This window comes from Glycine max, chromosome 15 (genome assembly GCF_000004515.6).
Source record: "Glycine max cultivar Williams 82 chromosome 15, Glycine_max_v4.0, whole genome shotgun sequence".
NCBI classification, from domain to species: Eukaryota; Viridiplantae; Streptophyta; class Magnoliopsida; order Fabales; family Fabaceae; genus Glycine; species Glycine max.
This window is the reverse complement of record NC_038251.2, coordinates 11340600-11401547: the sequence shown is the minus strand read 5'-3', so window position 1 is coordinate 11401547 and position 60948 is coordinate 11340600. Positions and strand designations below refer to the sequence as shown.

Below are 60948 nucleotides of genomic sequence, written 5' to 3'. Positions count from 1 at the left end.
ACCTGAAGAGCCATCAATGTTGACTCTCTCCATACTTTGATTTTAACAGTATGTTAGGAAGTTGAGTTTTTTAAAAGTTGAGGAGGGAGAGATTTATTTATTTTTTACTTTGGTAAATTTTTTAAATGAAAGAAATAAAGTAATAAATTAGTACAAAGTTAGTAATATACTACTTTTTCTTTATTTTTGTAAAGATTATATATCTCTGAATCATAAAATAAAAAATTTGTCCCTCCTTTCTTTTCCTTCAAAACTCAAATAAGAAACATGAAATGTCATGTTAAAGGAAAAAAAGACAACTTACATTAATAAACTCTACACAAATAATGATACATCGTATTATAGTTTTTTTTTGTTTTTTCTGTCTTATAGCATGACATTATCAATTTATCATGTTTCTTACTAACACTAAAGGATACAAATTTCTCTTTCCTCATGGAACTGCTCTATATATTAACCTGACCCCATCAGCATTATCAAATACCAATCATGTTCTTATGGTCTTGTCACTTGTGCTGTTGTGCACCTTCTAGCAGTTAGTTATAGACAAAAAAACAGAGGGACCCTGCTTCAAAATTTCATTGTATAGATTGTTTGTTCTATATTTTCTAATGGGTATCAAGTTGAATAGACCAGTCACTGTTGAGATTTTGTTTCAAGTTTTTATAGTCCTATCCTTGTTTAGGATTACAACTTCGGTTTTACAACCAGCAAATTTTGTCTTCGGAGATTCTCTTGTCGATGTGGGGAACAACAATTACATTGCTTCCCTCTCAAAGGCTAATTATGTTCCTTTTGGAATTGACTTTGGAAGACCAACAGGGAGGTTCACAAATGGAAGAACCATTGTTGACATTATAGGCAAGATTTTCTTCTTCTTATTTCACTTATGGGGTGTTGCGATCATTTAGCCGACCTTACCTAATGGGATAAAACTTTGTTGTTGTTGTATTTCACTTGTGTATCACCTGTCTAATAGCTTTATCATGTGCAATCAGGTCAAGAAATGGGTATTGGTTTTACCCCACCTTACTTAGCACCCACTACAGTTGGACCAGTGATTTTGAAAGGTGTCAACTATGCTTCTGGGGCAGGTGGAATCCTCAATCTCACTGGAAAGCTCTTTGTAAGTTTTCTGCTTCAATAGCTATTGTTTAAGCTCCAACTCTTAGTTGAATCAAACAGTAACAAGGTGCATGTGATTTTGTAGGGTGACCGAATCAACTTTGATGCACAGTTAGATAATTTTGCTAATACAAGGCAAGACATCATCTCCAACATTGGTGTTCCTACGGCTCTCAATCTATTCAAAAGGTCTATATTTTCAGTAGCAATGGGTTCCAACGATTTCATTAATAACTATTTAGCACCAGCAGTCTTAATTTACGAGAAGAATTTGGCATCTCCAGAACTCTTTGTGACCACCTTAGTGTCAAGGTTCAGAGAACAGCTCATTGTAATATTTCTCACTAGACCTTGTTTCTTCATAATTTATTCCTGTAGTATCTTTCTAGTAATCATCAGACTTACTAAAATAAGGAAAATATTGAATCTTTTTAAGATAATACTTTCTTTTTAGAGTAAATAGTCCATGCATTGTGTAAATGATTTTTAACATTGTTGACTAATTACAAATTTAATTACAAATTAATATGAATGATAAGTTTGTTTATTTTTATAATAATTATCCTAAAAATTATTTTTATCATGATTTTTATTGATTAACAATTGAAAAACTTTTTAAATTAATAATGTATAGAAATGACTTTTTTTTTTTTTTGAAGTAATAGAAGGATTAGTAGGATATTGGTGTGTTTATTATTGTCATGCTTATTAACATTAATATCTGCAGAGGCTATTCAATCTAGGTGCCAGGAAAATTATTGTGACAAATGTGGGGCCTATTGGGTGTATACCAAGTCAGAGGGATATGAACCCAACTGCGGGTGATGGCTGTGTCACTTTCCCCAATCAGCTAGCACAGTCATTTAATATCCAGTTGAAGGGCCTCATTGCAGAGCTCAATTCAAATCTGAAGGGTGCAATGTTTGTTTATGCAGATGTCTACAACATTTTAGGAGACATACTCAACAATTACGAAGCATATGGTGTGTGTCTGACGTGACAACTAATCTAATAGTTCCTTAACTTTGGATGGAGAAAAATTTAGATAGTCTCAGTATCATTACATGTTTAATTCTAAGGAGAAAATTTTAGATAGTCTCCTATCATTACAAGTTTTATTCTAATCAATCTCTATATATAGTTGAATTTTTTAATTTACAAGAAAGAGTAAATAATAATTAAGAAAAAAATAATTGATTACATTTTTCCATTGAGTTTTGAACTAATTAGACCTTTTTTTAATGTGGCAGGTTTTGAGAACCCATATTCCTCTTGTTGTTCCATGGCTGGGCGATTTGGAGGTTTGATTCCCTGTGGTCCTACTTCGATCATTTGCTGGGACAGATCCAAGTATGTGTTTTGGGACCCTTGGCATCCTACTGATGCTGCAAATGTTATCATAGCTAAGCGCCTCTTGGATGGAGAAAATAACGACATTTTCCCAATGAATGTTCGCCAACTCATTCAATATTTGACCTGATTCTTCTGCTAATATGAGTGTTTGAGGGTTGTTTGGATATAGTATTATGAGATATACTACATTTTGGGTTGAGAGTAGGGAATATGTTTGTTGATTGATGTGGTTGTTAGTGCAGGGTACCCCTGCAGCTAGGAAATGTCAAATGTGTGCCTTACTAGTGATTAATGCACAGGCGAGTTTAAAATGTATCAGTGAAACTCGTGATTAACAATGAAAAGCATGCATTTTTATAATCCAAGTCTACTTTCATTAGCTTTGGTGGATTATATGTATGTCTAATATTTCATTAAGTTATTAAGTTATCAATTTTAGTAAATAATTATTTTTTATTTTATTATCATATTTATTGTTTTATTAAATTGTTAATTTAATAAGCTCTTTATTAAAATTAAAGATTTATTATCATGATAAATATTATGATAATGAGAAACAAATCTTTTATAATTTTAATATATATTTTTTTATTTTATGATTATTGTGAATAGGAAGACATCAATAATTTGAATAGATCAATATACATGTAATGGTCTTAGTTGAATAAAGATTTATATATCTTATTTATTAAATTACATATATGTGATGTATATGTGGATGTCATCATTGAAAGGACTTAATTGAGAATTTCTAATGGTTAATATTGTCAATAGGGAGTTCTCAATAAAAAAACATAATGGTTTCCTTTTATTTGAGACTATCATAGTAATTACAAGTAATTTGTTATGTTTTAATTTCGGGCACCTAATGCCTTAGGATACTAGTTGAATGAATATTGAATATCATTAAATGCTTGTAGAATTAATGATTAATAAAAAAAAATTCATCAACTCTAGGTAATGAGTTTGAACTCTATGATAGGATTAAGACCTTGACCACAACAATTGAATGAAAGAAGAAATTAGTTTCTCAAATTATTCATTGATTAAATATAATGTGTTAATTTATTAGAGTTTCACAATAATACTATATTGATGGAAAGAAATATTACTTCTATTAGTTCTTGAAGGTAAAAGATGTTATTTCATACTATCCGAAATGTTGCTAGACATCTACCTTGATTAGAAAATTAATTATGATTGATTACTAATTTAGTATTAAAAATACGAGTTCACAAACAACGAGTGTTCCAATCTTTGCATAAGAAAATAATTTATTTAATAGTTAAATTAGAGAATTTAATTTAATCAAATAAATATTTTAGTGGAATATTATTATATTCTTTGTTAACACAAAAAATATAATTAATATAAACAAAACGTTATTTTATAGATGTGAAAGTTGTCCATAAAATAAAAATAAAATTTTATTCCTACATATTACTTATCGTAATTAGTCATGTGATTATTTGAGAATTATTTTTGCCTTATATCAGGAGGCTTCTTAAAATAAAAGATAAGAGATATTTTTTATTTTTATAAAGATAAAGAGATATGAAATTATTTTAAAAAAAATATTTCATTTTTTTTCTCTTTGAAAAAGAAGGCCCAAATCCATATTTCTTTAACATTATAAATAAAATGATATACCTGAGAGCAAAGTGTAACAAACACAAACTTATGTTCAAGCCTTTAGAGCTGAAAAGTAGAAAGAGAATTTGCTCAATAGAGTTCCATTCATTAAAGAGTTGATCATAAAATCTTTCATATTATTGAAGACAAATTTTGTTGCTTTAAGAACACATATTCGAGTACACAAATCTATTTTTCACTTATTATTATTGTATATTTTGAATGCAAAATAGATCCCAATTTTCCATTGCAAGTGTTGGAAACACTTCTATGTAACTATCATATTCAAGCATGGACATATCTTGTGAATCTAAGACGTCTAATTAAGTAGTCAATCAACATATGCAGCTAAAGCATGGCTTAGGAACCAAAGCTTTTCAATGTTTAATCCAAAAGTAAATAACCATAAAAGGAACCATAGGTCTCATTTTTTTCAACTGAAAATATGAATAACATAGCCTTATTGTTCTTCTTAAATTATAAGATTATTTATGTTTAGTCCATTTTAATAATAGATTAGGTATCTAATCTACTAAATCAATGACGATGCAACACCATTTCAATAACCTTTAATGGGGGGGTTAATATTCCCCCCCCCCCCCAACCACCCCCCCAAAAAAAAAATGGAGGCCTATTTTAAATTGGGTAATTTAGGATTCAAATATCACATAAAGAAAGAGAAACAATTTTTTCATTTTAATTTTAACCCATCATTTCATACAAACTTTCTTCACAACTCATGAGCCTATGTTTCAAACATTACAGTGAGGGACTCAGTGATCAAAGTGTCAAATAATGAGGTAAGAATCAAGACGTGGCAAGGTGGATTAGTATTAGGAGTAACATTCAGTAATATTCACATGGATAGTGTAAGGAATCCCATTATAATTGACTATTCTACTGCCTTGTTAGGAAAGATTGAAGAAATTCTATATTCAAATGGGAAAACTCAACGCAAAATTGTTAAGTATATTGCAAATAAAAGACTTCCGAATAAAGGAGTTCAAAGCACTCTCAAGCTCTCTGAACCCATAAAACATTTCTCTTTATAAAGGAGACAATAACTAATTGTCTAATCGAAAACAGTTACAATAGAAAAACATAATACAACTACAGCAAAACCTATGTAAATGAACTACCAAACTAGACGTTCCTTTCTATGTGACTGGACGCTCCATAGGATTATAGAAGATTGGATGACCAATACAAAAGACAAGAGTGCTGGACCAGGCGACCAAAGTTGTCGTCCATTCTATCTCTATCGTCCAACAATCAATAATCTCCACCATGGTTTAATAATATTTCTAAATTACAAGTAATTTGATTCATTTCCAACAATCTAAGTTAAGTAGATCCCGACAATGCATGAGCTTGTTTCTTGGAATAGACTTTGTGAACATATTAGCTGGATTCTCCCTCATATTGATTTTCCTTTGTGACTTTCTAGGTGCTATGGTTTTGGACTGCTTCAGATGGTTTTGAATTTTGATGTCAGTGGTGCATTTAAAGATCCAGATCAGTCTCATCAAGTGCTTCAAATTTCTTATGATCGCTAATGTTTATGTTGTGGAGCTCTCAAACTCCACCTGCTTAGTGACATCCTTAGCCTTGCCCAAATCTTCATCAGATTTAGAATCCAACATAGAGAGTTCGTCAAAGATGACATCTCTACTCAGAATGACCTTTTTCATATGGAGACCCAACTTGGAATCCTTTGACTCCATCTTCATAGTCCATAAAGAATCCCTTCTTGGATCTAGGCTCCAGTTTACCTTCGCTTACTCGATTGTATGTTGGATATCCAAATAACTTCAACATTAAGTATTCAACTAGTTTGTTAGACCATACCTCAATAGGGGTCTTGAAGTCTATGGCAGTGATGGTGAGTGATTCACAAGATAACATGTTGTGTTGACTACCTCAGCCTAATTCAATCTTGAATTGGATAACATGCATTTGGCCCTTTCCAACAAGGTCTTGTTCATTTTTTAAGCTACTTTGTTTTGCTATGGAGTATAGTGTACACTTTGCTATGTTACTATGCTTTCATCTTTACTTTATTTATTGAATTTACTAGAGCAAAATTTAAAGTCTTTGTCAAACCTAAGACACTTTAGTGTCTTTCCTGTTTAATTCTTTATAAGATTTGTCTAATGCATGAAAATTTGAAAGCTTTATATTTTTGCTTCATCATGAATATTCATGTCATCCTAGAGTAATCATCGATGATAGAGAGGAAATACCTTACCCCTCCCAGAGATGGAACTCTTGAAGGACCCCAACAGTCATAATGAACATAGTCCAACATGGCCTTTGTTATGTGCATAACCTTTTTGTAACTTCATTTGATGTTGCTTCCTTTAGAGATAGTGCTCACAAAATTGAAGAAGTTCCACCTGGTGATTTTCAAGTAAGTCTTGCTTGCTCTGAATATCCAAACATTTTCACTCATGTGGCCTAGATGCAGATGCCACAGAAAATTATCAGATGAATCATTGGACACATGGCTTCCAAATTGTGAAATAGTAAAGACAAAGCCTGTTACAGTGGATCTTTGAAGGATGTACAAATTTCCTTGTTTGATTCCCTACATTACCATAGACTTTTATTTCCCTCTGATCTAGATAACTCCACCTTCAACCAACAAGAAAAACATTTTGAATCCATGACACCCACATATACAAAATTTTTCTTCAAGTGTAATGGAGTCCTTGCCTACACTAAGAGAACTCACAAAATTCTTATAGCAGGAAGGAAGAGAGACTAATTGAATCATTGTCAGATCTTTGTCTTCCATCTTGACATCAATGTCACATAACTTCATCAAAATAGAGTTTAGCTCATCAAGATGTTCCTTTAGTGGTGTATCTTCCTTCATTCGGAGGTCAAACAAATGTCGTTTCAGAAACAAACTTGTTGCAAATTAATTTTTTCATGAAGAGTTTCTCCAATTTAAACCAAAACCCCAAACATTTAGTTCTTCAGAAACTTCAAAAAGAACCTTATCAAACAGAGATAAGATAATTAGCGAATGTGTCTTTTCATCTTGTAACTCAAGCACTGACTTATCAATTTTTGACAATTGACTGAAGAAAGGAGCCTAAATGTCCTGTTCTTTCAAAAAGGCTCGCATCTTTATGCGCAGGTTGAAACTATTCTTTCATGTGAACTTCTCAATCTTGATTGTGTTGACATCTTTTTGATAGAATCTTGAAGACACAACAAGAGCAAATAACAAATAGAATGGTTGATCATTGATGAATCCTCATGAAACAAATATGGAATTGATCTTGAAACAAATCTCTAGATACCAATTTGTTGGTAAAGATTCAAGAAATTCTATTTAGATAGGGGAAGCTCCGATGGTAGAAGGAGAAGAGAGATATCGTGGAAAACTATTAAGTTTATTGCGAATAATAAAATTTATAATGAAGGGGTTCAATGTACTCTCAAGTTCTTTGAACCCAAAATGCAAAACTCTTTATAAATGAGACAACAATTAACTCTCAAATCGAAAACTATTACAATAGAAAAATAGAAAATAATTACAATATAGTCTATGTTAATGAATTATTAGACTAACGCTCCACTAGATTATAAAAGATTGGACGACCAATAAAAAAGATAAAAATATTGAACCAAATGACCAACATGTGGTTCATTCTATTTCTATAGTCCATTGTGCAGCAATCAACATGTCTCACTAATGATTGGCTTGTAGCATAGCAATACCATATTCCTTAGTGTAAACTCTTGTCTAACCAGGACGACGCTTCAAATTTAGAGTCGTTTTTAGTAACAAAGTTTCAGCTTATTACACTATCAAAGCCTCAAAAGTTCCTAAAGTGTATATGTAGGTACCATATATCACTCCACCAAAAGGATGGATCTTACACGGAAACAAAGTTTCAGCTTATTACACTGTCAAAGCCTCAAAAGTTCCTAAAGTATATATGTAGGTACCATAGATCACTCTACCAAAAGGATGGATCCTACACGATTTTAATCATTTTATAATAGTTGATAATTGAGTAAACTCTCATTTGGTCCTTGTAATTGTGTTGTTACAGTACCCCACGAAGTTAAAAAAATGAAAAATAATTTTTAAAAATTGAATTCCAACTATCAATTTTTTTATTAACGAATTCCATCTATCAAATTAGTTTGATCCTCGTCGTCATTGTAAATAAAAAAAAATTATGCATCCATTCATTAATGCAAAGAAAGCTAAAACTCATGGAAATGCTAATACTACAAAAGCTTGTTTAAATTCGTCAATAAATTAACAATCTGACGCATATTAATACTAACTTAATATTCGAAAAAATATTTCAGTTAATTTTTAATTTTTTTATTAATTAAAAAATTATTTGATTATTTAATAAATAATTTTGTTAGTAACTTCTAATATATTTTAAAATGCTACTTAAAATAATATTTTTTAAAATATTAATTTATAATTTTTTATACATATTTTTTTATTTTTATCATCAATATATTTATTCATTTTTCTGATTTCTCTTTTTTAAATAAATCATAATTTTATTATATTTATGTCATTTTATACTTTTCATATACTTCAAAAGCTAATTTTTCTAAACAATTATAATTTAATAAACTAATGTTTTAGTCTCCAATAACCAACTAGCTAAGTTTTTAACTAGTTTTTCAGCGGTTTACTTTTGAAATAGTTTTATCGAAAGATTTTCTTTTTTCTATTTGGTTTTAGAATAAAAAAGTTTTAAAGAATATTTAAAATTATATAATAAATTATATATGTACTTTTAAAATTAAGAAATAGTTAAACTAAAAATTATTCAATCTAACTAATATTAATCAAATGTGGAAGTCCTAGTAGATTTTCTATCACTCTATACTAAAAATAAAATTTCGTATCCAACTTATCATCATTTAATATAATTCAAGACCTAATCAATAGATTAACACTAATAATTTTTTTTTGTTGAAAGTAAGGTGTTCCCACAATTAGAAGTCATGAGATTAACTCTCGAGCGTAGAGATCATGTAAGTGAATTTTTTTGTTGAAAATCCTTTTCACACGCACGACAAGAAAATCAAACTTCTGTCAATATATTTAAGAAACTCAGTCTTTTGTGCTAAACCTTATCCGGGAGACTACAATAATTGTGTAGAGAAAGAAGCCTAACTCTCAAGTACCAATGGCTATTGATCTTGTCATTGTTGAAGCAAAAATGAGCGCCTTTTGTTCCTACCCTGATTCATAACTGTGCTGCCACCCCTTATTAATTTATTGACTAATCACTCCCTCACGGGCAATGCCTTTAAACTTACGATGTGTGACACTAGCGACTTTGATGTCATAGAATGAAAAACACGAGCTATGTTGTTATTAGAAGCAAAACTGGCTTTCTAGCCTACTAAAGAATTAAGCTCATTTTCCACACAATATTATAAAAATTCCTTGGTGGGTCCACCATGTGCTTCAACAAGACTAACAGTTAGTGGCAATTATTTGTGTATTTCACCTTAATCATTGGCACATTATAAAACTCATTGTATGTCCTATCCTTGAGCAGAGAACAAAACAGACATTTTCTATAATAATGTCCTTTTTTATGGCTATTTATTTGAATAGAAGAGTCATTTTTGGGATAATGTTTCGAGTTTTTATGGTCTTGCTCTTGTTCAAGATTGGCTTATCAAATTATGTACCAGCGTCTTTTGTTTTCGGGGATTCCCTGCTCGATGTAGGGAACAACAACTATATTGTTTCACTGGCCAAAGCAAACCATGACCCTTATGGAATTGATTTTGGAATGGCCACTGGTCGTTTCAGCAATGGAAGAACAGTTGCAGATGTTATAAGTGAGTCACTGGTTTTCATTAGGTTCTTTATTTCTTTGTTCAAATTATTGTATCGATTATTATCTCTCTTTTTTGAGCATGGTGTGATGTGTGGCACTAGATCAGAAACTGGGTCTTGGCTTTTCTCCTCCTTACTTGGCTCCCACTACTACTGGATCAGTGGTTCTAAAGGGTGTCAATTATGCCTCTGGTGCAGGTGGAATTCTTAACAACTCTGGCCAAATTTTTGTAAGTTTTTGCTTTGACTAATGTTTGGTTAAGTTCTATGTACAATATTTGGGAGTATTAAACTTCAAATTTCAATTTTGAACCATACAAAACAGGCTTATCCTTACTCCTTGTCCTATGTCACACTCCTTAGTTAGAACAATTGCTTATGATATAATTTAGAATTTAATTAGAATATACTTTTTACTGTGTGATTCAATCATACACTATTATACATGATAAGATTATTAAATTTTGTAATGATTACTTTGAAAATCATATTTAAGCTCGTTTCTAATTGGTTGGATGGTATGAAAAATAAACTCATAATTTGTGTACCATTAATATGTAAAATAGTGATGATAGGCAGAATCTTCATGTCAATAACAGGGGGGACGAATCAACTTCGATGCACAGATAGATAACTTTGCAAATACGAGGGAAGAAATCATCTCCTTAATTGGTGTTCCTGCAGCTCTCAATTTGTTTAAGAAGGCCCTCTTTACAGTAGCATTAGGCTCAAATGATTTCTTGGATAACTATTTGACACCCATACTCTCAATTCCAGAGAGGGTGTTGGTATCTCCGGAATCATTTGTGGCCACATTGGTATCAAGACTCAGACTACAACTCACTGTAATTTTGCTAAAAACCTAGAAAACTTTGTTTAAAAGAATGTTCTAATTTTCCTAGTTGATCACGTGCAATTTACTATTTGCAGCGGCTATTCAATCTAGGGGCCAGAAAAATTGTTGTGGTAAATGTAGGGCCTATTGGGTGTATACCATATGTGAGGGATTTTACCCCATTTGCTGGAGATGAATGTGTCACGTTACCAAATGAGCTGGCTCAGTTATTTAACACCCAATTGAAGAGCCTTGTTGCAGAGCTGAGGACAAAATTGGAGGGGTCATTATTTGTTTATGCAGATGTTTACCATATCATGGAAGATATCCTACAGAATTATAATGACTACGGTGGGTTACAATTTACTTTGGCTAAACACATATGTTGCAGATTTTCAATTTGGTCCCTATACATAAAAACTTGTTAAATTTATCATATCCCTAACTCAGTAAGAGCATGTTTGTGTATCCGTTTCAAAACAGACATCGCTAGCAAAAGGATGCTTGCAAAAGCATCTCCATCCTTCCATCTGCATTCAGTTTACGTGGGACCATTGAATTTGTCCCGAAATTCGTGCAACAACAAGTTGGATGGAAAATCAAACATGCACTAAGTTTGCAAGTATAGGAATTGGTTTAATAAGCTTTTTCGTATATGACCAAATTGAGAATCCACACATATACGGGGACTAAATCATAAGTTTATGCTTTTTTTTTGCCTAAAATATGCTTTTACTTCTCAGAAATATGAATATATTTAGTTTCTACTCCTACGAAATTTTTGGTCAGCTTTTCGAGTTTATATTTTATAAATGTATTGTTTTTTACTAGAAGTCACTCGGTCAACTCTAAGCCTACGTGTGCGTTGACTATGCATGTAAGCTGGCCCATTTGTGAATTAAATATTGACAAGTGTTAAAAGTTCTTTCTCTCCTTCTTTCTTCTTCTCCTAAAGCCTCTCATTCTTCTTCTTCTTCCTCATCTCCTTCCCGCCACCTCACTTACCCTCTTCCTCGTCGTTCAGGTTACCTTCCATCAGAGCCTCCTCCCAAAATGACCCCACTCCTCCAAACCCTAAACTTATTCATCTCCCTTGTCGTCGAAACCACCTACATTGTCATCGCCGCTGCCGACACCGACATTGTCTTCACTGAGGACGAAGTTGAAAGGGTCGAGTCCTTGAAGACCATCTCAGCACCAACCTTCATGACACCAACGCTCTCAATGCCCAGGCCTTCTTTATGCCCTTCTTCTCGTCCCTCAGTTTCAACACGCATGACCACACTATGATGGATCCCACCACGCAGATTGATTGCCAATTGCAGGTGCCTTCAAAATTCATTTCATTTGGGGGCTAGGGATTTCAAATTTGGGGGTGGGGATTTCTGATTTGGGAGTTAGGATTAGGCTTGGCTACTTAGAGATGGTGGGCTTTTTGGTTGGAGGCGGTGGTTGTTTGGTTCAAGTGTGGTGATGATGGTTTAGGTGGTGGCTTTTTTTTTATATTTATTTACAATTTGTAGAGGTTAAAAAATATCATAAATTATATTATATTGTATTTTTTTTTATACAATTTTATGGTGACTTTTAACCCCATAATTCATATTTTAAATTTTATAATATAAAATAATACCACTTAGAATTGGATATAACCAACCTTAACTCTAAGTTGAAAAATAAGACATTTATAAAATATGAGGGTGAAAAGAGGGACCAAAATCGAACTTTTTTGATATTTCTGAAGACTAACTTCTTTTTTCATTCAAGTACCCAAAATTGCATGATCGATTGTGAGTAAGAATGTAGCATTTCAATGTGCAACAGGTTTTGAGAATCCGAATAGTGCATGCTGTCACTTGGCTGGTCGATTTGGAGGCTTGATTCCATGCAATCGTAATTCAAAAGTTTGTGAGGACCGGTCCAAGTATGTTTTCTGGGATACTTACCATCCTAGTGATGCTGCCAATGCTGTTATTGCTGAGCGTCTCATAAATGGTGATACTCGTGACATTTTACCTATAAACATTTGTCAACTTTCCAAAGCTTAATCCAATGGATGTGAATTGGAAATTTTGTGGGAAACTAGAAAAGAAAAACTCATTTATTTGTAAAATGCACAGTGAAAGTGTACTCATTCGTGATGAAGTATAAATTAATTAAAGGTAGATATAGTTTATGCACTTTACATCAGACATAAACTCGCTTTAAGAAATCTTATGTAAAAATTACCATACAACTCTGTGCATGCTTGGGAAATGTTTAGAATTATTTTAATTTAGTATAGGACACGTATTAATGTAAACTTATTGTTAACATTAATTTAAATATATATTCCAGTTACAGTCCATATTTCAAAATTAATTTTATTTAACCTTAAAAAAAGAATTATTAATTTTCTTGATTTTAGTATTGAGCTTTCTATTTATTATTTTTAAAGTTTAATATTACTCTGATTATAGTATATATCAATAAATAATTGGTATATTATTACTTAAGTATAAAATAGTTATTTTTAAGCAAAGTATAAAATGTTATGACAATGAAATTTATTATAACTATTTAATATAGAATAATATATGTACATTAAAATTTTGATTTTGATGCATTATATTTCTTTTTTTCAAAATAAGTGAGTTTGTTAACCAAGAGTTTAATTTAGTTAGTTGAGTAAGATGCATGCTATAAATTTCTAATATTATCTTCAATTCCTACTTTATGGATAAAAAAAGTGACTTTGTTAACACAAAATATAAATTTTATATTAAGTGATGTTTTAAGTTTTTAATGAAATATTAAATTTTTATTTGAATTTTCCCCCTAAATAAATAATCAATGTGATGATACTTGGATAATTTAGTAAAATTATTATAGTAATTAAGTAATTTATTGTTTCTTAATCTTTAGAGTAAATTATTCCTACTTTACGGATAAAAAAAGTGAATTTGTTAACAAGATATAAATTTTATATTAAGTGACGTTTTAAGTATTTAATGAAATATTAAGTTTTATTTAAATATTTCTCCTAAATAAATAATCAATGTCATGATACTTGGATAATTTAGTAAAATTATTATACTAATTAAGTAATTTATTGTTTGTTAATTTTTAGAGTAAATTACATTAAATATCCATGAGGTTTCATGAAATTATATAATAATTTCTCTTGTAGGAGTATTAGTGTAATATATAAGAAATATAAGTGTAATGTTTTGAAACATTAAAGAGATGTTAGTATAACATATAAGGAAAGTTCAGTGTAATATTTTTAAACATAAATAGAGTTAATATATAAAAAGTGATGTTATGTGTAATTTAAAAAAGAACTTGGGAGCTACAAATGTAATTTGCTCTCATCTTCATGAGAAAAAATCTTAAATGTATGGATAAGTGTAAAATGCTCATAATTTTATTGCAAAATTACAAAGTGTCGTCATGTGTATAAATTCTTAAATGTATATGTTTTGTAAGAAATTTTTACCGATTAACTTTCACATTCAAAGACTATTAATAAAAACTAATTTAATTGATTGAATAAGGTGCGTAAGTAAATTATTATAAATCTTCTTAACATTATATTTGATTCCACCATAAAAAAATTCACATTCTAAGAATTTGAACTTCTTTAACAGCAAAGTATTTCAATTCCATATGCTTAGCACCTTTATAATACTTGTCATTTTTAGAAAAGAAGACAACTACAATATTATCACAATAAATTTTCAGCGGCTTGGTAATATTGTCAACTACTCTCAGTCCTGAAATAAAATTTCACAACCAATTAGTCTGAACTGTGGCCTCAAAGCATGCCACAAATTCAGTCTCCATGGTGGATGCAGCAATGACTGACTGCTTTGCACTTTTTCATGAAATCGCTCCTCTGGCTAAAAGATACACATAATCAAATGTAGACTTTCTTGTATCTATACAACTAGCAAAGTCTAAATCTGTATATCCAATCACCTCAAGATGACCAGATCTCCTATAAGTAAGCATGTGATCTTTTGTCCCTTGCAAGTATCTTAAGACTTTCTTTGTAGCTTTCCAATGATCCAATCCTGGATTACTTTGGTATCTACCAAGCATACCAACTGCAAAGCTAATTATCTGGCCTTGTGCATGTTTGAGCATACATTAGACTCCCAACAATAGATGCATAAGGGATATTTTTCATTTGTTTTTGTTCAAGATCATTCTTTAAACATTGCATGAGATTAAATTTGTTTCCTTTCTGTATTGGAATGAGAGATGCTGAAGATTTATCCATTCTGAATCTCTCTAAAACTTTATTAATATATGATTTTTGAGACAAGCCTAACAGTCCTTGTGATCTATCATGGAATATTTATATTCCTATCACATAGTTTGCCTCACCCATATCTTTCATTTTAAAGTTGTTAGAGAAAAACTTCTTAGTCTCACTTAATAGACCAAGATCATTAGTTGCAAGCAAGATGTCATCAACATACAGAATAAAAAATATAAATTTACTCTCACTGACCTTCAGATATATACACTAATCAACAGTGTTTTTCTTAAATCCAAAGGACGTAATAGTATCATTGAACTTAAGATACCATTGTCGGAAAGTCTGTTTAAGTCCATATATTGATTTATTAAGTTTACACACCATGTGTTCCTTTTGGAAACAACAATCAATGCACTGGCTGAAGAAAGGTGACATGGACACAAAATATTTCCATGCATTAGCTTCTTCTCAAAACAAAATAAAATATATTGGTTGGTTGGAGGATGAGGAAGGTAGAAGAGTGGAGAGCCAAGAGGAGATATGTTCACTACTGTTTGATTATTTTGAAGGTCTTTTTCTGGCAATGAAGGGATTTATGATCCAATTATACAGAAGGTGGCACCCAAAATATCATATGAAGACAATGTGAATTTAATGAGGTCATTCATAAGAGAGGAATTTAAGGAGGCAATTTTCCAGATGCAACCTGACAAAGATCTAGTATCGGATGGATTCAGCCCATCTTTCTACCAGCATTTTTGGAGCATCTATGGAGAAGATGTTTTCCTTGCTTGCCAATGGATCCAACAAGGGGAGTTTCCTTTCTCAGTTAACGATATCAATATTGTGCTCATTCCAAAAGTAGACCATCCTAGAGGTATGAAGGACTTCAGACCTATTTCTTTATACAACGTGGTCTACAAAATTTTGGCCAAGGTATTGACTAATAGGTTGAGTAAAGTTATTGATAAATGTGTGTCTAAGGAACAATATGCTTTTGTGCTTGGGAGATCTATTGTTGACAATGCCTTGGTAGCATCTAAAATCATGCATTACTTCAGGTTAGTTAATAAATTTGCATAAATCTGAAGTCACCTACAATAAAAATGTGGATATTAATGGTATTAGGAATGTTATTATTGTTGTTCTTGGGGTGAGGGAAGGTGGAGGAAGAGGTGAGTATTTGGGCTTTCCATTTGTTGTTGGAAGAAACAAAAGAGCTATCTTTAATTTTGTTAAAGATAAGGTGTGGCAAAAAATTAATTCTTGTTGTGGAAGGACACTTTCTATGGTTGGAAGAGAGATTTTCATTAAGTCTGTGGTGCAAGCTATTCCCATATACTTAGGTATGAGTATTTTCCAAATACCTCAGTCTACTGGGGATGAGCTTCAAAAGGTGATGAATTATTATTTTTTTTGTGAGGAAACAGGAGAGGAGTGAAAGGAATTAATTGGTTGGCCTGGGACAAAATGTGCAATATGAAGGAGAATGGAGATTGGGATTTAGAAATCTATATGCTTTCAACTTGGTCATGTTAGGAAAGCATGGGTGGAGGATTAGCACTATGCCAAATGTTCTGCGGGCAAGAGTTTTTAAAGCCAAATACTACCCAAGGTGGACTTTATGGAAGCGGTTTTAGGGCACAATCCATCCTTTACTTGGTAGAGCATTTTCTCTTCTAAATTGGTCATTAAGGAAGGATTTAGATGGAAGTTGGGCAATGGTAAGAGTATCAGACTTTGGAATGAGCCTTGATTGAGATTGGAGAACCACCTTTTATTGAGACACCGACTATTGGAGGGTTAGAGAACATGATGGTGGATGATATAATTGATAGTTCGAATGCTTGTTGGAATGTTGAACTTTTGAACCAGTTTCTGTGTCCTAGAGACGTGCATGCAATAATGAAAATTCCAATAATAGCATCTTCCCATGGTGATGAAAGGCTGTGGCGGTTCACTAGCAATGGGGAATACACTGTCAGGAGTGCATATCAACTCATAATGCATGAGTTTATTGACTATAATGGCTTGAGTATGGAAGGAGATTGGTCGTTGATATGGAAGCTGGAAATCTCACCTAGGGTCAAGCTGTTTCTATAGAGGTTATGTAGAGGATGTTTGCCAACAAAGTCCAATTTGAGAACCCGTGGTGTAGAGTGCTCGTTACTATGCCGACTCTGTGCTTCACAAATTGAAAACATGGGTTGCTGGGAGGAGATTCAGTTAAGGCATACTATTGAAGAACTCTTGGTTGAGGTGAATTCATGCCCCGGTTTTATATTCAAACTGATCGAAAAAATCAATTTGTGTCAAAGGAAGCGTGTTGCCATGATGCTGTAGAGTCTTTGGCATCGGCGTAATGACAAATTATGGAGTAACAAGGACGTCTAAGATTGAGCAGTGATTAAAATTGCAGACAATTTTTTACCAAGATTGGTTTCGTGCTAAAGAGGTGCAGTGGCACAACAATGCTTTGGAGACTGCCAGTGATAGAGAAACATGGAGTCCTCCGCCTCAAGGGTTCATGAAGTGTAACGTTGATGCAAGCTTCAGGCAGCAAGCAAATTTGAATGGTATGGGATTGTGTATTCGGGATTATATTGGAAAAATTGTTGCTATCAGAACAAATTTTCGTCACCCTTGTTTACCGGTACTAGAGGGAGAAGTGTGGACTCTTGCTTCAACAATCACTTTCTCGAGCATACTCGGACTTCACACTATCATTTTTGAAGTTGATTGCAAGATGATAGTGGATAGAATCATCAAGAGCACAACCATGGACAAGTCTGAGTTGGGTAACATTATTTAAGATTGCAGGAGGTTATTAGTTAATAATCCATCATATGTTATTGGATTTGCCAAGACACAAGTCAATGGTGTTGTCCATGAACTTGCAAGGGTACGTGACACCATCTTTTCATGATCTCTGTACTAAACAAGCTTCCAAAGTTAAATTGCAGTAAAAGTTTCCTCTAATAATAAAGTTTAGTAAGAAATTTAATGACGATAAAAAAATTAAAAATTCATGTAACATGCTTGAAACAAAAAAAAAGTGATGAATTAGTATAAAATTATTTTAATTAGATTAATAACCTCAAATTTGAGTCTTGACAATAATTTTCTATTCAATTCAAATAAGATTATTTTTTGCGAGAGATATTTGTTGTATATATAAACACATAATTAAAAGAAACTATAACGAATAAAATTAAATTTGATGAAAACATTAGTCTTCACAAAGGCACCAACTAATATTCAAATTTTTTAGTAAAAAAAAATCAAATTCTTATTAAAAGAGACTAATAACATGATAAGTTAAGATTTAAATTATTATTAAAAGAGATATCTATGTTTAATATCAATTGTATGATTATTTTTAAACAAAGAGATATATAATATGTATATGTGTAAAAAAATAATCATCCAATGCTTAAATTGATTGACATAGAATTGTTTCAGATTTATTAAATGTGTAGAGTTTGAGTTTTAATATACAAATACCTTAAATAGTGAAGGTTTGACAGAGATATAATAGTTCTGTTTCAAAAAATGTGAAAAAAATAAAATAAAAAAACTTATGAAAAGAATATTAAATGGAAGAGGAAAGTGAAAAAAAAAAAAAAAAAGAGAGAGGTGATGATAGATAACAGAAAATATTGTTAATAAAAAAGACATTGAAAAGAAAAGCACTCAAGAGGGGCTTCCCCACGCCATCCTCTCTCCCAACAAGAGAGCGAACGAGCCCATTCCTGTTTCTCCACCACCGAACACACACACGCCCTTTGCTTCCTTCCTCACCTCGCGCTAACCTGCACCCCCCTTCTTATCCTGCGCACCCCTTCTTTATCCAATTCTTTCCTCAGATTCGGAGCACCGCGCGCGCCACCATTGGGAAAAGAGGTTCCGGTGCTGGGGGCCTAGGGTTAGGGTTTCTGAGAGATGTGGGATGCTCCATGCATTGATGAGCCTTATCGCGCGCTGTTGGAAGCCGTTCGGGCACGGTGACGATGCCGGTAATGCCGCCGCCGGAAGAGAATGCAAGGACGGCCTCCTCTGGTTCCGCGACATCGGAAAGTTTGCAGCCGGCGATTTCTCCATGGCCGTCGTCCAGGCCAACCAGGTCATCGAGGACCAGAGCCAGATCGAGTCCGGCGCCTTCGGCACCTTCGTCGGCGTCTACGACGGCCACGGCGGCCCCGATTGCTCCCGCTACGTTTGCGATAACTTGTTCCGCAATCTCCAAGGTTAGCTACTTCGCGATTCAATCTCTTTCCTTATATATAAATACCGTGATTCCAATTGTCGATCGTGAGTTGGAACTGTTTTTGGTTGTAAGTGATTTTCGTATCTTCGCTTTTCGTGAAATTTTTGCTTTTTGATTTTAATTTCACCACCTAAAAGTAGTTGCGCTTTTCACGGCAATCATGAACAGTTGAAAAATGCGTGTTGTGTAATTGTGTTGGAGCTATGTCACAATCGACCTCTTTTTTAAAAAAATAAAAATATTGTTATGTATCTGTGTCGAAGGGCAATGGATGTTGTGTGTTTAGGTACTTTAGGAGCCATTGTTATGTAGTTGTTGTTTGTGCTGCAGCGATATTGGCCGAGTCACAGAGTGTTGTGACATCTGAGGCCATTCATCAGGCGTTCCGGCGGACAGAGGAGGGGTTTACGGCGCTTGTTTCGGAGCTGTGGAGCTCTCGGCCGCAGATTGCGACTACTGGGACGTGTTGTTTGGTTGGGGTTATTTGTCGGCAGACACTCTTTGTGGCAAGTCTTGGAGATTCCCGTGCTGTGTTGGGTAGGAGAGTTGGCAACACCGGTGGGATGGCCGCGATTCAGTTGTCTACGGAGCACAATGCGAATTTTGAGGCTGTCAGGCAGGAGCTTAAGGAATTGCACCCGAATGACCCCCAGATTGTTGTCCTCAAACATGGAGTGTGGAGAGTAAAGGGCATTATTCAGGTAATTTTATATGCTTGCGTCCTCTCAAAAACTCTCCTTGCCAATTAATATTTGTTTGAATTCCCTATTGTGTTTTCTTCTTGAAGTCCTGAGCGGAAGGAACTTGAGTATTAAATCTTGATGATAGGAAAATTGGGTTGGAAGCAACCAAACCTTTGTCCTCAGGCTTCTAAAAAAGAAGAGGAATAAAATAAAACATCTGTGTCCATACATGCTGCATTTGATGATCCATAGTTTATGAAAATCATATATGATAACCGACTTAAGATTTGTAAAGCCATAGCCTCAGGGTATAGTTGTTATTTTACTGCGTGTTTTGTAATTTATCTTTAAGTTATATTATTATTATATATTTGTGCATGCCACATGACATTCCTCGTGTTACTCCCATCCTCTTTATCTTCTACAATATTGTTGCCAGAAATTCCTTCAAATTGCCTAATAAAAAGAGAGTTTTCATTTAGAATTAGAATACATTAACTTAGTTCTTCACCCAAAAAAAAATACATTAACTTTGTTATTGGTGCATAAAAAAAAGTTATAAAACCATTATTTTTCTTCTTCACCCAAGTTTAATCATTGTGGCATACAGCTCCCTGTAATGGAAGCAGAGATCAGACTTGGGAAGTATAGTTAGTGAAGCTAGATGGCAATGTTTGAAGTCATTGTAAATAGTTTAATTTTCATATATTGTCACTGTAATTTTTTACACTACCAATCAATTAGAAATCACTCTTGAAATGACTTTTAGAGTGTGTTTGAATAAAGAATTTTAACTGAGGAAAATAATTTATCAGAGAATTTAAATTTCTTTAATCTAAAATTCATTGTTTGGATGTTTTTTTATGAAAATTTTAAATTTTTGAAATTTTAAAACAAAATTTTAAACAACTAAAAATGTGGAATTTTAATTTCCTTCTAAAATGTGAGAAATTGAAATTCTCTTCTTGATAGAAGAACCTTCTAAAATGTTTGTGTATTTCCTTTATAACCTTCATCCTCTCTTCCACCTGAAAGTTCCCGAAATTTCGTTCTCGAACTCGTGACTCTTTTCTCACGCCGATGATCCCCTTCTTCAAGAAACACCGTCTGAGCTCGCGGAGCGTCGATCGGGTGCGAGCGTAAGGAGACATGTAGAACTGCATCCGTCAGTCAGGGGAGCAGTCATCGCTGCCTATCACGCGGTGGTGCTTGCCGGTGTGGAGGGTCTGGGTCATGCTTTGCGCCGTTGACTGAATGTTGTGGTCGGGTATGGTGGTGTACACCGTCATGTCCCGGTTCCCCTGCGACTCCCTTTACCGCATCAATATTTTTCTCTTTGGAAACACACCAACCATATCTTCTCTTCTCTTTGCATTCATTTTCTTTCACCCTCACAATTTTAATTTTTTTATCCAAACACAAAATTTTGAAAATATAAGAATTTCAATTGAAGTATTTGAAATTCTTATTAAATTCTCTCATCCAAACACACTCTTAAGGTAATTATTACAAAAGTCAACTATCTTACCTTGAAATTTAATATAGAATAAATAAACTTTTTCACTGTCAGCGCATTCTAATTCATTAAACAAACCCATTCAGTTCAGACAGTCTTTTTTCCCTGCTGAAAGTATAAATATCCTTTGTCCTATAAAAGATGGTTGGGGAAGAAAGAAACATTATGAAGAAAAAGAGTCAAACAAGATATCCTCATAAAGCAAGGAACAAGCAAGAAACATATAAAAGTCAATCAAGGAAATCAAGACAATGAAACTCAATAAACCCTTTGTATATCTGATCTGACTATTTCTCAGCATGCTAACCAGTTCCATGGGCTAAACACCAAAAATAGGCCAGAAAAGGAATCCTGCCATATGAGATGCGAGGTCTGAGAAGGATTTTTAAAGATATGATTATTACAGTAAATGCAAATACAAGCAGAATAGCATAAAGTTTATCTTCCGTAGTTATACCAAATTCCTTAAAAGTAGTTGAAACTTGAATGGAGTTGGTCCAAGTTGAGAGATTATTCCCAGCCCAGGATTCCTGATTCCCCAATGGCATGAAGTAACCTACTACTTCAGATCCAAGTGGCTATAGGACAATGCAATAAGAAATGAACTGTCAAATGATGATGCCTATCTAATGCTATGCATAACACATATATCAGGTGAAAGTGTTCACTTGGTCTTCTGTTTTGCAGTATATAATTGGTATATACCATTGAGCATCCCCGTGAGTTTAGAAGTGATAATCTTAGACCACCTACATAATAAAACATAAATTGATTTGCTTGTATTTTCAGATTTCAGAGTTGTCTACTATGATACTATCAATGTAAATCTAGTGTTTTTGTGCTTTGATTAAGTACACAGGAAATGATACAGCCACATACCAAGAAACACAACAAAAGAAAGATTAGGTTATAGGCCAGAAGTTTGAATGAAACAACGTTGTCACCAATATTTTGCATGAGGGGGTTAGTTATCCCACATCACATATTTGAAGTTTTAAAAAGATTAAAAAAATGTAAAAGTATTAGAAAAATTATTATGATTATGGTAATTGTGATATGAAAAAGAAAGATGAGGTGGGTGCAGGGACTGGAGAGGAGTGTTTTAAGTTGATTGTTTACTAATGTAAAATAATTGGTACTTTAGAAAACTTAAATACTTTTATGTTTCACAAAATTCTGCTTCTACTCATCTTGATGTTGTTTTTGTTTATATCCCTTCTGTTTCTTTTTAAGTGTCAAATTTTCAGATTTTTGTTCCTATTTGTTGTTTTCAAATTTGAAGGTAAAATTATTTTTTGTCAATTATACTTTTACTTCCCTCCTAATTCTTAATTTACACGTTTATCATGAAAGTGAAAATGAAAAACTTGCAAACATTTATTATGGAGTAAAGTGAAAAAGGATACAATAAGAAACTTCATAACTATTTATTAGAAACAAGAAAATTTATTGTATTTGTTGGTTCCTGTATAAAACCTTAAAAGACACTTAAAAATGAAAAGAGATAGTATCTATTAAGTTTGTTGGTTAACTTAGTTTTCAATTATAAATTCTGTGAAAAATCATTTGCGTTATTATCATGGTTATGTATGAGAACAATGAAAGCAGTAAGCACAAACTGTAAATATGCTTTTCCCATTCAATCTTCTGCTGCTTTTTTTTAATCAATTTATGATATTAATGGTTCATGTTTTTCCTAGTAACTCCTGCAACCATTATCTTATTTTACAGTGTTACTTTCCACTCGAATTAATGGTGATACATATCACCACTTTCATGATATTTGGTGCAGGTTTCTAGATCTATAGGTGACGTATATATGAAACATGCGCAGTTTAACCGAGAACCCATTAATGCAAAATTCAGACTCCCCGAACCAATGAACATGCCTTTCTTGTCTGCTAATCCAACTATTCTTTCTCATCCTCTCCAACCAAATGATTCCTTCCTTATATTTGCATCAGATGGTTTATGGGAGCACCTGAGTAATGATCAAGCAGTGGATATTGTTCACAGCAGTCCATGCGCGGTAAGATTCTTTTCTACCTTTTGATTTTCTTAATAGTACTTAGTTGTGTACTGGACATCACTTGCTTCATGGTTTCTTTCCATCATCTAAATATGACTACAGAATGCTTTGGTTTTATTTGTTTTGAACTTAATTTAACACATTGATTACATCTATTGTTACCTTATTATCTGAGTGCAACCACTACTATTTCGCAATATTACAGTGAATAGAATAGTCATAGGCTTGACAAGTTATACATCTTCACAGTCAACTTCTCAACTGCTTGCCTGGGGGGAGGGGATTCAAACTCAACCTCTCTCCCGCCTCCCTTTTCTCTTCACCATTTAGCCAACCTTATAACCCTTCTAACCCTTCCTGGTGCTTTAACTTTGTCAATGAGTTGTGAAACTCTTGCAACCTGTATTGCTAGTCCTCAAAGGGTATGATGCAGAATACTCGAGAACCATGAAGTTCTAGAAATACAATTTCATGATATGTTTTTGCATTTTATTTTTTCCACAATAGTTGAAATTGAAGGGTTAATTTTATTTTCTCAGCTGGTTGTTGATTTTTTTTTTTTCACTGTCATGCCATTCTCGTGCCTATCCTGAATCCATTGGTGCTTATAAATTGTGTGAATGCAGGGTAGTGCGAAGAAACTTGTCAAGGCTGCCCTACAAGAAGCAGCAAGAAAACGTGAAATGCGATATTCAGACCTTTACAAGATTGACAAGAAGGTTCGTCGCCATTTTCACGACGATATAACTGTTATTGTTTTATTCTTAAACCACAACCTTATATCCAGGGGTGCAGTTCTAAATACACCACTTACAATTCGTAGTGCTCTCGATCACTGACGCTTCATGATTTGTAAACATGCTTCTCTTATACGGGTGTTCTGGCAACTGTGCCAATACCAGAAAATACACCATTGGTACGTTGCTAGAATATACCATTCATAGTGCTGCCACGTATGGTTACTGATACCGAGACAACTTATTGATGACGCACGAACTTGTAACACTTGTTAGAAGTTTATCCATGAAAATGAAAAAGAGAAAAAGAAAAAAAAAATATCAGAAAAGTAACTTTTGATTAGCAATTTGTCAAATCCCTTGCCCATATTTACATAATGCTGTGATTAGAAGGAAGTGCTTGATCTAATTTCCGTGTAAATTTCGTGCACGAGCAAGGTTGTATCATGTATGTACGATTTCCTGGATAATCCTCAATCAGCTTGTTGATTGAATGAATTCAATTATTTAATCAGAAGATATGTTAATTTTAGTATAAAGTTAAGCATCGTAGCGGAATGAGGTTTATGATTGTTGTCTTTTTCAACAGAAATTGAAGCACTTACCGTATGAAGTGTTCATATTATTAATGTTTTAAGGATTTATTACCTTAAGGAAGAAAAATATTCTCTTTAGAAAAGAAAAATTTATTAATTTAAAAATTATTTTTCAATCGTTCAAAAAATTTACGAATAAAGGCTTGTCATTGTTAGAGATAATTTTTAACTTTAAATGTGGTTATTGATCGTTTTAAAATTTTAGATAAACAGATCCTGTCTGATGCTTGATTTTGTGTTTTTTACGCAAAGGCTGATGCTTGATAATCTACATCTTTATGTGGTAAAATAAGCATTTAATAACATCGTTAAGCATCTTTCATTTAAGAAAAAAATGAAATACCAAAGTTAAGAAAAGTTACTAGAAAAGCATAGCACAATAACGATAACACACTCAATTTTTTTAAATAAAAAAGTGGAAAATTAAGGAAAAGAAAATTGTAAGGATTGGTCAACAAAATTAATAATAATGTAATAATGATGCAATAGTGATTGGCACATTGAAAAATTACCTCCATAATTAAGTACTTATAAAATTCAAAATAACATCTGTAGATATATATAATGTTATTAATACTCTGATCGGTATCAGCTCTGTTCATTTTATATTTAGAAATAATATTTTGGAAATGAATTTAACAGATTTAATTTTATTTTGGTAAAGTAAAATTATTTATAAAGTATAGATATAAATATATTTTTTTTTAGTCCTATGCATATATACTTAAAGATAGAATTTACTATTCACACACAAAAAACGATAGAATTTACTAAAAACATTGAAAATTTTTATTTATTTAAAAAAAATGTACTCATCTCAAAATTAATTTTGATGACCGGGCAAAATTACCGAAACGCCCACTTTGCTGTACGTTCACATTTTTATCACCAGAAATGTGAAGTTCAGAGCTTTCCAATTAACCAGGATAATCATTGAGTACATCAGACTCTTGTCTTTAGGAATTGAGATGTCACTGTTATGCGTGTGAAACATTAATGATATTCATGTGAAATGTTAAGCTCAAACTCTCCATTTAACATTTATTGGTTTGTCCTTTTTGTTGTCCTTAAGATTTAGCTATTTCGTGATGCTATTGCAAACTTCCTTCCGTGATTGTAGTTTTGCTTTCTTTTCTTTTAGAAAAAAAAAAAATAGCTTATTCCTCTCTCTCACTAACATTTCTATATCTCAAAAACAATTTTTGAAAAACAGAGAGGAAAAAAAGAAAAACCGCAAAGGCTCGAGTTACCACAGTTTTTTTATACTATCAATTACCACAACCATTTTATTATTTGTATTCTAATCTTAAATTGTGTGTGCATATATGGCGTGGATCAGATGAGTATTAGTTATTGTGAGAAACTAAAATAATAATCTTTTTTTTGTTGGGAAATGACTATATCCAAACTTAAGTAAGGATAATTTAGAAAACTATTAATGTTATCTATTTACAATTTTACATATTTATATGTATGAACTTGCGATGTATTTGATAAAACTATCAATTATTGAATTAATTGCAAAAATACCTTGAGTAAGAAATAAATAATAAACAATCAATTATTAATTTTATACTATAGTTTGGTTTGAATTTTTCAAGAGATCAAAATATATTATGGTTGAGTTAAACCTTATAAGCCTATTTTAATTGCCTCAAAATCCAATAAACAAAATTTTACAGAGTCACGGATCTAGATAGAAGCAGAATTACCTCGAGCTTATATTTACTTGACATTCAAACGGTCATACAATAAAATTTTTAAATGGTTCGAATACAGGTAGTCTTTTTATAACGGAAATTACTAAATAGTACAAAAACATAATAGTACGAAAGTTACGAACAGTTGCCTTTTTTTTTTTTGTTGGAAAACACATTTTATTATCTCCCCTTTGAATGGTTATAGATATACTCACTGGTCTATTTGAAATTCGTGTGATTTCGTGCAGGAGTTTTTCGAGTAATATAGCATTGCTCTTTTATAAATTGAGGTGCTTAATTATAAGGCTAAGAGTGAGGATTTAAAAACATAAAATTGGTAGTTAAACCCTAATTAAACTCACAACCTAATCGATAAGAACCAGGTTGCAGTTGCACCCATTTTGACTTAAACTTGAATATCCAAACTAATCCACTTTTTTTTTTTTTTAATTTAGATTGGCTTGAGTCAGGTCCGGTCACCCTAATAAAAGCTTGGGATAGGGGAATTTGAATGATCTATCATCTATATATGGTCTAGTTTTTAGTTACTTAATTCATTCAGGCTTTCCAAATCAATCAGATAAGCAAATAACGAAATTAAAAGATGAAACTAAAGAACTATTTGTTTTTAGTTGCTTATAGCCTTGTTTACCAATAAAATCAGCCAAAAACAGAAAAACATGCATACATGCATTTGCCCTAGTAACAAGGCACACATACTTACACATAGTAAAAAAAACCACATGAGGAGAGACTGATAGCTTTATATATGTTATTAGTGAAACTAACATGCACACTTACACACATATATAGACACATGCTAGTTGCACTTTATTTAACCGGTGTGCTAAATACATGCAACACCATGCATATATATATATATATTTATGAAGCTTTTTCGTCTCCGACAAGATATATAGAGCTAGCCGTGAATGGGTGGAGTGCGAATATGGAAATAGTGGTGGCTGTTAAGGACAGGTCCTGAACCGTAGTTCTGAGAGCTATCATTTTTGTCGTTGTCGCCACCATTGTTGTCGTCGTTCTTTTTCGCTTTGCTATTGCTGACAGAATCAGCAGTGTTGGTATTTGCATTACTTGCAGAAACCTTCATGGTTTGTTGGTTATTTGTCTCGGTTCCCATGCCCTTTCGTCCAAGAGAAGTTTCGCTCAGTAGATTGCGCTTTGTCTTTGTTTTTGGCTCATGCTCCACGATGACTGCACCAACATGCAGCATGGTCACCGTCATCATGAAGAAAAACAAGAGTACTGCAAGTAAGGTCCTCATGCTTCACAATTTGCCACAACCTGTGAAAGGAATAAATACATAATAAATCAGCAAAAATATTAATGAACTGAAGTATATAATTAGCTACGTGAGTTATTTGTATATATCTTCAACAATACTTTTTGCTTATGGCAAACTTAAAGTCATATAGTTCGTAGAAAAATTTAACCTAGTTAACCGTGTGAGTTATCAGAGATTAATATGTTACTGGTATATCACCTACTAATTAACAAGACTAGATTATATAAAGAACATAGAAAACTAAGATATAGAAATATGATTTTTTAGACATGTATACTGGCTAGTACCAAGTTATATGCTCTAATTGTTTGAAGGCTATGACGATTGTGATGCAAAATGTGACAATTTATAGAAGCGATTAATGTGTGACAGTACTGTTAGAAAGAGGTAGAGTAGCCCCAGAGTAGCACTATAGATGGCAAGGAATTTGAGTGGGATTGCCACTAATTAATTTTCATGATGCGCTATATACCATTGTATGATCACTTGGCAAGGCCACCAAAGATGAAATTATTATTATCATCGGTAAGTAATGCTATTTCATGGTTTATGTTCAATTATTCAATCATTAAAGGCAAAATTTCCGCTTCGTGATTTAATAATGGGAGACAATTTGCTATATTTTAATTGTTCGAGGTACTGTGACTAGTTGACTGCCAGTTTTTACTAACAATTGTGGTAACTATGTTTAGTTATGAATTTTAACATGTTATAATAGCATGTTACTACTATCGTACGTTAATAGTAATTGTAAATTAGTGTAATTAAAATACCATCCACGTGAATCACGAAAGCATAATAACATGTTAATCCATGCAATCAACATAACAGGTTTGTAATAGGTGAAAGAGTTTAAGGAGGCAAAAGAATGATGAGATGGGTAAACTCTAATTTTTGAATGACTTTTGGCTATGCTTGGCACCTCCCAAGATCTTATAGCCTCCACATGGTTGCTGATTCTGGATAGGATTCCTATTAAGATGAATTTGGACAAAAGAAAAATATCTGTCTGGATCCTTGCTCAATGTTTTGTCTATTTTGCAATGATATTCAAGAGCCTAAACACCTATTTTCTCATGTGATTTATCGGTAGAGGTTGGGTCAATGTTTTATTCCTGGCGGGCTTTGATAGTAGCACTGAATTAGGGAAAACTCACTTCACTGATCATTTGGGTCTAGTAAAAGGGACAACTCTTAGGAGAATTCGGATGATAATTTGGTTGGTTGCTATTTGGTCTTGATAGGAATGACATAATTTTCAACGAACAAGTGGAATTGAAGAGGATGTTGGTACTCATCAAGATTAGATTCTGGTTTTGGATATTTTCAAAGTTTGAGAAATTTATTTATTCTATCATTGAGCTCTCCTTCATTTCTTTTTTCTTTACCCTTCATTTAGATATCTTCTTCTAGAAACGAAATAATACTGTTTGAGACATAAGAAAATATTAAGGATGTATTTTTGAGATACAACTGTAAAAATTAAATTATTAAATAATTGATTATTATTATAATCGATCATAATAAAAAAATGTTTGGATAAATTTGCCGAAAAATTATTTTAATTAAGAAACGTTTTTCAATAAAAATTCAAATCTGATTCGTTTTCCACTATATTCAATCTCATTTACTCAATAAGCTCTCCTTTACGTACATAATTAATATACTAGACCACATAGGATATTATTTTGTTAATATTTTGAGAATAAGAACCAAGAATATACCTCATTATCCATTGGTGGTTAATATTATAAATTAAATGCACATGGCATTATTTTCCGAAAGTGATAATTAATGACTAATTTTTAATTTTATAACTTTCCATATATGATTACACATATAATCTACATTTTTAAAATTAATGAAAAAAATTCTCATTACATATGTGTGTCTTTGTGTGTTATTTAATACATTTTTGCAAAATATAAAATTAACCAATTTAACCGTTAAGCTGAAATTCTTGTAAAGTAGAATAAGTTATAAAAATTGCAAATAAAAATTAATTGATACTTCAACATATTACTTAATTTTACCGGATTTTTTTAAGAGGATAATGCGTTATTTAAAGTATATGTTAATGTTCATTATTAGATGAAATATAATACAAGCAAGTGCAAAGGTCAGAAAATAATATCAAATCAATCAATAGTTAGATTGGTTAATTTTGTATTATATAAAAAATTATTAAGTGATGTAAATTATGCAATAGTTTGATAGTTAACAATTGATTTTGTATCATATGAACACACACATATCAAGTAAGAACTAGCTCTTCTTTGTTTTGTGAAACGAAAACCATAAATATAATCATACATCAATATTTAAAATTAACAATTATGAAAATCTAGCTTAATTAATTAAATATGATATATAAGTTGTTGTAAATCCTCTAATACATATATCTAATTCTTACCAATAAAAAAATAATCAAATTAATAGCCACTTAATGGCCAACCCACATGTCGTCTAAATTTATTAAAAATTATGAAATTTTATGAGTTTCACTCTTTATTTAATGCAATTTACAAATAATTTTGTAGTTTTAATAAATTTGTCAATAAAGAATGTATTAGAACAAGTGCACGTGCTATAAATTCAACAAAAAAAAATTGTGTTGTAAAGTACACTAATACACACACTCCTTACACTGGATCAAGTTTTATATATATATATATATATATATATATATATATATATATATATATATATATATATATTTCTTCTCCATAATAACTTTTTATAAAATATGAAATTTGTAAATTAAACCGTCGATTCATATAATATCATTTGTTAATGATCATTCTTCTAAAGTTTTAGATAAATTGAATATTTATAGATATGTAATCAAATATAGGCAACATTTTAAAAAAAAGTTATAATGTAAAATGATACTCAACTTGCATAACATAATGAAGGAAGAGGAGGAAGCTGATCCTAGCTAGTTAGCTAGTTTTTTCAACCCCATAGAACTATACAAATCACATTGACAATCAATAAAGTCTCTCTTGGGAAGACATTAATTTTGACTGCTGGTTGGCATAAAAAGCATTAGATTTAGCCGCGGGGATTTGGCCATTATGTTTTGTTCATCCATATTCCATACTACACATAAGCTTCTAGACTTTGGGATGATAAACAAAGTTAATTGGAATACATATCTTTTGGTACCTGCCCGTGATGCCAACAGTAACTTTTAATTATACTCGCACATACGGCTGACTGCAAGGTGCTTGAGAGTTGAGAGGCCCTATATACAAATTTTATATACGGTTTCTTTTATAATATGGAATATATATATATATATATATATATATATATATATATATATATATAATCAAGTTTAGAAATTAAACTTTTTTCTAGTTAGTACATATATAGTTAGCAAGTCGATCATTAGGTAAAGTTTATATAGCTTATTAACTATTGTTTAACTAAAATAGAAATGGCCTAATTTTCCAAAATATAACTTTATTCATTAACCAGTAGTGCAATTATAAGTTGTCTAAAGTCTTAAAAAAATATTTTTTAAAATCAACAATATAATTTTATAAGCGCAGTCATAATCCATATTAATTTTTAAATTTAAATATATTTTTAGTTCTTTCAAACAAAATAATGTTTATTTCTACTCTCCATTCTCTTAATTTCCAAGTTCAAGCTTGAAGACATCTCTCAGGAATCCCCATTTTTCATGACGACATGAGACGACTGATCGAGAGAAAGAATAACTGCTTGTTCCTTAACAAGCATATCTCGCACCTAACCAATGCAAACTTTTTGTCACGATCAGATAATTAAGGTGTTTTGTTAATTCTAATACATATTGTTACTTTAATAGTTTCATTACTTGATCTATGAACTTAAACATTAAACATCGAACTCTTTATAGATTTCACAACCTATATCTATTGAGCCTTGCATTAATTTGGGCTACTTCAAATCAATGTATAATAATGTTTTTATAATAAACCTATAAGTTTTTATATGGATTTAGAGTTTATCCTCTGCTTTTTAATCGACCAATTGATGTAAATGGACTAAAACTTTACTCGTAACAGCAGAAGTTGACACTTAGCATACGTTTTTGTGATTGAATGTTGTATTTGTAGAAGAGTTCAAAGTCTCTCATGATTAACAATAAAAGCTATTTTGAAGCAGCTTTCGTGGGGAAGGCCACGCATGATTCTTGGCTTTCCTGCTGTGAAAGGGTGAAAGGCAATTAAATATGCGTATTTGAATAAGTTTATTTCAAGAAAAATATTTATTTTATAATACTAGTTTTGAAGAGAAAAAAATGCTATTATTTATAACACAATCTTAAAGAAAAGATTATTATATATATTCCATGCATAGTTTTGGGTAAAGCAGCAGTCGTCTTGTTATGTGGGTGAATCAAATGAACTGAAATCGTAAGAATATTTGGTTATTTTAAATTGAAAAATATTGAATGGATACAAAAATAGGTTTTGTGTGAAGTATAGGGAAATGGTTTTTTCTTATAAAATAACTTTTTTTTTCTCTATTCATCTGCTCCTTTCTCTCTTATTGGCTAAAAAGTTATCAACACTTTTCATAAGAGTCATTCTTACTAAATAATATTGCTGATTTAAAATAAAAATTCTTTTACAGTTAAATGATTTTCTTCGGCTAGAGATAATACTCAGAGCATCATTTTACTATGCATTGTTCGTGCGATTTGTATACTTCCGCTGCTTTATGGTTTATGGTGGGAATTACTAGAAATATATGTTTGTTAATCCCACCTCATAAGCTACAGTGTGTATTTATGTCTTGTTTGTTTCATTGTTGGAACAAGAAGTGTTAGAAAGATAATTTTTCATATACATTTTTAAATATATTTTTTCTAAGGGGTTAGAATTTATTGAAAGCCGCAGTTAAATATGACTTAAGATCCAAAAAAATTGTGTTATTTTTAATAAATTTGAACAAATATAAAAGATAATGAGTTCAAAAGAATGTATCAAATAATATGTTCATGGCATTTCTCTTATTGTAATAACTCTTTTAATTCATCCTTGAACATAGTATTTTACAAATAAAAAATAAAAAAAATAACTCGAGACTTAGATATATTTTTCTAAAATAGTCATGTGTTTATAAATTTGTCAGCTAAGTTTACAATTTATTGCTGTGCAAGTTTATTGTAATATTTATAAAGGTAAAATATGTTTTTATTACTTACTAAAAAAATTCCATAGTTCTTTTCATTTATGATTACGTTTATGGGTGCAAATCAATAACTTTTTAAATAATCAATTTTACTAAAAAAATATTCATCATCTATAATAAGTTCTGTTCTTTTAATAATATTTTTTTTCTATCCATACGACTTAGACTTAAACTTAAGAAAAGAAGTTATCTAAAATATCCCAAGGGAATTTCACTTTATTTCAACATGTTAACGTTTTATCAAATATATTTAAATAGTATTTTAATTAAGTTATAGTTGTATTTTAATCATTGTTTTATATTCATTGATTTTTCCCCGTTAATTAAAGTGTAAGTAACAAATTACCAATATGACGTATGATCAGTTAAGTGCCTAATAAGTAAAGATACAGATTACTAACAGAAGGTGAGAAAGATCATGTGCTTTTATTTTAATGTAGGTGATATTATTTTCATCACTAATAATATCTTTTTTAATTGACATAATTAAATCAATTAATCTTTAATTTTAATATATAAAAAAAGAGACACTATGTTAACTGCAATTATATTAAATTTATCATAAGTATTAAAGTACTCGAAAGTCCGAGTGTCGAATCGACGAAAATTTTATTTGTTTGTATTTAGATTGATGCAAACCCAATTTACAAGTAAGAGATAAGAAAATAAAATAATATATAAAGAAAGATATGAAATAAGATAAAGATTTAAAAGAAAAGATAAAAGATTTAAAGATAAAAATAGAAGATAGAAAAGATAAAAGATAAAAGATTTAAATTAAAAGACAATAAAGATAAAAAATAGAAGATAAGAAAATTAAAAGACAAGAAAAATAAAAGATGAAGATAAATTCAGAATGTGATAACGCTGAGACCTAACCTGTCTTATTTGTCTAAGATGTGTTATTTTAGATTTTTCTCTATCAATTTAGTGAATTTTTTCCTATCTACATCTATTAGAATGTTTGCTCCTGATGTCTCATGATGACAAACTTATCTTACCTATCTATCTCCCAAATGTCTTTATAAAATTCATGAAGTTCTAATTTTAGATGTTTGTTTTGATACACAGGCATAATGCAATCACTTTATGTCTAGCAATGATTTTATTAAGGCACTTCTTCCTTTTAGTTCTATTAGAAATCATTCTCTATCGAGTTACTAATCCCTAAAATTTATGCATGTAAGATCTTCCTTGTATTTCTATTAAGGATTAATAGGAAAGAAAATACGTGTTTGCATTGATAAATATGAAGTGTACAATACATCTTTTAACTTTTTAGGCCTATCAGACCCTAACTAAGGGTTTAGCTTCTCATAACCATAAGGGGTCTTACACTTGAAAGGGGGTTTAGAAACTGATGAAAGAGAAGGGATGGAAAAGGGATAGAAAAAGAAAGATTTCCCCTACTAGAGACACTCACGCTTATGATATATTGATATATTCATTAAATCTGAGTCTCTGGGATGGTGTCTTTTCTTCTTAGCTTGACTCCCTTTTTATAATTGTTAGAGTAGACTTGGGGTTTTTTATAGTTGTTTTACTGAACTTGGGTCTGATGCCAAAAATCTTCCTTATTCATATTTTTTGAATTTTTTTCGCTTTTAATTCCTCCTTTTTATATCTGCAAGCCATAAATAAGAAAAATATCAATTCCTAACATTTAAGAAAAAAATAACTACTAAATAAATATTTTTAAAGATATTTTTAATATATTTTTATTATAAAAATAGCTCATATTTAGCCGTTATCAGAATCCCCCAAATTAAAAATTTTGGTTGTCCTCAAGCAAAAAAAAAAAAATGAGAGTAGACTCTGAATGCTCCAAAACTTTCTAATAGTTGTAATTTTTCAAATTCCCTTAGCTGGACCTTCTTGCATTTGCCATGATCTTGCAATGGAAGCATAAACAAACATTGAGATAGAATTGGCTAGTAGCAAAAATTAATCAGGTCAGCTTGCCTCACTTTTCCTCACAAGGCTTTAGTGTTTCTCTTTGCGCACAAGTGTCTTGGGTGAGTGTTTAAAATTCTACGACTTGCAATTAATGTTTCCAATTTTGTACTTCATTTCAGTTAAAGTTATCCTGCTTACACTTGGTAGATCACTAAGGACTTTTATTGGCTTGTAATATGACCTGACTAATCAAAGAAATTATGGTTTTTCTGGGATTTCAAAAATTAAGTTATAAGAGAACATTTATCCTAGAAAAACTTTCACTTATTCAACCTAGGCTTATTTGTTTTTCAGCCTAAATTTATTGTTCTAACAACACTTATGAGACCTATTTATTTTCTGGCCTTATTCTTCTTTCTCTCTTTTTTTCTTCTTTTTTTTAGGATTTACCTCCTTCTCTTTTTTTTTAAGGAAAGAAATTTTGGGCTTACAAGCTTTTTTTTAGGGTGCCTTATTATGTGTTGTTTTACCTTCTTGAGACAATTTTTACCTTAATCCTCCACCAAATTAGGGGTATATCATGACTAAAATCCTTATGCTAGCTTAAACCCTAAAACAAGTTAGGAGATAATTAAGGCAGGCTTAGGGGTTTTACAAAAAACATGATTATCATTTTTGGCTCAAATAAGGTGCAAGGGATAAATTATCATCAAAGGTTGGCTTTTTGGCTAAGTGGTTGAAAATAAGAAGAAAGAGGACCTTGATTATTTCCACCTAATGTAATTAATCTAACAGTCTAAAAATGATGCAAAATTAGGAAATTAAAAACAGATTTTCTCTCACAAGTAAGTTTCACACAACTCACCGGGACAAAACAAAATTGTTGGCTTATCGCACCATGATTTCTTTCAGACAGGCTAACATTTTCTCTCTTTGTTGTGATTCATACTCTACTACTTGAATTGACACTTGCCTTCATGGAACCAACATTTTCACAAAAATGGTATGCAACATTTCAAGTGTTTGAGTCCTTCAGAAAAAGCTTTGGCAATGACTTCATAAATATCGTGGAATTTTTATTCAATGACTGAATTTAAACTACCGAAATTAAATTTTTGAAATTAAAATGCACAAAATCATAAATAAAGAAAAGAAATAACACAACTATCCTAAAGAAATGCAATGCAATTAACTAAAAGAGAGATAAAGTAAGAAAGGGTCAAATGCCTTCAAGGTGGCATGAAGGTCACATAGAACACATCTTCCTTGCATTTTCGCCTCTTAGCTAGAGACTTCATGAAACTCATGTATTCTAGAAACATCTTCCATATCATTGCAAGAGAAGTGCTAGTGATCAAGGAAAGAATGATACTTAAGGCCTTCTCATGTTCTCCATGCCTTTCTTTCTTGACAATCAGTTGATGAGGAAGGGTATTGACTGGAAAAATACTTTCTTGTTGAATTTCTACTTGTGAGCACTTCTCTCATTGTTGTGCTTTCTCCTCACTTTTTTCTTCATCTTTTTCTCTTGAATCATGCTCTTCTACAAGGTTCTCCTTATGAGCTTCAACCTCTGCAAAGTTTTCTTCCCATGTGGCCACAAATTTAGCCATTTCTTTTGCTAGCTTACCAACTTGAATTTCTAGACTTTTAAATGCTCGTTGAGTAGATTCAGTTGTTTCCTTGAATGGCATCAACAAATTATTCAGATTTGAACTTCTTTCTTCTTCATATTGATGGTAGGGTTGTAACTCTTGCTCCCACTGATAATTTTCCATGAAGTAGCTCTTGGCAACATGAATTTCTTGGTATTGTATTAAGTTTTGATTGGCTTTAGAGCTAGCATGGCATGCCATGAATTTCGTAAACACACTCTCAAGATTAAGAGTTCTTTCTTTTTCATATTGATTGTAAGGGTGTAACTCCTGTCCGCATCAAGAGTTTTTCATGGAGTAGAGATGACAGTTGTCATTAAAATGCTCTCCTCCACAAAAATCACAATTTACCGGTGGTGGGTGACTGACCCTTGATCGTGTGCTGTCATAATGCTCAGTCTACCTCTTAAAAATATCTTTCATCTTTAAAATGTCTTTCATGGATCAAGTTCTTCTGAGGTTCCACCCTACAAGCATAGACTCACAAGAAAAAAGCTTTTTTTTTTTTTAATATAAGAGTGAATAAAGAAAAATAAAAAAAAAATTTTAAAAAAATAAAAACAAAAATAAAAAGTTAAAATAAAACTAATTGCTTTAAAATTGGAATATGCAAACAGCCAAGTACGAAAAACAAAGTCCCCGGCAATGGCGCCAACAACTTGTTAACTCGTTGGCAAGTGTACCAAATTTGTCACAAGTACTAAAGTACTCGGAAGTCCGAGTATCGAATCCACAATGACTTTGTTTGTACTTAGATTGATGCAAACTCAATCTACAAGCAAGAGATAAGGAAATAAAATAATAGATAAAGAAAGATAGGAGATAAGATAAAGATTTAAAAGAAAAGATAAAAGATTTAAATTAAAAGATGATAAAGATAAAAAAAATAGAAGATAAATAAAATAAGATAAGAAAATTAAAAGACAAGAAAAATAAAAGATTAAGATGAAGATAAAGAAAGATAAATTCAGAATGTAATAATATTGAGACCTAGCCTACCTTATTTACCTAAGATGTATTATTTTAGATTTTTCTCTATGAATTTGGTGAATTTATTCTCACCCACATTTGTTGGAATTGCCCCTCATGTCTCACGATGACAAGTCTATCTTACTTATTTATTTCCCAAATGTCTTTGCAAAGACTCAATAGATAAAATGCATGAAGTTTTAATTGTAGATGTTTGCTTTGATACACGGGCATAATGCTATCACTGTATTTCTAGCAATGATTTTATCAAGATACCCCTTTCTTTTAGTTCTATTAGAAATTATCCTTTGTCGATCGACTAATCCCTAAAACTAACTTATGCATGTAAGACATTCCTTGTATTTCTATTAAGGATTACTCTCTGTCGAGCATCTAACCCCTAAAGATGATGCAAGGATGAATGATATGTGAAATTAAAATAAGAAAGGATGATAGGAAAGAAAACACTTGTTTGCATTGATAAATATGAAGTGTACAATACATCTTTTGACTTTTTAGTCTCCTTTTGTATAGTTGTTGAAGTGAACTTGAGTTTGATATAAAAAATCTTCCTTATTGATATTTTCTGGATCTTTCTCGTTTTTCCCTCTTTTTTATATCTGCAAGCCATACATAAGTAAAATATCAATTCCTAACATTTAAGCCAAAAATAACTACTAAATAAATATTTTTAAAGATATTTTTAATATATTTTATCATAAAAAATAACTCATATTTAGCCTTTATCACACTACTATTCACTTGTTAAAATAAAATAAAGTACGACAAATATAATTCTTAAATAAAAAAATATAAAATTTAAATAGGAAAAATCATTTATGATAAATAATAAATAATAAAGAATTTAGGTATCACTTATAAAAATAAATATTATCCTTACCATTTCGAAATCTCGACCTATATATAGTTAAAAATTGAAATATCACATAACACCGTTCAACTCCCGCCAAACGCCAATGAAAGAACACCAAACATCACACAAAGTGTTCGCGCGCTCCACAGAGAATCGCCATGGCAGATTCAAGGATTTTCCGTCTAAGAAGTCTAACAAGGCACACTACAATTCATCAAAGTTTATTTCCCACTCTTTCTTTTTTCGCTTTTTACATTTATATTCAATTTTTCGTGTTCCTTTTATTCTCTTTCGCCAGATCACAGATAAGAGCTTGAATGCGGCATTTGCATCCCTTTCTGAAGATTCCGTGGATTTATCACCGATCTCCGAGATCTCATTTGCAAATCACAACGAAGATGTCACGGTTAGTTCGAATCTCACTATTTTGTTTCTTCCGATGCTTTTTGTGACGTTTCTTTGTCACCAATTCATGAGTCATGTGAGATAACACAGTAAAACGTTTCCGAAAATGCGTCGCAGCTTGGAATATTTGTGTTAATCGTATTTTTAATTTAAGCTACAATAAAACGAAAATCTTCGATGTGCAAATTATCTTTTTATTTTTATTGTTTGTGTCGGACACAATTCTTACATGTGCTGATTAATTGCTGGTATGTGTTCAATTTTTCAATGCGATTATGGTTGTAATTGCAAAAATCAATTGGATACTGGACTTATTAGGCATTTTGTACTGATAGGGTAATTGATAGTGGAGGCTTCATCTGATTTAATCAATTGTTTCATATATGTTTCAGAACTTCTTGTTGGAAGAACCTTCCTCGGTGACTTTGGTTCCATCTGATTTAAGTCCTAAAAAAATCACCGACGCAACGGAAATTATTGGGTCCGCTAATTCTATTTGCAACGATGAATTAGATAGTTCTAGGTTTAATTCTGTGGAAGCTGAGATTACTGTGAATTTTCTCAGAAATGTTAAAGCTCCCCAATTTAGAAGAGAGCTTATGGATGGCATAATTGAGTATGTTATAAGTGATCTCCAAACCTATACCTTGCCAGAGGAGAGAGATCAGTTTGCTCATTTGCTTTCGATGAAAAGTCGAATGTTGTTTCTGTGTACCTTCATTTGGGTAATTGGAGTATCAGTTCTGCTTTTCTTCACTTTGGATGCTCGTGGCCCTTACAGAGGACCGACGCCAACCTGAACGATTCCACTAAGGTTCATATGCTTTTAGACTACGGGAGAAGAGGTAAGATCCTCTGTTATCTAGCTTGTAAATATATCTCTTCAACTGAAAATTCTTGGAATAACTCGTTCTTAGTCTTACACTTGACTTGAGGTATGCACTTGTTCTTACCCACCTTAACTAAAGCAGTTTTTTGACATGCTGGTCGATTGCACTTGTTCTTACCCACCTTAACTATAACAGTTTTTTGTTTTCTGTAATGCGTATTCTTTTCTTTCCTGCTTTCAGTGGTCTTCAGAATGTATATTCAAACACCGTTGCTTTCTTGCTTTCTTTGAGGATGTGTGCGTTTAAATTTAAGTTGGAAATGTGGTGTGCGCGATTCTATTACTATACAAATCCAACAGATAAAAGTAAGTTGAAAGTAAAAGCAAGGGTGATGATGCTTTTGCAAACGTACGTTTACAACCTTCTACCCAAACACAATGATATTTTGATTCCAGCTTATAGTTCATGTCTTCATTCCCTCTCTCTCTCTTCCTTTTCTTTTTCTTTTTCTTTTTTTAAGGGTCCTAAAATCCTTTGATTGATGGAAGTGTAGAATCAGTTTCTCAATACCTCACTAGGCCATTTCCTATCCCCCTAGCACAGCAAAGGAAAAAATTTATCATCCATCCACTTTCTCTTTCATCCCACTTCCACGTCATCTTCTTTCTATCTCTCCCCTTTTCACCATAACACCTATTACATTTAACACTTTCTCTCCTTCCTTTTTTTCTCTTCTCTCTAACTCTCTTCTTTTTATCCCAATCCACCCTAAATTGGAGTGGACGAATATCAGTGCCCCCAGTAAATGTAGGTCTTGTGCTGACACATGAACAACATTTGGAAAATCCTGCGTAACATTTTTCATGTTCCAAGATAATTTACACCATTGAATTTAATGATAAGACCCATAGCTTGAGAAACTAGCATAAATTTAAGGTTAACATTTTACTCAAAGATAAAATGGAAGTGGTATTTATGAACTTCTCCAATAATTTTCCCTAGTGGTGTCACTTCCTACCGGAATACTCTTGTTAATGTCTAGACCTGCGAATACTGATTCCTAATTGTATTTAATAAATCCTGACATAAGTAGGTTCATCTACCACATATTGACACATCACCTTGAGTCAGAAGACGTCATTGCTAGCATAGTTCACCCTGCTTGATGTTCTATCCAGTCTGTTTGAAACTTCAGGGAGGCCACTTGGCATATCCATATCTACCCGTTTCCCTTTCAATTTGACAATCTATTCTGTATTTATTTTTATCAATGATTATACTTATTCTGCTGGGAGAGCCCAGCTGGTATATCTTCGTCTACCCATTTTTCTTTCAATTTGTTAATCTCTTATGGACTTTTGATCAATGATTATACTGATTTCTGCTCTTGCTCTTGCTTCTTCTGTTTTGGGGTACAATCCATGAAGAGCTTAGTGCCCTAAAATACAAAAGAAAAAAAGGATGTCTCACCTATAACTATTCCCATTATGGATATATAATTTCAATATCTAGTAAATGGTGCCGAGTAATGAATCCAAACCATGGTCTTTTCAATTGTATATTTTCATTATAATAGGCTTGTTATATGAAGGGCGGTGGTGGTGTGTCATCTGATGCTTGAAGGCATAATCAGATTTGATGTCACTAAACATACTGGCATTCCATTTTAACTATCAACAAGACTGTCCTAATGTCATTTTGAAAGTGTATCAAATGCATACTTAAATCAATGTATAACACAAAAATTCGTTATGCCAAAATTTAAGAATGACAATAATATCATGCATAAATATCTGCACTATACCTGTAAGACCAGGACATTTCGGCCTTAAATTCGAATTCATCACTGTAAATGTTCCGTACCTCTAGTGGTTGTTTTTAGCAATCATCTTAAATTCTTTGATCGCTGAAATTTTGACGAGCAGAAACATGCTCTTCGATTAGAAGATTGCGCCACTCATTCAAAAAGAGAAGACACGGTAGTTAAAAAAAGTGAAAGTTTTTGAGATTAAATCTTGACATTATCCCTGATATTGTATTTATTATTAGCATATTTGGTTTCCTATTAATTAGTAATTGATTGGTCTTGTAATTAATATTTTTTTTTCTCATATTATAAATAGCATGGGGTGTGGTCTCTTTGGAGAAATTATATATGGTAGGCCGACATCACCATGTCAGATTTCTCCTCCTTTGACACACAATTACAGTAAATAACATTGTTATAGTTTTGATGTAATCCATGAATGTACTTTTTAAGCCAATGCAGGTGAGAGTAAGACATTCAAAACTAACTTTACTTAAAGTAAGATTTAGTGCATCGGCCTCATCAAAATTTTCACTAAAACACTTACTATCTTTATTATGTTAGAGTTTTTGAGCCTGTGGGACATCAAGAGTGTGTCTATATCCACTTTAACTGTTTCTGCTTTACCAAAACTCAGGGAGACGGGTGGCTGTTTTTTACCACTGGCTCGTGCTAGCTAGGAGTATCATCATGTAGGAAAAGCAAATTTGATTCCCTGGCACTACATCGAATTTAGTGCACATTCATGATTCTATGTTCACATGCTTGCCACCCATAGTGATTAACATGGTACATGAACTAGAGTTCAAATAGTGAATAAACAGTTTTGTATGGAAATTATGTAACTCTGGTATCGTTCCGGTACCTGTACGGAGATTTCTCTTTGGGGTAACCAAACTTGTGGAATACCATATAAATTTACCCAAAAATATGATTATATACTTAATCAGTAAAAGTTCTAATGCATGCATAAGAATATATATCTAACAATAGTATTAAGCACGTTTTAAGGTGGAACTATAGAATTAAGTTATTCAGCAAGTGTGTCAACGGTGGAGTCCACACAACACAAACACCAAGTAGTCAACAATTATGGATTCGTGGCGTTTAATTAACTTTTCATTTAGAATCAGTTGGCTGGACTAGGATATAATTGTATTATCTTGACAGTACTAAATTTGTTGTGAAGATTTTTAAAACCAAAACCATCTTTGATGGAACCTTACTGTAGCACAACTCAAACGTACTGGGCCAACTGATTGGGTTTTCATTTTCGGCACTCTCTATTGGGCTTTTCTTCTTATAGCAGCGGGCCTGACTGAGGTTATTTTTTTCTAACCCAACCATCAAAATTTGATTGATAAGTAAGTAAAATTTGATTAAAAAAAAAAATCTATCAAGGATCTAACTTAGGTATTATTCAAACAAATTTAAGTGAGGTTATGGTGATAAGATTATAACATTATAGCACTTTCATTAAAGAATTGGTTTTTCATAAGATTTTTTATGACATTTTATTTTAATTAATACAAAGTTTTTAACAAATTTTTCATAATTAAGTATTTCTAATACTTCATTATCAATATATAAAATAAAAATTTAATCAATAGATTATTTAATATAGTTAATATCAAATAATATTTGAGTAATTTTAATTTTAAAAAATTACTTTCAGTAATAACAATAATTACAAGTATTGTGAATAATATTTTAGAAGCAATGAATGTATTTGAAAACGAATATAATCTTCTACAAAAAAAAAATTAACTAGTGGAGTATAAATTTATTTTGTTTGTACTTACTGTAATATTTGTATTTTTACAATAAATCAAAATAAATTATATATCATGTAATATATAATTATTTGCTAAATTTTTTTATATAATTACTGGTTAAAAATCAGATATTTAAATAATTACAAAAAAGAAGCCCCTTTAGTTGATTTCTAAGTCATTTCTGATTATAAGATTGATAAGTAAGTAAAATTTGATTAAAAAAAAAAATCTATCAAGGATCTAACTTAGGTATTATTCAAACAAATTTAAGTGAGGTTATGGTGATAAGATTATAACATTATAGCACTTTCATTAAAGAATTGGTTTTTCATAAGATTTTTTATGACATTTTATTTTAATTAATACAAAGTTTTTAACAAATTTTTCATAATTAAGTATTTCTAATACTTCATTATCAATATATAAAATAAAAATTTAATCAATAGATTATTTAATATAGTTAATATCAAATAATATTTGAGTAATTTTAATTTTAAAAAATTACTTTCAGTAATAACAATAATTACAAGTATTGTGAATAATATTTTAGAAGCAATGAATGTATTTGAAAACGAATATAATCTTCTACAAAAAAAAAATTAACTAGTGGAGTATAAATTTATTTTGTTTGTACTTACTGTAATATTTGTATTTTTACAATAAATCAAAATAAATTATATATCATGTAATATATAATTATTTGCTAAATTTTTTTATATAATTACTGGTTAAAAATCAGATATTTAAATAATTACAAAAAAGAAGCCCCTTTAGTTGATTTCTAAGTCATTTCTGATTATAAGATTGTTAAAATATAAAAAACGATCTAACACCTTTTCGTTTCATTTTTTAACTTCCTTTTTTACCATATCACGTCGTTCGTTAGATGAAAAAAAATAAATATTATTTATATCTTTAAACCCTAACTTAGTTGAGTAGCTTTCTAGTTTCTGCTGTGGTGTCTCTTGAGTGCTGAGCTTAGTCCAATGTAGAATTTGCACCACGATTATTCTAGCACAATGTGGGAATGGGAGCTTGGTGGGAAGCAAGCTCTGAAACAAGAATTAAAAAGCAAGACGAGACACCATATATATTGTTCTCTGCTGCTTGGTTCTGAAGGGCTAACAAAGAAATAATCGAGGATCATATTGATAAAAATATTTATTGCAAAGGGTACTGGGTCCATTTCAATTTTCAGGTATATTGTGGAGCATAAGCATCCACATCCTCAAAGGAGTAAAAATCCAAATCCCCAACCAAAATACAAAACCAATGCCGAGGATAGAAAAGTGCAACAACACAACCTACAAAACAAAGCACATGCATCTATGTATCTATCCCCCTCTTGTGTTACATATTTTCGTGTTAGCAGATTATCAAACCCAATAATCATTGCACGGAATGAAAAAGAAATAATCATTTTGCGGGGCCTATGTTTTCAGTCAATAGGTGAAAGACGTGTAAGTGCATACATGCCCCATTCCAAATGGGGTATTAATATTTGATGGAATTGTTCAATGCTCATAATAAAGTAACCGGGGCAGGCAACGAAACTCGAATATTGTCAGAATTTGTCAAAGTTGAGCTCGGTGTGCTTTCGTGTTGATTGGCATTATGTTGCTTTTGATTTTCGGGGGCAAAGTTTGATGGGAGATATAAAGACATAGGATTAAATGAATGTACTGGTCATTCAGGGGCACCGCACAACTTAAATTTTGGTTTCACCCACCCAACATACCGTTCTAGTAAAATTCATTAGTTTGAGTTGAGTAAAATTATTATGGGTGAAAAAACACTTCCTCATCAATGCAAGTTGACACGAGTAATTAAGGATCCAAAAAGAACTTTCAACTTCTCTATGGGTAAGTGGAATCCCTTAATGACACTTTCTTCTCTTAGTGGGCTATCCTCCTTAGAAAAATTCCTTAACGTCTTAGGAGCTAATTGAATAACTATAATTAGATGAAACTACTTATGATTTGGACTTGTGCAGCAATCCATTAAGTGGACTTCTACTGGAATATATATCATTGGCGTCCCACCTTATAGTATTAGGAGTGACTTTTCATTCTACTATTTACTATTTTTTAAAATAAAAAACACTTCCTCTAAATAGTCAATATAATTGTATATCCATACCTTGAACTCAAAATTATCCACACATTAAGTACTTGATGTCAATTATACTTTATTTGTAGGTTATCTACTTCTATAACAATTAAACGAGTAAAGAAAAACAAGTTTTTATCTGAGATATGAACATTTTGTCCCACTTTAGATAGCAGCTAAGAAGTGCCGCAATCTGTAACTTCATTGATTTGGTTATTATTTTTCAAGTTACTTTTTTGTCTAGGTTACTAGACAGTAGAGAATCATTTCAAATTTCAAATTCAAAGATGGGAAGTTTAATCGACATCATAAAATGCATTTTTAACTGCAACATGTTTTTGTCAAATAATCACTTAAACGGCATTTGCTGATAAGAAGTTTGGTTTTTCTTAAATAAGATTTTGAATTTAGATTTTATAAAAAAAATAAGAATTGGTAAAATTTTATCCCTAACAAGCCAACATAACTCGAGTCAAATTAATTCAACGAAGATCCTGGATCCTGAAATACTCAGACAGAACATCATTAATGTGTGCAAAAATAAGCTTTTAATCACTAGTCACAATTGTTGAAATACCTGTTTGTGTAATCATGAAACAAAGTTTGGGGGATGATTCACGATTACCGAGGCAATGCTAACGACATTTTTTCAAAGCAGGAAAATAAATTTCTTTCGTTCAACTGAAGCTGCCAACTTAAATGCAAAAAGAAAAGTTGTACTCAGGTTAGTTGTGAGATTTGAGGAGACACAACCATAACCACTGAATCCAGAAACATACAAAAATAAAACACTACGAATGTCATTGATTAAAATTTAAAACCTGTTTACGTAACATGACATGATTATTATGGGAGCTCAAGATAGAGAAAACTGAATTGTTATTCAATTGAGATTAAAATCTAAAATAAAAAGAGTTCTAACAGAAATATCTTAACTATCCTAACATAAAACAGAAAAACATAACTAAAACTATCTTTTTGTAAAAAGGTTTGAAATCAAGGGGCTTGGTGAAGATATATGCAAGTTGGTCTTTGGTAGATATGGGGAGAAGATGGAAGAGCTTGGTTTGAAGTTTCTCACTAACAACGTGGTAGTCGATGTCAATGTGTTTAGATCGCTCATGGAAAGTAGGGTTGGTTGCGATGTAGGTAGTTGACTTGTTGTCACAGGAAAGGAGAGATGGTGAAATGAAGGGAAGTTGTAATTCTTTGAGAATGTAGGTGAGCCATTGAATTTCACGAGTGGTGGAAGTCAATGCGCGATATTCAACTTCAATGGAGGACCATGAGACAATAGATTGCTTTTTGGAAGCTAAGATATTAAGGATTAACCAAGAAAAATACAATATCTAGTTATGTATTATCTAGTTTTTGAATAGCTTGCCCAGTCTGAATTTGAGAAGGCTTTAAGTTAAAGTTGAGAATCAATAGAATAGAAGAGACCATGGGCAGGGGTGGCTTTGATGTAGCGAAGTACCCTAATTATGGCTTGATGATGAGAAATGGTTGGACAACTTATGAATTGGCTTAACTATTGAACTGAACAATAGAGATCAAGTCTAGTGATGGTAAGATATAAAAGTCTACCAATGGGACATCTATAGGTTGTTGGATTATCCAAGAGCTTGCCATCATCTTTGTGAAGCTTGAAATTTTTTATCATAGGAGTATTGGCAAGTTTGGAAGCCAAAAGACCCACGTCAGAAATTATTTCCAATGCATATTTTCTTTAACAAATATGGATTCCTTGATGAGACCGAGCAATCTCAAATCCAAGAAAATATTTAAGATTGTCGAGGTCACGAATTCTAAATTGTTTGTTGAGAAATTGCTTAATGTCATTAATTTCTTGTTGGTTGTTTCCTGCAAGGATCAAATCATCCACGTAAACAAGTAATGCAGTGAGAGAGTGATTATAACATTTAAAAATACTGACTGATCAGAGGAAGATTAAGTGAATCCATGGTTTATTAAATAGGAAGAGAGTCGAGAAAATCATTGTTTGTTTGACTGTTTCAAACCATATAGTGCTTTCTTAAGCTTGCAGACTTGATTTGGTTGAGTAGGAGTGATGCCTAAGGGAAGTTCCATATACACCTTCATTTAGATTTCCATGAAGGAATGCATTGTGGATGTCAAGTTGTTGCAAGGACCATTGATTTGCTACAACAATGGCCAAAAGTAGCCGAATTTTGTTAACCTTTGCAATTAGTGAAAAAGTGGCAAAGCAATCGATACCTTTGGTTTGAGAGAATCCATAGGAAACAAGCCTAGATTTGTGTCATTCTAAGGAGCCATCTTCTTTGAGTTTTATCTTGTAAACCTGTTTACATCCAATAGGTTTCTTACCTTCTGGCAAAGGCATGAGATCATAAGTATTATTTTGATTATGGGCATCGATTCCAAGCCGTAGATTTGATGGCTTGTTTGTATGTCTTGGGTTCTTCCAATGTAGATATAGTTAAATTATAATGTCTATCTGAAGGAGAATGTGTGTGATAACCCAAGTAAGAAGATAAGGGATAAGGGATGTTATGTGTATCATCACAAGTGACAAAATTGGAAATTCTTCAATGGAAATCACGTAGATATTCAGGTGTTGTTTTAGTTCTAGTGGATCTCCTAAGAGGCACATTTTGTGTAGGTTCATTATTTGCAAAAAATAATATTTTCAGTATTAGTTTGTGGTAAAGAAATAGGTTCAAGATTGTTAGTGATAGGGGAATAATGGATGCATCAAATAACAAGTTATCATCAATGTGTGAAAAGGGTGCATGATCAGGGGTAATAGAGACTTGACAGGGAAAACATTCTCATAAAAAATAGTATGTCTACTAACAAAGGTAGATTTAAAACCTAAGTCAAATAAAATATATCCTTTGGTACCTAGTTTGTACCCTAGGAAGATACACTATCTTGCGCGACTATCAAGCTTGGTTCTATATTGGCTTATGGTTGAGCAATAAGCAAGGCAACCAAAAAATTTTAAGTCAAGAAATGTAGGAGGTTTGTCATGTAACATTTCAAAAAGGATTTTGTAATTTAGAACAAGAGTTGGTAATCTATTTATTAGATGTACAACATGGCAAACAACATAAGACCAAAAACTTTAGGCAAATTAGAATGGAAGAGTAAAACACGAGTGACATCTAAAAGGTGTCTATGCTTCCTTTCAACTTTAGAATTTTGTTGTGGAGTTTCCACACAATAGGTTTGATGCAAGATGCCATGATCATCATAAAAGGTAAGCATATTAAATTCTTGGCCATTATCATATCTAATAGTTTTAATATAGTAGTTATGATGATTAGAAACATGATGGATGAATATGCATGTCCTAGTATCAACTTTTTATTTCGAGAGATAGCTCCAAGTATGCCTAGTGGAATCATCAACAATAGTTATAAAATATTCAAATCCTTGAAAAGAGACAACATTGAGTCAATAAATCATGTATCATGACAAATATTAGCCATATTAGATTCAAAACATACAAAGGAAAAATAAGTACCCTTCTTTCCAAGCCAAGCCTTATGTTTATAGTAGTTTGTTAACCGTTTGACAAGTGTACCAAAATATCTAAATAGTAAAGACTCGGAAGTTCGAGTGTCAATTTTTACAAGGACATTGTCTTGTACTTCTGTTGGATAATTTCCAATTTATAAGAGGAAAAGAGGAGCTAAAACAAATAATAACTAAAATAATAGATATTAATAAGAGACAAAGGATATAATAGGGAATTCAATGAGATGGGAATGTTAGGACCTAGTATGCCTTATTTACTTAAGATGTATTATTTTATATTTTTCTCTACCAATTAGGTAAATTTTTCCTACCTACATCTATTAGAATATTTGCCCCTGATATCTCACGATGACAAACATATTTTACCTGTCTATCTCCCAAATGTCTTTACAAAGATTCAATAGATAAAATGCATGAAGTTCTAATTCTAAATGCTTGCCTTGATGCATGGGCACAATGCAATCACTTTATGTCTAACAATGATTTTATTAAGATACCTCTTTCTTTTATTTCTATTAGGAATTACCCTCTGTCGAGCAACTAATTCTTAAAATTAATGCATGTAAAACCTTTCTTGTATTTCTATTAAGGATTACCCTTTGTCGAGCACCTGACCGCTAAAGATGATGCAAGGATGAATGATACATGAAATTAAAATAAGAAAGAATAATAAGAAAGAAAACACCTGTTTGCATTGATAGATATGAAGCATACAATACATCTTTTGGCTTTTTAGGCCTGTTAGGCCCTAACTAAGGGTTTAGCCTCTCATGACCATAAGGGGTCTTACACTAGAAAAAGGGTATAGAAACTAATAGAGGAGAAATGATGGAAAAAAGGAATAGAAAATAATGGAAGAGAAGAAAGAATTCCCTAAGGGAGAGTTCTCAGGCTTTGGGTGTGTATTAGAATGCTTTGAGATTCGGTGTGTCTTTTCTCTTTGACATGACTCCCTTTTTATAGATGCTGGAATGGACTTGGGTCTGTGTACTCGCATTAAGTCTGCGTTGCTCGCTTAGCGCGAGTGCCTGTATTCGCGCTTAGTGCACCTCTTCTTGCTTAGCACTAATGCGTGTTTTCACGCTGAACGCCTCTTGGGCTGGGCCTGATACCAAAATCTTCTTTTTTCATATGTTTGGTATTTTCCGCATCTTTTTGGCTTTTAATCCCTCATTTTTATATCTGCAAGACATAAATAGGAAAAACATCAATTCTTAACAATTAAGCATAAATATCTGTTAAATAAATATTTTAAGGTTATTTTCATTATAAAAAATAACTCATATTTAGCCGTTATCACAGTCCTTCTTCATGTGTCTTTACATTATTTTTCTTTTTCATATCCAACCAAACAATAGAAGAAAACAACACATTTTTAATCTTTTTCCCTTGCTCTCTTTTTCACCAAAACCAAACAATTTGTAAGAGTATATTAAATAACAAATGCATGACTAAACTAAAAACACAACAATTTTAAATTTTACAAGTAGTTTGATCAACAAATCTTTATCACACGAAAGAGTTTAAGGGTAACAATGAATTGAACCAACTAAAAAATAGTTGGAAACTTAATTCAATAATCAACTCGTTGAATTTGGTTCATGAACCAAATGAGTTAAACTTAAGTTAAAAATTAAACTTATTAAATAAATTAGTTGAACTTAAGTTGCATATAATTTAACTTGTTTGGCTCATGGATCGGTTATATATACATATTAAATTTATATAATTGATTGGATTTTCTTTTCTTTTATATATGCATGGTGGAGTAGTTTTTATTTATGCGGGCTTTGGTTATAATTATGTTTTTTTGGTCATACTTTGTGGTCCTATAAAGCTAATAGAATAAGTTTAGTTTTGCCTTTTTAAACAAAATTAAACAATCATTTTACCTAAAATATACTAATAAATTGAAAATTTAAAATACATAAGATTTAAAATTTTTTATTCTTAGTTCATGTGATTCGAGCTAACAAGTCGAATCAAACTATTCTAAGCTTAAACATAATTGAGTTTGAGTTGGAAAAAAAAGTTCATATCAAACTCAAAGTTGAGTTATGAGTTGAGCTGAATGTTAATGAGTTGAACTGAACTCGATTCATTTTCAACTCTATACTAGACATTCATCACACAAGGTTATTGTTACAATGAAGGGGTTGAATCTATTCAATGGAAATTAGTTTAGTAGAAGAAATTAATCCTCGCTAATGCAATGAATTAGGGTCTAAATATTTATTAAAAGAAGTATTCATATTTGACATTCATAGACCATGTCTCCAATAAGATTATCTTAAAACGAAGATACATGTGTGGGAAAAATGATCTTATTCACAAGTTGTAAATATAGCGGGCTAGTGCAGAAAATGGAGGTGTTCACCTGCCAAACTGAAGCAACCAAACCAAACCAACATAGCCAGCAAGTGTTGAAAGGCCCAACCAACATCCGAACATGCAAGGTTCCAAACAACACCCAAAAAAGAAAAGCATGATTAAGAAGGAGTTTACTAGTAGTTAACAATGAATTAATTAGGTTAAGAAGGAAAAGAAAAAGGATGCGTGGTGTGTGGCGATTCCTTTATATAAGCCTCCTCCACCCTTTCTCTCTCCCTTCAACTCAACCTCCTTGTGAAGTTGAAGGGACACCTCACCCACCCGAAACACCATCCATTCTCAGCCACCACCCTCTCTCTCAAACCCTTAGTTTCCATTCTCAAGAGTGAAGCTCTTCCAACTATATATACATACACATATCTCTTCAGAACCCACTCCCTCACTTCTGGAATCTAGCCATAAAAATCATAAATTTCCCTCTTTCACCCGAATCTCTATACCGTATCCATCTGAATCCAACAAATTTTCCCACAAATAGAAAGTTAGAAGCCCCCCCAAAAACACAAACCCCCTTTTAAGTTTTAATTTCCCCAACGTTGTTGTACCATGTCGTCATCTCTGATCGCGAATCCAACTGCGGATCGGTCGCGTGACTCTCACCGCACAAAGAAGAAGAAGAAATCCCTTAAGCAACACCAACTACAGCATGAGCAGAGCCACGCCAAATGGAAATCCCACGCGCAACAACAGCTATACTCCTCCAAGCTCCACCATGCTCTGGCGCGTGTCAACATCTCCGGCGACGCGCCGCGCCGCGGCAGGGCGGTGCGCGAGGCGGCCGACAGGGTTCTCGCCGTCGCCGCGAAGGGGAGAACGCGGTGGAGCCGCGCCATCCTGACTAACCGGCTCAAGCTGAAGTTCAGGAAGCCGATTCACAAGAGGCAGAAGGTTGTTGTTGGGCCGGGCCGGCCCAAGAAGGCCCGGTTCAGCGTTCTCCGGCTCAAGGGGAAAACCCTGCCCGCGGTCCAGAGGAAGGTTAGGGTTCTGGGCCGGTTGGTTCCCGGTTGCAGAAAAGAACCGCTTCCCGTGATTCTCGAAGAGGCCATCGATTACATACCCGCGCTCGAGATGCAGGTTCGCGCCATGCAAGCTCTCGCTGACTTACTCTTAGGCTCTTCCTCCGCCTCAACCTCCGCCGCCGCGCCGCCAAGTTGATCTCACTTTCCGGCGAATATGCCACGTGTCATATATTTTTTTTCCTCTTCTTGATTTTTGTTATTATTTGCCTCGTTTTCACTTTCGTTTATGTTAATTGTCCAGTACATACATATTATATCTTCTTCTATTTCCTCTTCTTTTTTTTAAATTTACCTTTCGAGCAAAACAATCTCATACTTAATTAGCTTGGAATGTTTATCAGAATATTGTCTTTTAATTTTAACTTCCTCAATCAAGGACCAAGGGGTTCTCGTTCTGATAGTTGAAGCTATCCATAAAATAAAAATTCTCAATCAAGGATGGTTTATGTAATGTAACATCAATTATAAGTTATTTTCTTTTTCGGGCGGGGCGGGGGCATGTGAATTTCGGTTGTGGATCTGTTTTGATTTTGAAAAAAAAAATGAAAAAAGAAAGAGTTTTTAACATTCAATTTTTGTCCAAATTAAGTAGTAGATTGATTAAAGAAGAAACTATGGTGATGATAATGTGATGATGAAGTAGCTGGTAAGCTAGAGTTAAGAAGCCTGCAAACGAAACAATCCAATCTTGAGGGTAATGACTAACAAATGTGTGTATGTCCTTGTTAAGGTAAAGAATTCATTATTTATGGTTTGCACAGCCACTGAGCAGCAAAATTTAAGATAAACCTTTTCTAGTCTGATAGGAAACGAGAAAACTCTCCTTTAGAATATATGAATATAATATAATTACATGTCCAAAACTAGTGCCAATTGATTTACATGATAATAGTATTCTCTATAGAAAATTGTAGATAAATACGCCATAGAGTAAAATTGGGATCCTGATATACCTGCAGAAATTAAAAAATTCTGATATTACGACTAAAATCATGTTACAAACAGTTTTATAATTGGTATAGAGACCTACAAATAGGTCGTTTTTGCTAGGTTGGGTATATTTTGGCAATTGCTTTAAGTCATCTATGTGCATCCTTCAAATCGATTGAACCAAAAGTTTTAAATTTTTATTTCTCACAATATATATATATATATATATATATATATATATATATATATATATATATATATATATATATATATAATGGTCGCTTAATCTAACGTTAAATCAAATACATCCTTGGTCTTACTGATAGAAAACTCAAATAGGGCACAACAGCTTTTTCTAAATTGATCCGGTTTTGTGATACTGAATTTATAGAAAGAGTTTTATACTATCAACAAGGCGCTGAATGCTGGGAAGTTATTGGTCTTTATCTCAGTAAGCATAGAGAAGGATAGGGTTACCCTGTTAGGGTTCTGTTGGGGAAAGCAAGTTTGTGTCATTGAAATTGCATAGCTAACTCCACTTCTCTAAAGTTTTACCGAAAGTGCCAAAGAAATGCTTATTCGACATATTACTATGGTCCCATGTGGCTTGTCGCCCCCACCTCGTACGACACTGCTGACATTTTTACATCACCCTCTCTCTTCTTCTTCTTCTTGTATAACCCCACCAACATTAACGTCCTCCTGCAACTTCTACCCGCCAAAGCCACCATCACAAAACACACCCCCCCAAAAAAAAAATTAAATAAATAAAGAAAAAAAAAACATAGACTGAATTTGGGCGTATCTGAGAAACTGAGGCTAAAACTTCACATGGTCTTCCACATGGGGCAAATGAGCTGAACTACTAATGAGTTGACACGTATCCACGCGGCCACGCTGTTCTTTCAGGCTCAGACAAAAAACTGCCTCTCACTTTCGGTGGCAGAGAGAGCACACGAGTGCCTTAGTTTCATCGCTATCAAAAGTAGTGCCTCTTCCCTTCTAGACCCCATTTCAGGATCATGATTCATGAAGAAAAATGGCTTAGAATAAGGACGGGATGGGTTAATTTACCACCAAAGGCAATTAATTATTGAAAAATAGGACCACCTAAAATCAAAAGCCTTAACATTTATTTACTGGTACGTGCCATTAAAGTTTGTCACGTGATGTGTGCACTTATTTATTTCAAGATTTTCAGTAATCAGTGACCAGAATTCAATACCTTCCCATGTGGCTATTGAATTTTGCTTTTTACACCATGCCAGGGTCACCCAATTGGGGATTCTGACAATAGCCAATGACACATGCAAGAGAAGGATCAAATGTGATTTTGATTATAAAAAAGATATTTAAATATATTTTGGTTCCTCTAATTTAGTATTTTTTTTGTTTTCATTTTTGTAACAAAAATTGTTTTCATTTTTGTAACAAAAATTGTTTTAATTTTTGTAAAATATGTTTTTTTGTTTTTTTTCCTTAAAATATTTTAGATAATATTTTTTTCTTGTTTAAAATAAATTTTACTTTCAAGACACTATGTAAAACGCTTTAAAAACAAAAAATAAATAAATATATTTTACAAGAACTAAAGCAAAAAAAAAATTACAAGGATAAAAATAAAAAAAATATTAAATTACAAAGACAAAAAATATATATTTAAATTTAAAAAATAAACAAATACTAATCAATATCATTAAAACATTGGTTAATGAATTAAAATGAGAAATTATTTATTAAAATGTATAAAATTATATTATTTATAATTTTTTTTACACTCATATAATTTCCACCATAAATATCTTCTCCCTTTAACCTTAGGACACTTGTAAGCAAGACGAAAAAAACTATAGAAGAAATGGATATGGGAATATAAAATAGAGGGCCTAGGTTATATATATCCGTCCACATCCAGCACCATATAATAAAAAGCATGACTATTTTCAAACAAGTGACAATGGTCATTGGTCAATGTGGCACCGTTTGCTTAATGAAACTCGTAACACAAATGTTACCATCACAGCAAAAACAGATTCAAGAAAGGGAAAAGGGAATAACAAATTAACAAATCTATTCCCTTTGTGTTGTTGTCCTCTTCCCTTTGATCATGCGTTTCTCCCAAAAATGTTTCTTCTGACAAAGATATTCTCGATTAATTTACCAAAGAATGAACCAATAATACTTTATTCCACCCAATTCTCTTCATATACGAATTCTACGGGTGTCGCTTTTGAACTTTGATCAAATAGTTTCGTATGATAACGCTGTAAAGGAAAAAGGACAAAGGGGTGTTGGCCGGCTTGTTATAATAATATAATAGTACTGAAAATAGTATACAATTTTGGTTTTCTTTTGGAACAGGGGTGGATAGAGTTTTTTGGTTGTGGACAGTATAAGGTAGGTCTTTTGTGACAGGTTATTATATATTTTTACTGATGGTAAAAATAGTATACAATTAACCTTTATATGAGTTATACGTCATACAATTCTCATGCATATGGGTTTAAGGCTTTCTTTGTACCTCTTATTATATATTCGTCTGCTTCTTATATAAGTAAAAAAATGATATTATATGTTAGACTTAAATATAAATAAATATAATTAATTATCATATTTAATGTTATTATTTTTAAAATATTTTTATTTAATTTTAATTTTATCTTAATGACTCCTTTTTATTTAGAAATAATCTTATTTTTTACTTGAGATTATGAAAATTAAATAATATTAACTAATTTTTTTAATTAGTGTAAAATTACTTAATTTTGCTTATATGAGTTAAGAGAAAATATTTGTTTTCCCGAGAAAAAAAGTCTATTGGAAAGAGTATATTCAAAGCTTATTTAAATCTATATTATGATAAACACATTTGTGTTAATTAAGTGTTTAGGAAATTTTATGAAAATAATTTATGATATTATAATAAGTTATTTTCAACTTATTTTAATAGGTTATTCAGGTTAACTTATGAAAATAACTTACAATTTAATTATATGAAAATATTTTCATCCTATTTTGTCCTTAATTATAAAAGTAACTTATATATAAGGCTAAAATTAAAATAATTTATTCAGGTTAACTTTTATAAATAACTTACAAGTTATACGAAAATATTTTAATCCTATTTTTTCCTTAATTATAAAAGTACCTTTATATTCTATTTTTCCAAAAAATAGAATAAAAAAACACAAGAGCTTATTATCGTTAGATGTTTTTCTACTCTTATCTTTTTTCATCATACTATCTATTTTTATTTTAATTTGACTATCAAACATAACAAGTATAAAATGAACACCAACTTGTAAAGCAGTATCCTTAAAATATTGATTAAAAGATTTAAAAAAATATATATTTATTATGAAGATTAAAACAAAACATTAAAAAAAATTATGGATGATATAATTTTACATATTTCAATATTTTTTAATTTCTTAACCAGTACTTTAAAACAACTATTAGTATTTTTCAATGAATAATATCACTTGACCTTTAAAGGGGCCAATGGATTAAATAAGGGATGCCTAGATATTTGAGTATCTCTCTTTATAGTTTTCATTAATTAAATGAAAAGTGATAAATATGTTGTTAAAACTTGCAAATTGTCATTCGTGACAGCCATGAACTATTAATTACTCCGCAATTAGAACTTGATTTTGAAATTTTGAAGAAGACTAAAGAGCCGAGCCAAACTCGCAGCACTAACTCTTTGGAACATAATGATAACTAATTAGGAATATACCACCTCCACAAAGCATTAGATTATGTGTGCTTAGCTTGTGGCATACAACGGTGTGCCACAAAGCAATTGTCGTTACATAAAATAAGTAGCTATCAGTCTGTGCTTTATGACTACACTAATAACTATATATTAAAGGTAATTAAGTTAATTAGAGTAACTTTAAGACAGATTAAAGAATAGATTGCGTAACCATTTTGGTTTATTTTTATCATGCTTGTAAAATTTTAGGTGGGTAACGTGTTACGTGGTGGTGATGAGGATAAGAAATCTTTGTCCCCGGTAACTGAAACATTAAGCTTCTTGATTGCTTTGATATTTTCTACTCTTGATCATTTCTTATGTGAGTTGAATATCATCGGAAGTTCTACCAAAAAACATATATAATCCAGTAAGATATGAAAGAGCACGTGAAAAGAGGAGAAATAGTAAATTAACAGGAGATGAAAATGATTTGTTTTGTTTTGAAAAATAAAATAATATCGATGAAAAAGAAAGATTAGTGGAAAAGGAGAAAAGTTTTATGATTTTAAGTCTCTCTTATTTATGAAATTAGGAATTCAAATTAAATTACTAAAACAAATAACATGAACAAGTAAATAAAAAGAAAAATAAAAATATTCAAAACTGTAGTCTATAATTTACACGAACGATTATTTTTAATTAGTAATACATTATATAAAGTATTTTAATGATAATCTATTCAATACATGATATTATTTTTATATATAATTTACAAACAATAAGCATAACATTAACGAATCATATAAATTTTTATTTCAGAAACACGTGCATCTTTTTTTAAATTTTTTATCTTGTTAAAACACAATCATAAAATTCAGAACGTTAAATATAAAAACAAATAATTGAACTGTTAGTATATATATATATATATATATATATATATATATATATATCAATCAATCAATCAAAGAATAAACCATCCAAATTATTCTTTTCTAGAGCTTTATATTATTTTCACTTTACTATTCTTTAGTTTTTTTGGTATACCAAAAAACACGATGATGATGCCACACACTTTGAAGGTAAAACAAGGTCATCATCATCATCTGTTCCCTCCCCCTCCTGGTCTTTCTTTTGTCCCCCCCTTAGTTTCCCTGAAGCCTCTTTCAGCAGGTAATCTATTATATATATATATATATATATATATATATATATATATATATATGTGTGTGTGTGTGTGTGTGTGTGTGTGTGTGTGTGTGTGTGTGTGTGTGTGTGTGTGTGTGTGTGTGTGTGTGTGTGTGTGTGTGCTGAAAATGAAGAAGATAATATATTATATATTTAGCTATGAAATTATGAGGGATACACAACAGGCGTTGAAAAATCATAGTCACATGTGCTGTGTTAAGACAAACTCCAACACCATAAGCCATGTTGCCACCCACTTCCCTTTGCCATGTGAGCAAAACCAACCCTCTACTTACTTATTCTTTCTCTCTTTACTTTGACAATATAAATTGCTTTTTCATATGGCCTGCTCCATGTGAGTACAACAAAAGCTAAGGTAAAGAAAAGGACAAGCATTTGAAAAATCTGCATAATTTATTTAAAAAGCTTTCCCTAAACCACATGGAGGGGTCATGCCTTGTCCATCATAACTCAAGAAAAAAAAATAATAAAGTGACAAAAGAGAAAAAGAAAAAGCTAGTGTACATGTAGAGATGGCAACCCCATATGGTCGCCACTATACGCAGATGTGAGGAGTTGGCTTTCAATTAGCCCCTTAATATTGCACATTAATTTCGAATTCGTCTTCTTCCGTACGTGCCGACAAAAATTGCAGATTTTGCATGGAAGAAATAATTCTGGTTTTTTTGCTATAAGTAACCAATGGCTAATTATTTTTACTCTTTTTTCAGAGTTAGAATATGTTAACAATGTATATTAATTTTTTTTGACAAAAAGTCCAACTATCGGAATCCAACAAATCACATATCTCCATTAATTTTCTCTCTCTCTCTGAGTAATGAATGTCGGAATCCAGAGCAGCTTGACCTGCACCACCGCCAATACTGTCATCAGCGACCAGGGCCACCGTAACATCTCCGGCTTCAGCATGATCGACTTTTGTTTGCTATTTGGAAGCAAGTTTCTCTTATTTTAAGGTCTACAATATTTTTTTAAGCTAACTCTGTAGTTATAGCTTTGTTAATAATAACAATTTTTCTTTTGTGGTTGCACATGCATATAGGAGAATGATTTCTTCTACTGTGAGAAGAATTTTTTTAATGAAACACTTCAACTACAATGGCGTCAGGCCTTCTTGGCCTGGGAGAGGAAAGATGAGTGAAATATGAAAGAGATAATGTAGAATGGAGAGAGCAAAATACATTTTTTATTTTTTGAAAACATTTAAATGCAAATAACTATAATATCCTTAAAATAAATTTGGTTGGACTTTTTCCTAATATACTCTAACTAAAAAAAAGAGTAAGAATATGTTAGCAATTCTCATATATACATAAAGAAGAGAATAATTTATTTTCAGAATAATTTTAAAAGAATTAATTTTTATTTTAATTATTTTTTTTCAAATTTAATAATTAAAATTAATTTATCATTACAATAATTAGATTTAAGAGGATAAATGGTGAGGATAAAGAGTAATCTTAAAAGAGTTATTGTTAGAGTAAGTTGATCCCTACTCATGTATAATAATAATAATTTTTTATACAGCAGTATGTATTTCATTAATCTAGTAAAATTCAAATTATTTACATTTAAATTGGGTATGTTACCAGTTTAATATAAATTGAACGGTACTGCAGATAATATAGCACTGGTAGATTTTGGCGTAGCAAACGGATCGATGATTAGTGTACGGGAAGAATAGCTTTAATGTGATTAGGGTAGGGTTTTGATGTGTGTCACTTCACCTAATACATATATTATTGTTCATTTGTTTTACAGTTTCACTATTTAAATATCTAAAAATTGATATCATATGTAGTACTCCAATTTGCAACTGGCGTTTTACTATAAAAATAAAAGAACCTACTCCTGGGGCCATATGCAGACTTATATAATTTATTCATATATTATAAATTAATATATAACTTGAAAAATAAGATATTTCTAGTATTATTTCTCTTCTCTCTTTTATGTGTATTTCACACACTAATTAATATTGTAACTAAGTTAAATAAAAAAGAATTCTCTCTCCATCACTACAAATTAATTATCCTTCTTCTTGTTGTTATTTATATACTTAATTTTCTTAACTAGCTACTCCGTTCAATATTCCATCTTTTCTCTCTATTTTAAGATGACTCTAATAGTTTCTTAAAAATATTAATAATAAAAAAAACCTTATATCACATTTTAAATAAATTATTATAAACCTAAAATATAATATAAATGTAAACCACCAAAACTTGTAACTTGACTGTGTCAACTCCAATTGAGCGAAAATGATATGATTATAATGTTTTTAATAATTAAAGAATTTGATTGAACTTTTTAAAAATTGAAGAACCCAGATAAATTTATGTAAATAATGAAACAAATATAATGGACACTCAAATTCCTATGCAACACCGAGAAAGAGAGTAAAAAAAACATGCCTAATTTTTTATGTAATAATAAGAAAAATGAAGAGAAATGAAAAGTGGTATTAAAGTATTTAAAATAATGAGATATTTTTGTATCATCACTCATAAATAAATAAAATATCAATTATATAATTAAGTCTACTTTGATTCATTTTTTCTCTTTCTTTCTTTTAATCACATCACCTATCACATCCATTACTCTCTCTCATTTTTGGAGGGTGGTAGATGGGTTTAGAATTGAATGAAGTGGTGGCAAATATGCATAATCATATGGGTGGAGTGACGACTGGTGGTGGGAAGAAGACCCGAGTGGGAAGTATAGTTTAAGCACGGCTTTTACGACTTTACATGGTTTATCTCTTGGGGTTTACAACACGAGCACCTGTTCTCTT

At 31.7% G+C, this 60948-nt stretch overlaps 6 protein-coding genes across 9 annotated transcripts; 5 read left to right on the top strand and 1 right to left on the bottom strand.

Annotated features, from left to right (window-relative positions):
• Window positions 1-497: 497 nt before the first annotated feature.
• On the top strand, window positions 498-2838 carry LOC100813870 (GDSL esterase/lipase At4g16230). Its single transcript, XM_003547309.5, has 5 exons — window positions 498-861; window positions 999-1126; window positions 1211-1456; window positions 1853-2108; window positions 2376-2838. The coding sequence occupies exons 1-5, from the start codon at window positions 612-614 to the stop codon at window positions 2603-2605; spliced, it is 1110 nt and encodes a 369-aa protein (XP_003547357.1). The 5' UTR covers window positions 498-611; the 3' UTR covers window positions 2606-2838.
• A 6813-nt stretch (window positions 2839-9651) lies between these two features.
• LOC100793291 (GDSL esterase/lipase At4g16230) lies at window positions 9652-12988 on the top strand. 3 transcript variants are annotated; one of them, XM_014767431.3, is made up of 5 exons: window positions 9652-9957; window positions 10058-10185; window positions 10555-10800; window positions 10886-11141; window positions 11815-12115. In XM_014767431.3, exons 1-5 carry the CDS (start codon window positions 9696-9698, stop codon window positions 12078-12080), a joined length of 1158 nt encoding a protein of 385 aa, XP_014622917.1. In that variant the 5' UTR covers window positions 9652-9695; the 3' UTR covers window positions 12081-12115. The 3 variants fall into 3 exon arrangements, with proteins under 3 accessions (XP_014622917.1, XP_003546311.1, XP_040865959.1); XM_003546263.4 differs by lacking the exon at window positions 11815-12115 and adding an exon at window positions 12615-12988 and having other exon boundaries at window positions 9653-9957; XM_041010025.1 differs by lacking the exon at window positions 11815-12115 and adding an exon at window positions 12615-12988 and having other exon boundaries at window positions 9816-9957; window positions 10058-10153.
• Window positions 12989-18661: 5673 nt separating this feature from the next.
• LOC100813333 (probable protein phosphatase 2C 42) lies at window positions 18662-24624 on the top strand. 2 transcript variants are annotated; one of them, XM_041010024.1, is made up of 5 exons: window positions 18662-19283; window positions 19634-20004; window positions 23295-23531; window positions 24158-24250; window positions 24319-24624. In XM_041010024.1, the coding sequence occupies exons 1-5, from the start codon at window positions 18986-18988 to the stop codon at window positions 24352-24354; spliced, it is 1035 nt and encodes a 344-aa protein (XP_040865958.1). In that variant the 5' UTR covers window positions 18662-18985; the 3' UTR covers window positions 24355-24624. The 2 variants fall into 2 exon arrangements, with proteins under 2 accessions (XP_040865958.1, XP_006597694.1); XM_006597631.4 differs by having other exon boundaries at window positions 24158-24624.
• A 2600-nt stretch (window positions 24625-27224) lies between these two features.
• On the bottom strand, window positions 27225-28185 carry LOC100792764 (TPR-containing protein DDB_G0280363). Its single transcript, XM_026125649.2, has 2 exons — window positions 28158-28185; window positions 27225-27869 (listed from the first exon to the last, which is right to left on the bottom strand). Exon 2 carries the CDS (start codon window positions 27847-27849, stop codon window positions 27487-27489), a length of 363 nt encoding a protein of 120 aa, XP_025981434.1. The 5' UTR covers window positions 27850-27869; window positions 28158-28185; the 3' UTR covers window positions 27225-27486.
• Window positions 28186-38557: 10372 nt separating this feature from the next.
• LOC102669962 (uncharacterized) lies at window positions 38558-42412 on the top strand. Its single transcript, XM_014767541.2, has 3 exons — window positions 38558-38860; window positions 39252-39704; window positions 42134-42412. The coding sequence occupies exons 1-2, from the start codon at window positions 38558-38560 to the stop codon at window positions 39657-39659; spliced, it is 711 nt and encodes a 236-aa protein (XP_014623027.1). The 3' UTR covers window positions 39660-39704; window positions 42134-42412.
• Window positions 42413-51219: 8807 nt separating this feature from the next.
• On the top strand, window positions 51220-52581 carry LOC100792237 (transcription factor bHLH147). Its single transcript, XM_003546261.5, has one exon. The coding sequence runs from the start codon at window positions 51843-51845 to the stop codon at window positions 52449-52451; it is 609 nt and encodes a 202-aa protein (XP_003546309.1). The 5' UTR covers window positions 51220-51842; the 3' UTR covers window positions 52452-52581.
• Window positions 52582-60948: the final 8367 nt, after the last annotated feature.

Excerpts from the sequence above, each read along its gene's own strand:
- LOC100813870 (XM_003547309.5), top strand. The coding sequence starts at position 612 with ATGGGTATCAAGTTGAATAGACCAGTCACTGTTGAGATTTTGTTTCAA. Across the intron at positions 862-998 it reads AACCATTGTTGACATTATAG|GTCAAGAAATGGGTATTGGT; the intron begins GCAAGATTTTCT and ends ATGTGCAATCAG. Across the intron at positions 1,457-1,852 it reads GGTTCAGAGAACAGCTCATT|AGGCTATTCAATCTAGGTGC; the intron begins GTAATATTTCTC and ends TAATATCTGCAG.
- LOC100793291 (XM_014767431.3), top strand. The coding sequence starts at position 9,696 with ATGTCCTTTTTTATGGCTATTTATTTGAATAGAAGAGTCATTTTTGGG. Across the intron at positions 10,186-10,554 it reads ACAACTCTGGCCAAATTTTT|GGGGGACGAATCAACTTCGA; the intron begins GTAAGTTTTTGC and ends TGTCAATAACAG. Across the intron at positions 10,801-10,885 it reads GACTCAGACTACAACTCACT|CGGCTATTCAATCTAGGGGC; the intron begins GTAATTTTGCTA and ends TACTATTTGCAG.
- LOC100813333 (XM_006597631.4), top strand. The coding sequence starts at position 18,986 with ATGCTCCATGCATTGATGAGCCTTATCGCGCGCTGTTGGAAGCCGTTC. Across the intron at positions 19,284-19,633 it reads CTTGTTCCGCAATCTCCAAG|CGATATTGGCCGAGTCACAG; the intron begins GTTAGCTACTTC and ends TTTGTGCTGCAG. Across the intron at positions 23,532-24,157 it reads TTCACAGCAGTCCATGCGCG|GGTAGTGCGAAGAAACTTGT; the intron begins GTAAGATTCTTT and ends GTGTGAATGCAG.
- LOC100792764 (XM_026125649.2), bottom strand. The coding sequence starts at position 27,849 with ATGAGGACCTTACTTGCAGTACTCTTGTTTTTCTTCATGATGACGGTG.
- LOC102669962 (XM_014767541.2), top strand. The coding sequence starts at position 38,558 with ATGAAAGAACACCAAACATCACACAAAGTGTTCGCGCGCTCCACAGAG. Across the intron at positions 38,861-39,251 it reads ATCACAACGAAGATGTCACG|AACTTCTTGTTGGAAGAACC; the intron begins GTTAGTTCGAAT and ends TATATGTTTCAG.
- LOC100792237 (XM_003546261.5), top strand. The coding sequence starts at position 51,843 with ATGTCGTCATCTCTGATCGCGAATCCAACTGCGGATCGGTCGCGTGAC.